Below are 54,185 nucleotides of genomic sequence, written 5' to 3'. Positions count from 1 at the left end.
CATCACATTATAAAAAAGATGTTGAGACTCTAGAAAAAGTACAGAGAAGAACAACCAAGATGATTGGAGACTAAAATATATGAAGAACGGTTACAGGAACTGCGCATGGCTAGTCTAACGAAGAGAAGGACCAGGGGAGACATGATAGGAGTCTTCCAATATTTGAGGGGCTGCCACAGAGAGGAAGGGGTCAAGCTATTTTCTAAAGCACCTGTAGGCAGACAAGGAACAATGGATGGAAACTGAACAAGGAGAGATTTAACCTGGAAATAAGGAGTAACTTTCTGACAGTAAGAACAATCAACCAATGGAACACCTTGCCCTCGGAAGTTGTCATCACTTTGAGACTTTCAAGAAGAGATTGGACTGCCATTTGTTAGAAATGGTATAGGGTTGGACTAGATGACTTACAAGGTCCCTTCCAACTCCGATTATCTGTTATCTGTTAAGTATTCCTCTGCTCTTTTTTTCAAAGAAATGCACTCGTATGTTATGTTTATGTGCTTTGAAATGAGAAAATACTGATCAAACTATTTCTTTAGCTTTCCAAAACCATTTCTTCAGTTCAAACTGCACCTAGTAATAATAGCATGATTTTAACTACATCACAATTTGAGCATAAATCATTGCCCGGTTCATCTCTTGCAGAAACAGAATCCACAGAGAATCATTTCTGAAAGGTAGAATTGAATGACATTGCCTTTTGTTAATCCTTACCTTCAAAATAATGTCAGGGTAAGCTTTTCTACTCCACTTCCAAAGTATACATTTCCATGTTTGTATTGCCTTAAGTGCTTCAGCCCGTTTGTGATAGAACACTTCTATTTTTTGCAGGCTAAGCTAAACATTCATTGGCTACTTTACAAAGAAAGAATTGTACTTTCAACACAGCAAATGCTCACGATGAACCATAATAAATTCCATTCTTCTCCAATAGCAGAATTGGAATAGCACTGTGGCTATGATCTTTGCTTAGAACAGGGAAGTTTATCAATTTAAACCTTTCATTTAAAAAAAAAAACATTTTACCTTCCAGAGCACCTCTTTTTTTAAAAAAATAAATGTCTAGGAATTTGCTGTTTACCAGCAGTGGGATTCAAATTTCTTAACAACCGGTTCTGTGGGCGTGGCCTAATTTGTGGGTGTGGCTTGGTGGTCATATGACTGGGTGGCATGGCTTGCTGACTGGGCGTGGCTTGGTGGTCACGTGACTAGCTGGGCGTGGCTTGTATGTAAATATTGTAAATATTTATGTAAATATTGAATTTTTTTAATAAAAAAGAGCAACTTTTACCCAAAATCAGGCAAAGCAGACAGGCAGATTGAGTTGCTCACAGAATCACAGATTCACTCACAGATCTACCTTTCTGCAATCTGCTACCTGAGTCTGCACTGAAAAATAGAAGCTTCAATCCTAAGAAAGGTTCAGATCTGCTCTCAAGCCCCTTCTCCTCCAAGCCCCTGAATAGCACTCCTGGCTGAGCCTCAGGGGAGCCTCCTGGACAAAGGCAAAGCAGTACAACAGCAATTTAGATTGGCTAGAAAGCAGGAAATCTGATGGTTTCCTGCTTTCTAGCTAATCTAACTTGGCACAGTTGATAGTCAGAACAGCTGACCGTCGGGAAACAAGAAAGAAAAATAGCAACTTACCAAAAATTAGGCGAAGGCACAATGCAGGCAAGTTGGATGGCGTGCATGCCAGGTAAGAGGTGACTGCAGGGGTGGGATTCTACCTGTTCAGACTGGTTCTATAGAACCGGTTGTTATGATTCTACCCAGTTCGGAGAACCAGCAAATTACACCACTGGCTGGCCCCTCTCCTCCCACTCACTCCTTACCTGGCATGCATGCCATCAAACTTGCTTGCTAAGTTGCTATTTTTCCTTTTTTTTCCCCCGACCATCAGCTGTTCTGCTGTGCCGGGAGTTTTAGATTAGCTAGAAAGCAGGAAATCGTTGGATTTCTTGCTTTCTAGCTAATCTAAAAGCAAAGCTGAACCTTCCTTAGGACTAAAGCTTCTATATTTCAGTGCAGACTCAGGTAGCAGATTGCAGATAGATAGATCCCTGAGTGAATCTGTGAGTCTGTGAGCAACTCAATCTGCCTACCTGCTTTGCCTTATTTTGGGTAAAAGTTGCTCTTTTTTAATAAAAAAATTAAATATTTACAATATTTATATACAAGCCATTCCCAGCCAGTCATGTGACCACCAAGCCACACCCAGTCAGCAAGCCATGCCCAGCCAGTCACAGGACCACCAAGCCACCCCAAAAAATTAGGCCACGCCCACAGAACCAGTTGTTAAGAAATTTGAATCCTGTCCCTGGGTGACTGGACGGGGCGGGGCCAGCCAGTGACGCAATTTGCCAGTTCTCCAAACTGCACAGAATTGTAACAACTGGTTCTATAGAACCAGTCCGACCAGGTAGAATCCCACGCTTGCTGTTTATTATTTTTGCAGGCCTCTGACATGCAGGATTTCAAACCCAGCTGCCAGGAAGCCCATTTGAACTGCCATTTTTTCTTTGTTAATCCAATATAATATCTATTATTTATGCTATGCTTGTAAAAAAAACCTATAGAATCTGTAGAACAAGATGAAAAAAGGGATTTTTAAAAATTTTAAAGCTTTTTTTGTGCTTGAATCTTATGTACACACATACACACAGAGAGAGGTATATTTTGGCAAATACTTTCCTAGAGCAATTTAATATGTATGAATATTATGTAAGAAAACTGATTTGACATTATTGCTCCGCTTTAAAGAGAGCAAGTAATTGACACTATTGCTTTCAGTTTCTTATGACCAAAATAAATTAAATAAAATCCCTGATCTATTAAACTTCCTGTAGCAATTCATATGTAGATTTGTGCTTGTACATGCAGGTCTTCTCATCATGTGACGCTATGGGACAGATGCTATAAATAAATTGTACCTCCCTAAGCCAATATCATACATCTAGCTCCTCCTCTGCAATTATTATACTGAACTTAGATAAAATTAGATAATTAAAGTTTCTTATAATGTTTAAAGGAATCCATATGCCTGAACCCTGCCACTTCACTTCAGTCTTTTCCTGAGAAGAACCCTATGCACTTCCTGTTTCTTTTCAAGAGTTCAGTGTTGTATTTCTAAGAACAGTGCTTATTTTTCTTCCAATATAAAAAATAGTCTTCCAAATGTACTGCTGTTATCCCTCACAAATAGTGTAGGTTGTTTGTAGCACCTGAAATGCTTTAAAGTGCCTTGCTCCTAATTCTCCATGAAATAATTCAAGAGTCTAAGAAAACAACAAAAATATGAGATCCCAATAAAGACATCCTAAGATACCAATAAAGATGCAATTAAGACATACTAAACCTAACATGCCAGTGTAGTTTATGATGATGAAGCACCTGCTATGTTATAAACATAGCAGCCTCGCTATTTCATTCTTTGTAGTTTCTACCAAAATGAAGAATAGAGGAGGGGGAAAGACACAACTGTGCTAGAAAGTAAGACCGTATCAGTCCAAACAGGAAGTAGAGAAGTAGATGAAAAGTTAAGAATCCAGTTCACATTTGTTTTTTCAGATCCATGGTAAGTGAAGAGTATTTCTGTCACTTGGTGTCATTGAACTGTTGCCTGACAGCAGCAAGCAAAGTCAAATGCAAGAAGCAGAGACAGCGTTTTGCATGCTGAGATACTAAAAGGACATCTTAGTAAACTGAATTAATCCTGTAAATAAATCTTATTTATTTCTCCATTTACTTGTTATTATAGCCATAGACTCAATAAATAAATAAAATAAATAAATAAATAAATAGGACAGCTGAAAAGATGGTATAATTAAATTGCAGAAGTAAACAACCAAGCTTTATGAACAGCATACATTTCACAGCTCAGATGTTGTTTGTCAATCAAGCCCAGAAATATCTAGAAAAAATTATCACAAACAAGCCTGTGTATACAGAGATTAATAAAAGAAGCAAAAACAAAACAATTGGGTAACAATCGACCTAACTGTAGGTCATCACCACACCTTATATGATCTATTGCTATAGCTAAAAATAACCATTCGTTTTAATACAAGGCTCTTCAAACTTAGCAAGTTTAAGACTTGTGGACTTCAACTCCCAGAATTCCTGAGCTAACATGACTGGAGGAAGAATTCTGGGAGTTGAAGTCCACAAGCCTTAAAGCTGTCAAGTTTGAAGACCCCTGTTTAATAGATTTGTCTCACAGTAATTGTAATCGCTAACTTAAGGTGACAACTTAGTGGCAAGCTACTCAGTAAAATTGAGAGGCCAGAAAAAAACAGAGTTACATAACTTGCATTAAGTTTTATTCTTACACCTTATCAAAATAAGCAAAGAAAATGCGTACAAGGAGATAACATTTTAATAGATTGGATTGTACTGTATGTTTGAAAATCTAGTTTTCTTCCACAGCTAGTATATAGTAAAAATTTACTACAGAACAAACTTGACAGAAAAAATACCAGGACTTATCACAAATAAATCTATTCTAGTGAATAAACTCTACCACCCTCTTCTCCACTGTGAAGCCTTTTCATCTCAAGGGATCATTACCCCACAGTCCCTTCTATTCATATTGCCTAAGATACATTTAGGGTTTCTTCTTGGACTCAGTTGTGAAACGCACCAATGACAAAGAATATTATTTCATAGAAAAAGCCCACAAATTCTATAAAGATCTCTTAGAGATCTATAGTTCCTCTTTCACAGTAGTACCTACGGGTCACAGGTCCCATTTGAAATAAAGGAGCTAGTCACTTGCAACAGGTTGCTTATCAAACAATAAAGGATTAGACATTGAAACAAAATCAGAGATAAATTATGTTTTCCTACTTTTCTCAGGCAAAATTCCTAATAAAATCAGCCCCCAAATGAATACTTCATGTGCACAACTTTCACTATATTATTGGCTATTATTAAGAAGCAATATGAATTTTGAATAGAATACAATGACCAGCTTGAAAAAGGACATAAATTAGAGCTCTGAAATATTATTTAGAAACTAGCAGGAGAGAATTTCAATATTCAATATGTTTATTAACCTTAAACAATCATAAATACAGTAAATGAAGAATTTCAAAAGTAAATGTTAATATGAAACAGCTGAACTACAAAAGTAGTTCATTTGTGTGGATTTGTCATGAATCAGACTAGGGGTTTTATCAGACTAATCTTAATTAATTTACAGATTCATTATTTTTGTTCTGATTAGAAATTCTTTGTAAATTATGATAATTTAACAAATGTTGAATATCTGTCAATTGGTGCATTTTGCATTTCACTTCCTTTGATTTTACTGCCTTCAAATCTTTCCCCACATACAAAAAACCCACATACCATCGTTATGTGTATAAAAAGTATCTATTATCTTTCAGGAACCAAATGAAAAAGTTTCATGACATGATAAATTTGTTAAACCTTTAAAATGCCCCCAGACCTCTCTTGATTTTATTAATCAACCATGTAAAGGTACCGGTATGTGGATATGAACTTGGAAGACTGAGCAAAGGGTTGGTGCCAAGGGAACCATCAGATAACAGGAAGCATAGCCCACAGCCAGATAATGGGCAGGGCAATAGGTTCAGAAGAGACTCTGTTTCTTGAGAAGAAAAGAAATGGAAGAGGGGGGAATGTACATTCAGATTTGCTAGGTTCTGTCAATGTAGCTTACAATAAAATAAATTAGCTCATCTAGTTGTATTTCCTGTCTGGTTTGCTTCACAAGATTGACAACCACATACAATGTATTTACAAAACTATTTGTGCAGTGCAGTGCAAGGCTTTGATGTTGTGCTTTGATAAAATCAGTGCACTGAAGTAGATCTGTGAACTTGTGTGGGGGCCTATTTTAAAATAGCGAATTGAATCAGATAGTTTGAAAGCACTTTTGTAGCTTTTCAAAATCCTTCTTGGTTTTTGTTGATTTTCTACTGCTTCTGGAGTTGTTTTACTAAATACTATATAAAATTGCAGCATCTGTTCCATATATGGGAAGATGATATGATCTATAAGATTGACATGAATAATCAATCAGTAGAATGCCTTATTAAACTACCAACCTATCAAAGCTATTTATAAGTAACCATCAACAGTAAGGAACAAGAAGTCAAGGCTACTACTCAATAGAGCAGCAATGAAGGCCTTGGAAAAGATATTCAAGTGTTGTGATGTGTCTATACCTACAAAGATCAAAATAGTGCAAGGATTGGTGTTCTCTGTGATTATCTAAGAAAGCAAAAGTTGGACCTCTGAAAGAATAGGACATTGACAGTTTTGAACTATGGTGTTGGAGAAAACTCCTAAGAATACCACAGACAGCCAAGGAAACAAACTAATAGGTCATTGAACAAATCAGCCCAGTCCTCTCTCAGGGCTCAAACTACCAGGGTAATATTATCCTACATTGGATATATTATGTGAAGACCTAGCTCAAATGTTGGAATTCCAGGAAGGAAATGGCAAATTGAAGATGGCTTGGGTAAAAGCAGGTAGACTGAGTCTTCATAATTCCTCTTGCCCACAATTAGAGCTCTGGAGATGACGGAATAGTTATATTGCTGAAACCATGATTGTCACCTTCGAAAGGACACTGGGTTTGCATTCTTCCTTTTCTAATAAATTTCAGAAATTAATTAACTGCTTTTCGATTATTAGGAACCTTAGGAAAATGTTTTTGGTTTGAATTCTTAAAAAAAAGGATAGGATGACTCTTTGAAGTTTGGACGCTAGAGGGAACTAGAAGGAACTAAATATTATTATTAAAGTAGAAAAGAACAAATCTGACAGAGTGGAGCAAACTATTTTAACATTGGATTTAATTAAAGATATTTTTGAACAATGGACTCAATACTTAATTTTAAAAATGTCTGCTTCTAGAAAAGGGGAGAGAGGAGTGCAGGATACAAAAGAAAAAAGGGAGAAAAGAAAAAAGTGTCCCCTCTTTTGTCATCTTCATTTTCATTGTATTTTATGCTGTAATAAACCTCAATAAAATTTTAAAACAACAAAAAATAACATTTAAAAGATTGTATGTAAGAAGAACAAGTTTTACCAGACAAACACTGATATTGATTTGAAAGTGGATTTAAAAATGACATGCTGCAAAAATGATATAGAAAAAGATGCTACACAAAAGAAACTGACTTATGTTTTAATAATTAAAAAGGATATACAAATAACAAGCCAAGAGAATGACATGGATTATTTTTTTTCTGGATTTACAAAAGGGGCTTGTTAGAGCTTTAAAAAAATTGTGACAGGGAAAAAAATGGAAAGAACTCAAATTCAACATTATTTCAAGGATCTAAAGTGAAAGTAAAAAGGAAGGGATATAAAGTTGGTTTATTTGATCAAGGTTAAAAAAGCTTTGCTGTTGTCTCCAACACCAATGGGTTTTTGCTGATAGAGCCTGAGATGCTGAAGTTTTGTTTATAAGTAAGACATTGAAATTTGGGAAGAAGACAGCAATTGTTGTATTTTAAGAGAAGGTCATAAGTTATTAATTTTTTTATACTTGTTGTGATAAAAAGGGGGTCATTTGTCTATGTATTTTGGGTTTTTTTTATAGTTATTTTTTCTTTGCAATATTTTTCTTTTTTGTGTTTTTTTCCATGTTGCAATAATCCAAGCAGAAGATAGCCAGAGCATGACAAACTGAACTCAGAAAATCTTGCTGATTGATAGTTAATAGTAAAAAGCAGAAGCTGTACACTATTTCAGAATCTCTCTGTTGATTCTAAGGCTGGTTATTTACCTTCTTTATATTTAATTGTAATCTCATTTTTGTTACTGTGTGCTTTAGGACTGGAGCATGCAGATCATTTGCATGTTTAGCTATTACTGTTATGGCTTAACACTTATTATACTTAACACTTATTCTTCTGTTAGCTAAGTCTAACAGCTATTTGTTCAATATTAAACTTTTTAACTCAGTTTATTAAATACATAAATTATTCTATACTTGTTGAACACATAATTTTCTAAGAATTGTATATAAAATATTTGATTTATTCTAAATAAAAAAGCTCATTCTATTTTTATATGGAACCATAAATTCTGTAATTCAGCTATAACTTTTTTGATTCTTGTGTCATAGGATTTATCCATTGTTCTCTTTTTAAAAGATATTTCCAAACTATATCATTAATCTTTTTATATGAATTTTGAAATTATACATTGTATGTTTTCCTTCTTTATATCTTTTCTTTTTTCTTTTTAAATACTTTGCAAAATATCTCAGTTCTATTGGCCTGCTACTTTAAGACAAAATAGCTTTGCTTCTTTGTGAGGATGGAACAAACATATTTTGCAAGTATAGATTTCAGCAGACTATTTTATAGATTATTTATGACTAAGTTATTATACACGTATCAGAGTCCATTCTGGATTCAACATGCCTGTGTCGTATTTCCTTACAAATTCAAACAGACATTAGATAGTTTATAATGTTGATTAAGGTTTGCATATCCTCCTGTTCTAACTAACTAAAATCCAAAGAAATGAAGATCTTTGTTTTAACAGCCATGGTGATGACTAACCTATTTATCAGTTAGTACTTCCTGTGTTACCCATCTAGGTTTTGCATAAGGGAAACAACAAATCATACTATAGAGATAGCACACTTAACAGTTTAAATATTCTTTGTTCCACAGTTCAGTAGAGAACAGGTTATATTTTTAGCTGACTCTTAAGAATTAATCTGCAAACAGTTTTATACATAAATGGAATTTCAATTTTTTCATGGAAATATAACTAAAGAAAAGTGTGAAGAATTATTGAGCAAAGTAGGAATAAATGGAAGCTTTTTACTACGAGACAGTGAGAGCGTACCTGGTGCTCTTTGCCTGTGTGTTTTGTAAGTACTTCCACTTTTATATAATTAAAATAACTTCTTTTTATTGTTAAAGGAAATGATTCTATTAGAAGAAATGCACATGTTTAATTGAATCTGGTATTGTATAAAGACACTTAAACATGACTAATGTTTTATGGACTGAGTTGCATTTTTAAATACTTGCACTTTTGAGAACCAACTACCATCTGTTTTCAGAAAGTGAGGAAATTGTTCCAGGCACATATATCTAGTGGGAGTATACATAATACTTATTCTGCTTTATCATAAACCGCAGTGTATATCTACCCCAAAGTTAAATATAGAAATAAACATATCATAAAATTATATGCTGTTTTTGGAGGTGATACATTTCAAATCATTACAAATTCAAGATATATCCTTATAACACACTTTGAATCAGGATATTTTTATCCACCAGCTCTCACCATCTCTTCTCCAAATGATGTATGGTATAGAAACAGATATGTAGGATAATATACATAGCATATATGAAAGCCAGTTCTCATGTACGAATTCAATTGGTTGTGTAATGGCAATTGTCATTGCTACTGAGCTTAAAGGCAATTTGTATTTATAAAAATTATTTAGAGGCAAGTATACGTACTTATTCCATACTGATTTGTCAACCAAATATAATTCTTTTAACTTGTCTATATCTCTGTCTGTCTGTCTGTCTGTCTGTCTAATTTTTTTCTCCCCCAGAACAGATTTTTACATGCTCTGAAGAGGTTAATTTGTATATTTGTTCAGAATTTTCACATCACAAAAAAGTTCCTATTTATTTAGCTGATACCTATTTCTAGAAAACTAAAACTTAATTAAGTTACAGTTGTGTTTGCCTGTGACAAATTTATACATTTTGTGCATATTTCTTTTTATGGTTATCAGTTTTAAGCGTATGATTCTTCAGTGTATTTTACTTTCCCAGTACCCAAACATACCCTTCACTAATACACTTTCCATTCTAAAAATTAGTTATGAACATCTTATCTACACTTACCGAATCTTCAGGAAAAGAAATGGACATTTTATGATGCAGGTAAGAAAATGTATAATCTATTCTTTATTCCTTAAATGTAAAGAAATATAATTTTAATAGACTCCTACAAGACTTTCATGCAATTTTACCAGTTGGAAGGAGGAGAGGCATGTTAAACTAGAATGTGCGTAGATTACCTTATTTTTCTAACTTCATGCATTTTAAATTGTGATGAATAATATTGTTTAATTCTGATTCTGTATTAATATAAAAAGATGCTAGAGGTCATAGTTTGGGAGTATTTTAAAGACATGCTACATTAGATATAATAATATATGAAATGAATCTATTTCTGTCATTACTTATCTTTTGGATATGAAATAAATTATTAATATGTTTTTGAATTAAATGTAAATTTAGCTTCAATGTGCTTATGTTTTAGACATCTGAAGGTACTCCAAGACATGTCTTCAGAACATTAAACTGTTTAATTGACAACTACAAAAAGCCAAATCAAGGCCTAGTCATCAATCTGTGCTACCCTGTAAATCGTTGTCCTTACTATCAAGAAACTCAGACAGTGTATGTCACTAAAGAAGAAGCATATGAGGATCCTGGTAAGAGATAAATAATTATAAAGGTGGTAAAATATTTATATATTTCAAATTAAGAAACTATCAGCATAGATTACTAAAGCTTGCCTTTATGAATGAGAAAGAGGGAGAGGGAAGGGGAGAGGGAGGAAGGGAGGGAGGGTGGGAGAAAGAAAGAAAGAAAGAAAGAAAGAAAGAAAGAAAGAAAGAAAGAAAGAAAGAAAGAAAGAAAGAAAGAAAGAAAGAAAGAAAGAAAGATTCTAATCTACCTAGAGGAATCCTTTACAGGATTGTTATTAAAAATACGGGCAATTCTTTTCTTAGGTGCAGTGATAACGCATATGCAGTATTTTTAAAAGCATTGTGGGATTGGAAGTAGCTGTAACTATTACTGTCCAGAACTAACATCATTTTAGGAAAGTATTGGCTGTGGATTTGGGTTTTCAGATTACTGTCATATCAGTCACATACTAGATCTGGTGTGATAGAATGCATGGTTCTTCCTTTGCATGAACCAATGAGATATGATACTTTTTGCCCAGACCTAACTTTCAGAGAAGATCAGAGTCTCTTCACAGCCATAGCAGAAATGCCTATCTTGTTATCAATAGAATTTCAGCATATAAATTAGCAGTATTGGCCAAAATCAATAGTGGGTCCAGAGCTTGCTTCTGCTTGTAACAATAGCATTCCCTGAATGGAATTCTAGTCAGAAAACTCTCATTGAATAACTATCAATATTTCGTTCTCCTTGCAGTGCAAAACACCTGCACACTGTTCCCTTGTCAAAATAGAATTTATTTAGAGGGAGCCCATGAAATTTAGGCAGATTGGTAAATTAGTAAATATTAATTGCTTTCAGATTTACCAGTAAAATTAATTCATAAACTGGATACTTATTTTTTTCAATTTCTATAATCACTCAACTCAATCAAGTGACTCTGAGTAGCTTACAATTCTAAAAGTATAAAACAATTAAAATAATAAAAGAAACATTAAAACAATAAGAACATCCACAAGATAAGTACAACCGTAACTGATATAATTAATTTACTAATAGTAAAGCCAAATAACCAGGACCCATTCCAGGTCTGGATAATATAGCCAAGATATTAAAGCTTTGCAAAAGGCCAAAATGGTTGAGCCTATTCTAATCTCTGAGAAGAGAATATTCCATAACACAAGAACTATAGTAGAAAAAGTCCTGTCTTATAGTTCTTGCCAGTCTCCCATCTCCTTGGCTGATGGGATCTCCCATCTCCCATCTCCTTGGCTGATGGGATCTGCAGCATTCCCAATTTATTTAGTTGAGTTGGATGAGTAGAAAGTCTTGGAAAAGGACAGTCCTTTGGGTAACCTATACAAGCCATGTAGGGCTTTAAAAATGACAACCAGTACCTTGAATTGCACCTAGAAATACGCCAGCAGCCAGTGCAGCTCATGGAGTAGTGATTTTACACGTGCCACATAGATGGCACATTTATTACCCATGCAGCTACATTTTGCACTAGTTTAAGTTTCAAATGCTCTTCAAAGATAGCCCCATGTAAAGCATGTTACAGTAATCTAAGCAGGAGGTTACAAAGACATGAGTGATGGTGAGCAGGACTCCTACTCCAGGAATGGGTGCAACTGACATAGTACCCAAAGGTGTTCAAAAGCTCTCATAGCCACAGCTGCTATATCTTGTTTGGATAGAAAAAATCTTCACTCTGAAGGAAGAACCAGTTTAGATTCAGTCTAAAAAGTCAGCAGTGGCTCCTCTCTGGATCATGTGAACTAATGTGAGCCGACAACATTTTAAGCAAGTACACAACTGTCTCCTATTAAATGGCCAACATGCGAGGTTGTTAAACTCACCATTTCAAGTACCACCTAAGGGCCACCCTGTTAGGTTATTGAATGGTTGTGATTATTGTGATCCTGCTGGTTGGACATGCTTAGTGGAGCAGTGGTGGTGGGGGGACAATAAAACTACGGACAATCATCAATCCCTCTTCTTAACTTGTTCCGCATTAAAACAATAAAGACAGGGCCAGCTGTTAACCTCATTACTAACTGCTTGGCAAATAAGGCAGCAAATTTTGTGCCCGCATACTTTTCTCCCGCTGAAGGACTGATGAGAATACTTTAACATCTGACTATGCCCTGTAGGTCAAGGGTCACACACATCCTTTGCATTCTCAAGGTCAACCCTAGATAAAAGATATGGCTGGTCTTTGACTTCAAACCATTCATTTAGCAAACATCAAGTTACAATGGCACTGAAAAAAGTGACTTATGACCATTGCAGCACCCTCTAGTCACATGATCATATGCAAGTGGCATCATTTCATTAGCATAGGGTCATGTGATTGCTTTGAAACAAGATGCCGGCAAACAAACAAACAAATAAATAAATAAATAGCACTTTGTAACCTTTCCAGGCAAAAAAAAGTCAATGGGTAAAGCCAGATTTGCTTACTGACCACAATTCACTTAATGACTGCAGTGATTTCACTTAACAATCATGGCAACATTGTCATAAAATCAAGCACATGCATTTGCTGCAGTGGCTCACCTAACAGCTAATGGAAAAACTGGTCTCAACTAAGTCAGGGTCTACCTGCATAAAAGCATAGCAACTATAGCACTTAGACTTATATAGTGCTTCATGGTGCTTTACAACCCTCTTTAAGTGGTTTACAAAGCCAGCATATTGCCCCCAACAATCTGGGTCCTCAATTTACCAACCTCAGAAAAATGGAAGACTCAGTCAACCATATTTTTATTTATATTGTCCTATTTTGTTGGTGGTGGTTTTGACTTTTTGAGTTGTGTTTGTATTTTATACTCTGCCATACTGTGAGTCATCAGAATAATTTTGGAGTTAGGCAGTATGTAAACAGGTCAAATTTAAATTCACATTGTTATAATCTCATTCATCTTTACAGTGGAAAAAAAGTTCCTTTTATGTCAGTTTCAAAATAAAAAAGCGAAGCAAGTACAATATGCATAGTGGGTGTATGCAAATTCTTTTAAAAAACAGCTTTGCTTTGGTTTTACTAAAACGTCAATTCCCCTCCAGAGTGTGAAAAGGACTCTATATCTCAGTGTCACATTGGAGTGATATTACATTGGAACTGACTGCTGAATGAAGTACAGTAAATTCCTGCCAAAGTGAACTGCCCTCTGACTTTTGATTGGAAGTGTTGCTTTTCTATATTGAGGCACTACAACTGAAGTAGACAGCATCCTACAAAGTGAAATAGTTATACATATCTCTATAAGACTGGGGGGAAATAAAAGGAGATGTTGGAGATATTGGGATAGAAGTTATTTGCTATGGAGGGATGATAAAACATGCCATAGATACAAGCCTTTTAAGATTTTGACTTGAGCTACATTTAACACTGAAAACATAATTGAACCAGAATTTAAAGGAGCAAAAGTAGGAATAGATCAGAGGTGGTATTCAGCATGTTCTGAACAGTTCTGGAGAACCGGTAGTGGAAATTTTGAGTAGTTTGGAGAACTGGCAAATACCACCTCTAACTGGCCCCGTCCCCATCCATTCTCGGCCTCCCGAATCCCAGCTGATTGGCTGGATCATCTTTTGTTGCCCTGCACAGGAGAACAGAGATGGAAACGTGGTTAGTGGGGTGGGGAGGGAATGGATTTTGCAGTATCCTTTACCTGGAGTGGGGTGGGAATGGTGATTTTACAATATCCTTCCCCTGCCATGCCCATCAAGCCACACCATGCCCACTAAGCCATGCCCACAGAGCCAGTAGTAAAAAAAATTGAATCCCAACACTGGAATAGATGTGTGAGGTAAAAAAAAAATCATTTTACATCTTTGCTAGATTTCTGCTCTGCATTCAGGTTTCTGCCCTCTTGGATTGTATATTGTAAGGTAGTCATGTAATAGATAGAATCCTCATTTGACTGAGTCTTATGCAGTAAATTATCTTTCTACTGTGTTTAAATCAACATTATTTAAGCAGCACATTGTGAATATGAATGATACTGATAACTTTTTGCACTGAAATTTAGAGAAATGTAATATTTTTTTTCTTATCCTCTCTCCAGATGCTTGTGAAGATTACATTAACGTCTTGCCTGATTAATCTGTTCACTCCATTTCAGCATGGGCATTCTGTGGATCACAACTGTGCAAACTCTTCTATTCACTTCACTGGATTCTATGTTTGTTTGTACTTTGGATAATTCTGTGACAAATACCAATTTTTACTTGCTGGCTGGCTTGTTTGTGTAAAAAGGCACATTTTATAAAATGCATACATACTTGTATAATCTTCTTTCCATGTACCAAGTACATACATGTGTCTCTGTAAATGGTCACTTTATGACCTGATGAAGTGGACATCTGAAAAGCTTATACCACAAAAATGTGATAGCTTTTTCCATATTGTAATATCTCATTGTATTTTCATTTTAAGTTTTCCTTTATTTGCACTATTTAACTTACTATATTTGAGAGGCAAGGATCTTTGATGTTTATAAATTTTTAAATTATTTTAGTTAGTAATATTCAATATCATTGCTATAAGTAACACTTACAAAACAGACATATATTTAAATCTCATGGAGTATAGGTTTTAAGATCACAGTAATAAACATAAGAATCCTAAGAAAGTTTATATGGCTGATCAAGTAGCTGTGCAAGATTTGGTTAAGTAGCATAAGCACTGACAGTAATTACCAATTATTAAGTTAAGAAAGCCAAATGCTTCACTTATCATGCCACATCATGTCCATGCAAGAGGCAAAGTTTGGAAAGATCAATTACCTTAATAGCTTATGCCCTCTCAGAAAACTTTTTATTTACTAAAATTGTATTTTTAAAGATTACATGTGCTTCAGGGTTAAATTGTGGGTCTTTAGTCTTCTTTGATTTTATTTCTGCATATATATTTCTGCATAAAAGAAACCTGCAAACTCTGCTCCTCCATGCCATGGGTGTCAAACTCACGGTGTCACGTTGCCTTCACATAACGTTTCACATTGTTTTTCCCTTCACTGGGGTGGATGTGGCCTGCACGTGACACATCCGGCCCTTGGGCCACCAGTTTGACACCCCTGCTCCATGCAACGATGATGTCACCTAGCCTGTAAATGAAATGTCTGCAGGAAGAAAAGGAAACTCAAGAAGATACCAAGAAGCCAACAATTGTTTGAACTACATAATTTTATTTGGGTGAAGTGTCACTATACAAGGAAAGATACAATTGCATATAGTTTTTCTTGATGGTATTTTACAATGGAATTTTACATATTGATCAATTGTTGCAGGTAGCATGCAGTATGAATTCAAGGAACTCTTATAAAATGCTTTCTTTTTAGTTTATATATGAAAAATAGAATGCATAACATCTAGCGCTTTAAATAAGCTGCATTTTAGAAAAGAAAAACATCATTAAAATGTTTGATTAGTTCCACTAATTCATTTTCTTGTTAAAGTAAAGCTATTACAGAGTTTCGTCATCCCCCCCTCCTTTTAGTAAAAACATTGGCATGTTACTAATATTTAAAAAAGTACTAGAATGCAAAAAAGGGACAGTATGCCAGAGAAATGAGTTTAAATTTGAAAAATTATATACATCCTTTTAACTTAAAATTACATTATTAAACTAGACATAGTTCTAACTTTTTAAAAAGTTACCAAAGTATGAATAAAATCACTGTATCCTCACAGTACATTATTTGAAATTGAAGTAAAATGGTTTTTAGCTGAGCCTTATAGATGTCTACATTTTTTATATAATTTCATGCAAGCCTTTTTTTAGTTACCATCTTCTTTTTTCTGCTAATAACTTTTACACTTTTAAATTATATTGTACTCAAGTGTTCTTTTCATTTTATCCATGTTAATGTGCTATAATCTATCCTGTGAATTGAAATATCTTGATCAACTGTGAAGAATACATCTCTATAAAAAATAAATGAAGTATTTTTCCAGATAACATGTTTGTTTGTGCAATTTTTCTTTAGAGAAATGAAATAGTGTTAGGAACACAAATGAAATAGTGTTAGCAACACTAACACTAATGATAGAAAATCAATGAGAATGTCAGTTTCCAAATTTTTTCATGAAGAAATGCTACTCATTTTAGTTTTGGGGATTGGGGGTGAAGCCATTTCAAGAATCAAGAATTTGGAAAGGACCTCAAAAGTCACTTAGTCCAATTCCAGAATATCCAGTGCTGTGTTGTTTAACAAGTACTAATGTCAACTCATAAAACATTTTGTATACACATTTTATAGTTGACAACAGAAAGAAGGGGGGGGGGAGTTTTAAAGAGCAGGCGGCAGTGTGGAATCGAAAGTACATTCCATTCGAACACTGATTAGATGACTGAAGCTTCTGCCGTGCAAAAATCTAATTGGAGAACATGATTAATGACTCCTGGCTATGGATGTTTTTCATTGGATGATATACCCAGAGGGTTGATGGAAAAAGCAGGATCAAGGGTGATAGTGAATTACGTATCTCAGAGTTGGCTATGGCCAGGTAAATGCTGAACATAGAATGTTACCTTCAAATAAATTTTTTTTAGTTTTGGGAGTGTGGCTCAAGGCTCATGATTTAATTGGAGTAACTGCTGGAATCCTGACAACTACTTTGGCTTTAAGAACTCTCTTATCAGTTTATACTATCAAGAAGTTACTCCTGATGTTAATTTTGAATTATTTTTCTTAGAAGTACAATCCATTGCTTCAAATCTTAAAACTCTGGAGCAGTATAAAACAAAATAATGTATTTTAGCATATCTCATAATATCCGATCTGTTTTCTTGTGTGGAATAAATGTTTGAATCTTTTCTCATGAGAGTTGATCCCTAAGCCTCTTACCCTCCTTCACCTAAAATGCAATAGAACATATGCTATTGTTATATCACTTCCATTTCAAACAGCTAGTGATCTATGATGATGATAACATTTAGCTGGGTATATTTTTGATTGTTTTTAATTTATTTTGATTGCTTTTCAATTTAAGTTTTATGTATATAAAGACAGAAGCCTGTGGAAAATAATTATCATTTCCATTACACAGTATTTAACACTTTCATATTGGTTGATTTTATCAGCCAGGACATAAGGTTTGTAAATTATGTCACAGGAAATAACAGCAGAAACATTTGCCTCTTTATTTGATAAAAAAATGTCAATGTAGGACCAAAGTTACTATGTCTGCAAGTAAACCTAAGGTTTTTCTAAAATAACAAATATTTTGTAACCATCACTAAGATATACCACACATCTAGAACTGCCCAGAGCAGATATTATCTTCAACTTACCACTTATTTGTGGTGGACTTCAATTAACTCATCATATAATCTATTTGTTCAGGAATTACTCTTAGATGAGACAGAGAATTCATATGAAAAAATGACCTCTGTTGTTTTAACATGGCCACAAATGGGAAGGATATAAAGTGGGTTAGCAAGCCCCTCTTCCAAATCTGTCTAAATAATGGTAACAATGATCCTGTTATCATGGATTACTAATATTTCATTCTCATATAGAAAAAAAATGAAGGCAGACATGGAGTTGAAGTCTGAGAGGATAAAAATATTACAACCACATGACAGATCCAGACATTCTGTCATATCTTGCTAGAACAAAAAGTTGTGTCAATTGATGCAGTGAGAGGATAGCTAGATCTTTCAAAGTCTGCAAACAGTCTGAATGGCAAAATATCAGCATTCAAAAATTCCTAGGTTGATAAAGACTGCTCAAAGTGGGAACAAAAATACTTCCTTATACTACAGATATGACAAGCAACTAGAAAACAATGGAGAGGGGGAAAAGAGGGGACAAAACAGCAAGACTACTGGAGTGGTTTGCAATGTCATCAGTAAACAGTAGGCTATCTAAAACTTAGTTCAGCGTGTGACACTTGATAAAGAGTTGTTAGCCAGTGTATTCCATTTCCCAACTATGAGTATTATTTCATCATTATAAAGATATGTACGCACAAACACACACAAATCTTTGTTGATTTATTTTATAACATTAAGAACACTGATTTTGACACATTACATACAGAGGCACTGACCATATCTGATACATAATTTTGCTAAAAATAACAGATCATTTTTAGTTTGGGAGTCTTAAGGAAATGAATTAGCAAAATAATTGTAGCTTCCTAGTCTGCCACACAAACTCAATATCCTTGCCCATGTTGTTTTATTCTAGCTAGCTAACCACAACTGGATGGAATCAGAAAATTGTGAATACATTTTTACAAGATGGTGTGATCTCAAATTAACAATAGCAATAATATAGTAGATGATGTAAACTGATTCTAAACTTTGGCAAGAAACCCTGAAACCTTTGGATGGATAGTTCCAGGATATAGATCCTAGGGAGCTTAATTGTTCTAAATTAAGTTGTAACCTTTAGAAATAATAACATATATTAACATCCTGCAGAGATGACCACGTCATTTAATAAACTATTGAATACCATAGCCTCAGCAGTGATATTGTGTGGAAAGTACTGTACAAACAATGCAAGATCCAATCAGAATAAAATTTCCTGCCTGAGCAGGGGGTTGGAATAGAAGACATCCAAGATCCCTTCCAACTCTGTTAATTTTAAATGTCACATTGACAAATTACGATTATTATCTGGTAAATTATTATACAGTAATCTTTCTGGTCACAGAAAACTGCATCCGCAAAACTATGCAACCAGTGCAGCTTAGCAATGCTGAATTTCTACTGTTTATAAGGTCATGGATTTGTTGGTGGGTTTTTGCTTGGTGTCTTGCATTTTTTAGGGATTGTCAAAGCAATTTTAGACACAAGCATGGCTGGACTTACTTCCGGGTGAGAATAGAATTGCAGACTAAATCCCTCCCTCTCCCTATTCAATCCTCGATGAAGAGTCGGGACGCTCTGCCTTAGGACAAATATTTAATTCGAGGGGAACTCGGAACAAAACGAGGCCAAAGGCACCGCAACCCTTTCCTTCTGTAATCGAGAGTAAACTTCTAAAAATTCAACCTGGATTTACCTGCCTGTATTATACAACGCCTAGTCTAATCACCCCTCCCTGCAGAGCTTCTCTCGAACACGCTTTGAGAAACGGACGCGGTTTCTGTCTGACTTCGGTGGGGTTTTCGCGGACGGAATTTTACGAAAGCCGTTGGTTGAAAGCAAAAATAGGCTAGCCATCCCACATACTGGCCTCAACTACGCCTGCCCATATTTCACATCGGCTAGAGAGGATGAATGCGGTCGACCCCCGAGCCCAAGGCCATCAGAACTACCCCGCCAAGATCGTCCACACTTGGTTCCCAGCATGCAAGCGATCTTCCTAGAGCGGCCGAGGCTTCCGCCCAACTCCGGAGGCTTTCCTTCACTGGAGCAACAGCGGCAAAATGGCGGCCAAGGCGCCAAATACAAATGTTTGAATGCTCGGTGAGGGCTAACGCTGTCTCTGGCCGACGTTACGGATGGTGAGGCCATGGACGCCTCGGCGTGTATGAAGTCTCTGCTCTTGGCGGCTTCTCAGTACCGAGCTGCTCGCACCCAGCCCAACGCAGCGCTGCTCCAGCGGAGTTTAGAGGTGAGAGACAGTCTCGATAGACCACCCGTTTTAAAGCTTTCTTTTTTTTCCCCTTTTCCTCCCACTTTCGGATATTTTGTAGTAGAAATAGGTAGAGAATTAAGGCGCGTTCAAATAACTGGCCTGCTGCTGCCTCAGCGATAACGAAACATTTCCGTGACAATTCCCCCTAGTATTGCTTCGTTTTTGCGAACAGTTCAAAGATATGCAGAAGATCCATATATAAACCAAGTGGATAAGGGCTAATATGTTATGTCCTGATCGCTCCTAGAGCAAAGACCTCAAGTAATCGTTGAAGAACTGAATGTAAGACGCAGTCCTCAACTGATTCTCGGCCCTTTATGTAGGTAGCTCCTGCCATTATTTTGTTTTGGCAGGAGCACATGTCAGCCTCTACCGGAACAGGCAAAGAAGCCACTCCCAAAACCGTTTAAGGACGTGGCCCTGCTCTACGGCTGTTGGCCTGTCAGGGCTACTGTGATTCATGCACCTGAGCCACCTACACTGATATTTATCTTTTGGCGGTAGGAAAGTCGGGGTGGTGGTGGTAGTGGTTCCCCTTGTGCCAGAAAGCCATTGCTCCCGCTTTTCTTTTCTTTTTAATTTTGTCAAGCGATTATTAGATAACAGGTACAGGTGAAACTCGAAAAATTAGAATATTGTGCAAAAGTTCATTTATTTCAGTAATGCAACTTAAAAGGTGAAACTAATATATGAGATAGACTCAAAACATACAAACCAAGATAGTTCAAGCCATGATGTGTCCTAATTGAGATGATTATGGCTTACAGCTCATGAAAACCCCAAATCCACGATCTCAGAAAATTAGAATATTCTAGGCTCAAAGTGTCCCACTCTAATCAGCTAATTAAGCCATAACACCTGCAAAGGGTTCCCGAGCCTTTAAATGGTCTCTCGGTCAGGTTCAGTAGGAATCACAATCATGGGAAAGACTGCTGACCTGATAGTTGTGCAGAAAACCATCATTGACACCCTCCATAAGGAGGGAAAGCCTCAAAAGGCAATTGCAAAAGAAGTAGGATGTTCCCAAAGTGCTGTATCAAAGTACATTAATAGAAAGTTATGTGGAAGGGAAAAGTGTGGAAGAAAAAGGTGCACAAGCAGCAGGGATGACCGCAGCCTGGAGAGGATTATCAGGAAAAGGCCATTCAAAAGTGTTGGGGACTTTCACAAGGAGTGGACTGAGGCTGGAGTCAGTGCATCAAAAGCCACCACACACAGACGGATCCTGGACATGGGCTTCAAATGTCATATTCCTCTTGTCAAGCCGCTCCTGAACAACAAACAATGTCAGAAGTGTTTTACCTTAAAGAAAAACAGAACTCGTCTGTTGCTCAGTGGTCCCAAGTCCTCTTTTCTAATGAGAGCAACTTTTGCATCTCATTTGGAAACCAAGGACCCAGAGTCTGGAGGAAGAATGGAGAGGCACACACTGCGAGATGCTTGAAGTCCAGTGTGAAGTTTCCACAGTCTGTTGATTTGGGGAGCCATGTCATCCGCTGGTGTTGGTCCACTGTGCTTCATTAAGTCCAGAGTCAATGCAACTGTCTACCAGGAGATTTTGGAGCACTTCATGCTTCCTTCCGCAGACGAGCTTTATGGGGATGCTGATTTCATATCCAGCAGGACTTGGCACCTGCCCACACTGCCAAAAGCACCAAAACCTGGTTCAATGACCGTGGGATTACTGTGCTTGATTGGCCAGCAAATTCGCCTGACCTGAACCCCATAGAGAATCTATGGGGCATTGCCAAGAGAAAGATGAGAGACATGAGAGCGAACAATGCAGAAGAGCTGAAGGCCGCTATTGAAGCATTTTCCATAACATCTCAGCAGTGCCACAGGCTGATAGCTTCCATGCCACGCCACATTGAGGAAGTAATTGTTGCAAAAGGGCCCCAAACCAAGGGGTACATATGAGTACCTGAGTACATATGCATGCTTATACATTTCAGAGGTCTGATATTGTTCTCTGTACAATCCTTGTTTTATTGATTGCATGTAATATTCTAATTTTCTGAGATTGTGGATTTGGGGTTTTCATGAGCTGCAAGCCATAATCATCACAATTATGACAAATCACGGCTTGAACTATCTTGCTTTGCATGTAATGAGTCTATCTCATATATTAGTTTCACCTTTTAAGTTGCATTACTGAAATAAACAAACTTTTGCACGATACTCTAATTTTTTGAGTTTCATCTGTATAAGTATAACCATGGTTATGAATACATGAAATGGATACGAATAAGAAAAAAAAAGAAAAAGAAACAATAGGACAGGGACGGTAGGCACGTTGATGCGCTTATGCATGCCCCCTACAGACCTCTTAGGAAAGGGGTGAGGTCAATAGTAGACAGTCTAAGGTTAAAGTTTTTGGGGTTTGGGGAAGAAACCACAGAGTCAGGTAGAGTATTCCAGACATTGATCACTCTGTTGCTGAAGTCGTATTTCCTGCAATCAAGTTTGGTGCGGTTTACCTTGAGTTTGTATCTATTGTGTGCTCTTGAATTGTTATGATTGAAGCTGAAGTATTCATTGACAGGTAGGACATTGCAATATATAATTTTATATACTATACTTAAATCGAACCGAAGGCGGCAGAGTTCTAGGTTGTCTAGGTCTAAAATTTCAAGTCTGGTGGCATAAGGTATTCTACAACGAGTAGAGGAATGGAGAACTCTTCTAGTGAAATATTTCTGGATTTTCTCAACTGTATTAATATCAGATATGTAATGCGGGTTCCAGACTGATGAGCTGTATTCAAGTATTGGTCTAGCAAATGTTTTGTATGCTCTAGTTAGTAGAGTGATATTACTGGTGAAAAAGCTACGCAGGATTAGGTTTACAACTCTTAATGCCTTTTTGGCTATGTAGTTACAGTGGGCTCTAGCACTTAGATCATTTGAGATGAGTACTCCAAGGTTCTTGACAAAGTTTGGGTCATCAACAAGGTCTTGACTATTCAGCTTGTATTTTATTTTCTGATTTATTTTGCCAATATGTAAGACGGAGCATTTATTTGTTGAGATTTGAAGTTGCCATTTGTTTGACCATTCTGACACATAGTCGAGGTCTTTTTGAAGGGTAGCAGTATTGTTGGTGGTGTTGAATAGCTTTACATCATCAGCAAAAAGAATGCAATTGCTCTTAATATGATCACAGAGGTCATTTATGTAGAGTATGAAGAGAGTTGGTCCTAGAACGCTGCCTTGGGGGACACCACTGTTGACAAGTACAGGATTTAGTAGGATGCTCCCAATTTTGACCATTTGTTGTCTGTTTGACAGGAATGCTTCTATCCAGTTATGCAGGTGTCCAGAGATACCATAAGATTTTAATTTTAGGAGTAGTTTGTCGTGTGCCACTAAATCAAAGGCTTTACAGAAGTCTATGTAAATTGCATCAATTGCTTTGCCCTGATCGAGTTGTGTAGTCCATATGTTTTTGCAGTGTAAGAGTTGCAGATTGCAGGGTCGTTTTTTTCTGAACCAAATTGTTTGTTAGAGAGTAGGTTGTTTGTCTCTAAGTGGAGGATAATGGATTGGTTAATAATTGATTCCATGACTTTACAGGTGGCGCAGCATAAAGAAATTGGTCTGTAATTTTCAACTAGGCTGGGGCCTCCCTTTTTGAAGTTGGGGATGACCGTGGCTAGTGACCATAAGTTTGGCAAGAAGCTGGTCCTGAAAGATTTTTCAAAGATTATGCTTAGAGGTTCTGCTACGGCAGTGGATAGCTTTTTATAAGAAGTAGGCACATATTCCATCCGGTCCAATAGATAGAGATGGTTTTAGATTGCATAGTGCTTTTTCAACATTGTCTTCTGTAAAATCGATATGTATTAGATCACTGTAGTTGTCTGTAGTTCGATTAGGAAATATTGAGCATGATCCACTACTGTTTACAAATCTGAGCCAAAGAATATGTTAAAGAGGTTGGCTTTAATGGTGTCATTGTTGCAGTCTTTACCATTAGATCCTTTCAGGGGTGGGATAGACCTTGAGTCTTTTAGTTTGTTGTTTACAAAATTGTAGAAAGCACGGGTGGAATTGGTGTGTAGAAGGTTTTCCTCTTGTTTAATGAGATAATTAGTGCATTCAGTCTTTATCTGGTGGCATAATTTTTTTTTGCATCGGCTTTTAAAGTTGGCAACGTGACCAGATTTGTTTTTCTGCCAAAGGGATTTCTTTTTGGATTGGAGCTTCCTTATTGTTATGGGTAGTTTGTTTTTCCTGGTTTTGGGAGTTGTTATTGGTACATATAGTTTGATGACTCTTTTGACTTCAAGTAAAAATATGTTGTAATGGTCTTTAACAGTATTGCATCCAGTGAATAGAATTTGCCATTCAAGAGATGAGAGATCATTGTCTATAAGATCATAGTTGCCTTTTTTGAAGTTATAATTGTGGATCCTGTCATTATGGTGATTTTTGTGAGGATGTATGTTGAGACAAAAGTCAATCATGCTGTGGTCACTGTTGAAAAGGGTTCATTAATTTATAGTCTGTAAATTGAATTCAAACTGTTGCAGAAGATGAGATCGAGGCAGTTGTTAAGTCTAATGTGGTTAGTTACTAGTTGTTCTAGTCCCAGATTTGTTACTGCATTGTAGAAGGTTGCATGTATGGGTTTGGTTGTACATTCGTTTAGGGTCCAGTTAATATGAGGTAGATTTAAGTCACCAAGAAAGATAAAAGCGTGTGGGCAGGATGTTGCCCATGTTAGTCGTGAATTTAACTTGTTTAAATGTTCGATGTCATAATCAGGGGCTCTGTAACATAGTAAGAATCGAAATGTGATATTTAAGGACAGTTCACAGACAATGGTCTCTGGAAGAGCAAGCTCTTGGGTAACTTGGATGTTTTTTAGATGTAGGGACTTTTTATAGAAGATAGCAACACCACATTATAGTCTCTTACTGTGGTAATGGAGTCAGGGAGAGATGCATTGAGCCATGTTTCACAGACAAGTATGTCGAGTTTAGCCATATTTAGTAAGAGGAGAAATTCAGGTATTTTATTTACAAGGCTTCTTGCATTGAGTAGCTTGCATTTAAGGCCAGTTGTAGTTGGAATTGAATCCAGCATTTTTTGGGCTCTGGTTTACTCATGGTTTCTGGCGCAGGCGGCAGCTTTAAAGGTGATTTCTTGTGCAGGTGGTGGCTTTATAGGGTGATAGTGCTCCAGGAGCGAGAGCCTCACCTTCCTAGTTGGGCGCAGCCATCTTCTTGAATAGAATTGCCAACCCATGGAGAGAAAGGGGAAAGCAGAGCTAGGACTAGTATTCTGCCACTAACAAACAGCCCTCCCTCCCTCCCTCCACAGTGGCTGATAAGTTTCTTTTCCCTGCTGCAGGGAAATGGCATAGAAGTGGCTCTTTAGCCTCTGTATCTCCACTATAACGTTATGGGACCTTCTCTGCAGGAATGCTATCTACACAGCCACCAAATACAGGCTTTGTCAAGTCCCTTACAGCAGCAAAATTCAGACGAGTAGCAGACCAACCCAACTCACAGGAGTGAAAATAGGAGATAGGAATATTAGGTATGTTTTCCATCTTGAGTGACCAGTATAAAAACAAATACAAAGGCAAGGTAAAAATCTAATAATTAATAATTGGCTTGAAAATGAAGGTGAGTTATGGAATCTCTGAAACTAGATATTTAGTCCTTGCAGTACAAGAAACAGAGTTTTTATTATTTGTTTAATATTCTTTCTCAGGATTCCAAGCTGAAGGATTGATGTCTCACCTATGAGATAAGACTAATAAGTCCTTGGTTCATTTTTAGCCATGCCTTGTAAACCTTTCTTGAGTGAAAATTCCCTTAGAATTGCTCCCTATTCTGCCTGAAAGAGCAAAAGTGGATGGGAATAAATCGTATCAAAACACATATGTATTTAAATAGATGTCTCTTGATAGATGTTTTGTTGGGGTATAAGTCATACCGCAAGTAGGTGAGGAGAAACATACCAACCACTAACTGGTTATCGTAGTGCTCGGAGGTGACTGCAATCTGCACCTGTGGCAGAGATGAGGTATGGAGAGTGTTACTTTTTTCCCTCCCTCTAATAAGAAATAACCCTGCTGAAACTGGTCTGTACTTCTGTGGGGAAGGTGACAAGACCCACTTCCCCTCCTCTTTGCTTATGCTTCCTACCCATGGCAAAAGAAATAAGGACAAAAAAAAAGTCTTCTCTTTTCTGTTCTGCTTCTCATACTATGAGTTGTGTGAGAAAGAGGGGGAAAACAAGAAAAAGAATAGTGTCTTGTACCACTTTTCTGATTCAACTATGTTACTAGCATCAAGGAAGATGTTTTCCCAGTAGCTTTCTTCTACCCTAGGTTTCCAATGCTTCACTGTATATGCAAAATATGAGTCTAAAGTGTGATCAGTCTTTGAGTTGAGTGCATTTTTATGCTGATTTCCAAGCTGCATATTTGTATTTTAATGCTCTGTGCAAAAGAGCTACAAGGTCACAGTTATACATAACTTGATTTGTTAATAAACTTACATTAGTCCAGTGGGATACAGGTATGTTTAGTACAGAGCTATTTTGCAAGTTCTGTCTTCTATAGTTGTTTGATAGTTGAAAATTTCTTAAAATATATAATGATGAGTATAATATTGTCTTATTTATAAAATGTATAGACTACCCATCTTATCTCATGGTAATTGGGCAGCATTTAAGGTAATTGGGCACCTGTTTTCAAGGTGACAAGGACAACAACAAAAATCTGTGATCTAGGGATTGATTTATCTCTGCATATCATGATTCGCATCCAATAAATCTATTGTAGTTTTAAAGCACACATTGCTTCAATGATGTTGCTATATAAGAAAAAAAATATCAGCAAGTTAATATACTAGTAATTGGCAAATTAAACAAAAGGAAGTGTTTCAAGTTGACTTGTGGTGACTTCATAGATATACCCTTACGATTTTTGTGAGCAACTATATAGGTTTGTTATATGCTGTATATACACATGGCTCACACACACACCAGGTTCTGTCACTTGAATAATTTCTATTGGTTTTATTAGGAAAAAGTGAGACTTTATGTTAAGGTCATTATATATAGTTATATCTTCCATTAGCTTAAAGGTTTTAATTGTCTTTTTTTTTAGCAGTTGTCTTATTTTTTTCAGGTTATCTCAGGATTGAAATTGACAAAATTTTTTGCATCAAACCATATTTTACCAAGTGAATGCCTCAATTGCTTAGTAGAACTTATTGAGGACCCAAATCTAAGCCCTCCATTAACCTTGAATGTAGTAGGCTTGCTTTCTCAGTTAGGTAAGTTTTAAATGTATTTGAGTTGCATATACAAGTTATTTTATAGCTGGGAATACATGTGATATCTTATTGATGACTCTGATTTCTTTATTTTTTAAATAGCCTGTGTGTCCTATTAAACTTTTAATTAATGAGGAGTTCACTTGTTATTAGAATCAAACTTCCTTGAATGAGAATTTAAAAAAATAATTCATTGCAAGTGTTTGGAGCAGAACAGTTTAATTCTTGTAAAAATAATAACAAAGTAAAATAGTGATAACTAGCATGAAATGTACTATTTGTAACATATTCTGTACAACCTCATTTATTTATTTGTGGAATATGTAAACAAGAAGTGATTATGACACTTTCACCAGAAATGTATTATCTCCAAAATATAAAATCTGAGATTTTATCTGAGAAACAGTTGAAATGTTTTCAGTTTGTTAAATTTAGTTAGCTTATATTTTGAATATATGTATACTGGTAGTCTCTGACATACAGCCACAATTGGGACTGAAAGTTATTTCACTAAGTGAAGCCATTAAGTGAGTTGTGCCTGATTTTCTTAACTTTTCCGTTGTTAAGCAAATCCAGTTTCCCCCATTGACTTTGCTTGTTGGAAGCACCCTGGGAAAGTGCAATCATAAGACTCAAGGATTCTGCAAGCTCCATAAATATATGCCAGTTACTAAGTGCCTGAATTTTGATCATATAATCACGGAGATACTGTGTCAGTTGTAAATCTGAGTACTGATTGTAAGATACCTTTTTTACACTATTGTAATTTTAAATGGTCATTAAACAAATGGTCATGTGTCAAGGACTACCTATATATATAGAATGGTTAGGGTTAAGATGGAACTGATTATGGAAAAGTTAAAAAAATGATTTTTTAAAAGATTTTCCATGTTTTTTTCAGTTTCTCTGAATATATTTCTTACAGTGTTAGTGATACATTTATTGTATATATGTTACTTGTAGTTCTAGATAATGAAACCAGAGAAGCCCTTCAGAATGCTTACAATTTGTGTGGTGCCCTTGCAAGTGTAATTCTTCGAAGTTCTACAAATCCTATTGACCCAGTAATATTGCAAGTAAGAGAATGTAATGTTTCATATGTAATAAATTATTATTATAACATTTTTATTGTTATTATTAATTATTTTGTTTTGTGTAAATGCCACAAAAGAAAGTATTGGCAGCCAATGGTCTCTTATGTAAGCTGTTGCCAAATCCTGTCTGCTTAGCATTCAGACTATGTTGAAATATAAATATTAGAAAGATCAGAATAATGTATATTAATATTTGCACACTTTCTATCAGAAATATAATTTTTAATTATATTATAGTTTAGAAGTACAATTTGATTGCTTCTTAAATTTTTATCTAAAAACTGCTACATCCAATCCAATCAAACCCTTACTATGGCCTTTAGGTCAAAGAGCGCACCAATAAAATGCATTAATCTGTAATTATTATTAATAAATTTTTTAAAAGATATAAATCAAATCAAACATTGTCAATGCACAACAAGTGTACAATGAAATTGAAACAAATGAAATGATATAAAATACATTATTATAGAATGTATGTACATTTAGCAGGGAGAATCACAATAAATGTGCTAAACTTTAGCTATAGGTAAGACAGTACAACAAATAATGATACAAATTTAGGCAACCTGGTAAAATAAGAGTTCTGATCAGATAGAAGCAATGACAGATGAACATTGTTCTGGCTACCAGACTATTTAAAAAATGGGATAAATATGTATCTTTCAAGATTACCAGAACAGCAAAGGAGCAAATGGCTTAAGCTTTTCATAGAGCCATAGTCACACAGGCATAATGTTGCTGAAAAGGAATGTTTTATACGCAGAATTTCCCCCAACCTGGTCAAGATGAAAGCCAGATGAAATTTCAGAATTAGTACTTGAAGAGAGATAAGATGATGGCACATGCCTATTTGAGAAGAATTGAAAGTATAACTGTAGGATTAGATACTAGGCTTAAACTAGTGTGAAAATCATTTACCCAGATACATTGTTTAAGATGACTCCTGACATTTTCAACCCTAATGGAAAGTCAAAAGAGTCTTAGGGACTGGAGTTTGCTAATAGCTTTTGTTAGCCAGGTTGATTTAAAACAATCTCTGAGAACCAATCAAGCCAGACCCATAAAAGAAAAGAAATCAATTAAGGAAATAGTCTCTGGCACCCACAGTAACCACATCTGCCTATAATCTTCTGTCTCTGGCACGGTAATTATATCTGCTTATAATCTTATAAGTAATACTCTCATAAATTTGGCTGGACAGTTTACAATATATTAAATTGTAAAAAGTTTAATAAAAAAGCCAAGAGACAAACTGAACCAAGAAAAACATTTAAAGCTGGAAGAATAAAATGTTCCCCTATTTGAATAGAAGAATTTTATGACAACTCTGGACCTATGTTGGGCTACACTTGTCTGATAAAAGAAATGTGTGCTCCATTAGCTATATCATAAAGTTTTACATTAACTGAGATATGATGTGAAATAATGGACAACAGTAATAATAATAAGTCTCTCTTTAAGCATTAGTCAGATCAACATTTTATTGACCAAACCTGTTAAGAGAAAACAGATAGATTTATCAAGCAAGAATATTTTATCTGAGTTGTAGTTTTTGTAATGTTTGACATTACCTCTGAAAATTGAATTTCATAGTTATTTTGGTTTTGTTTAAATAAAGTGATTTTTTTAAAAAAAGCAATCAGTAGGTTATAATTTTAATACCATTTCAATTGAATTGTTTTATTATATCCCCCCCAATTTTAAGGCACTTGGCCATTTACAACAATTACAAACATTTAAATAAAATACTAATGATAGAAACAAATTTACAACAAATTGTAATTAAAATCTAAATCCAAAATAGTATAATAATTATCTGGCTATGCATCTGAAAAATAAATGCAGATAAATCTAATTCAAACAGTTATACTTTCATTGATTTTCTTTTTATTTAACAGAGTATTCAACTGCTACAGAAATTGACCTACAATGCAAGAATATTGCAATCCAGTGCTAATATTGAAGACTTAATTTCTTTCCTAATGATTCGTATGTAAGTTACTTAAATGCAGTAGTTAAATCTGCAATTGTAGGTACATTTATATCCCTATCTGTTCAGTTATCCTATGTACTTTAACCCTATGCAGTCTTGAGATGCATGGAAATATGTGACAATTGAGTTTAAATTTGGAGGCATATTGGACTGTTTTCTAGAAGTTTAAACTAGGCTTTCTAGTTGGAGATGTTCCTGCCACACTAGTGCAAGAAAGGGAAGATACTTGTATATTAATCCCTGCTTTGGTTTGAGCATTCCTCATGGTGACTATTAATGTGGTCTATCATATATGAAAATTTTGAATATACAAAGCTTACCTAAAGCTTTAGAATAATACTTGATTTTTGAAATTTTTGCCATTTGTGCCATGAGAATTTCAAGCATTATTTTATGCTCATCTTGGTGAGTAGATATTTGATTATAGGAATTGCCTATTGTAAACGTGCTACTGGATTTATAATGTGCTGAAAAAGCAGAAGTTGAAGAAGCTTCTTGGATAAGAAGCAAAATATCTTCCAAAAAACAAACAAACCAAGAAGGTCCAGTTGTCTCTTGAAAAAACACCTTCAGGACAAGAAGAAGTTGAGACTCTCCATAGACAAATTCCAGGAAGGTTTTGAGTCTCTACAGGGTCTGACACTGTGCCACAGTAATGTTTCTCTTTTTGTTTGGTCAGCTGCTACTGCATAACATAATATCTACAGGATAACCCAAACAGTTATCCTATAGAATATACAATAGGAGCCAACTGTCTTTGACGTTAGTATATAAACAACTTATAGTTATTGTAGAAGTGGTTTGTCCTGAACATTTAGTAGAATAAGTCTGCTAGTATTCAATGTATCCAAGTATCTTTCATAGTGGGGTATTTATGAGAATGTAGGCAGCATTCACAAGTAGTTTTACCACTTTGCCACTGACCACATAACTAATGGCTATCTCTTTTCAACCAGCTGTCAGTCACCTTATTTTTCTTTTTTTATTGATTAATAAAGTTAGTAAAGTAATTGGAGTAGTTTACATGCTGAATTTTGTATTTTTCTTTAATGTTGCCTTAAAATAATCACTAACATTTGCATTCATCGCTTAATATATACAAATCTATGTATATACTAAAATTAATGTGTTCTATATTGTGTAGCAAAGTGAGTATTTTCTGAATGAATAATGATTAACTTGTAAAATCAGTTTATTAGTAAATATTGAATTATATGAAAATATTTAATGACTTTTTAAAAAATCTTCAGTCAATCTACAGAAGATGAGTTAACTATACCATGCCTAGGACTTATGGCAAATCTTTGTCGACATAATCTCACTGTTCAAACATATATCAAGTCATTGGTAAGAAATTTGCTTTATTGAAGTCTTTTTAAAAAACATGTCCATAATTTAATAATCGGAAATCAAAACACTTTTGGTCCAGGAAAAGGTCACAATTGCTTGCTCAATCTGGAAGCTTTTATTTTTGTGCGATTGTGATGGTTTTTCTCATTCAATTTGATTGTGCAAAAATAGAGATATTTTATCTAAAGCGATTCTCCTTTTTTCAATCAACTTGCATTCTACTATTCCATAGTTCCACTATGAAAGGATCAATCTATCTTCATTATAATTAAATGGAATGTATGAAATCTGTGACCGTACATACAATTAACGTACAATTAATTCCTAATACATTTCCAACTGTGTTTACTTAGTTGCTTAAATGATTGTGTAAACTAAAATATGTCTCTGGTCTGTGAAGATCTGTGATTGAAATTGATCAAAGCTTAAACTGAGTTTTTCATAGAGAGATTTCTGAATGTTGACCACTATTATTGCTAAAAGAATGAACATGTTTATTGTTATGGATATTGAATGTTATATCTTATAACTGCAAAGTCTGTAGGTTTTGTTGCTAAATAAAATTATCCACATAATTTGCTTAATTATGTAATCTTTAAATAATTATAATGTAAATATAACTGTAATACTGATATGTATGTAGCAGTGCAGTATGCTGTAGGTAAAATAATACTTTACAAATATGGAAGTTATATCCTATACATTATTTAGGTGGTGTGTGTGTGTGTGTGTGTGTGTGTGTGTATATATATATATATATATAGTATTATTTGTCACTCTAATTATATGCAACTTTAGTGCTTTGATGGGCAAAAATTAAAATAGTTGAATTTTTAATCATTTTGGCTAGATATTTCAATTGTAAGATTTTAAGGTGTACATTTTTCAACTAATACAAAATTATTGTAGTGCATATAATGCATTGAATTAGGCTGTAACTTTAATCTCATTGCATTTTAAAGGATTTTTTCTCTCTTTGTACTAGACAAATGTGAAAGGTTTTTATCGCACTCTGATCAGTTTCTTGGCTCACAGTAGTCTAACAATGGTTGTTTTTGCACTTTCAATATTATCAAGTCTTACATTAAATGAAGAAGTTGGAGAAAAGGTAAGGCTGACTCAATTTAAAAGAAGCTTATGCATAGTATTTATACATTTATTTCTTTATTTGCTATAGTTTGCACACCACTTAATTTCCAATGGCTCTGAGTACTTACCTTAAGAAACACTTTAAAAAAATTACAATCTAATAACAATATTCCTTAACAATAATCCTATCAAGTGCTGCTGTTGATCGGACAACCCAGAGCATTGCATGGCAGAGCTTTGGAAAATTCTTTAAGTACCCTTTGGAAATCTTGGAGATAAAAATTGTGTGATCTGGTTGACTGACTAAAAAAGTTCTTTATCTCTAAAGAGAGTCTTGGTATGGGAAGTTCTAAATTCTAAAGACACAAGGGAAAGATTTGCCTCTGAGAAAGTATTGATACAAATACCCACAATCAGTACATATATCATATATTCTAAGAAAAGAAACAGGTCTAGTATTTGGAGTTCTAAATTGAGCTTCATACTCACAGACTCTAAGTAAGACAACTTGAAGTTCCACAAGACCAAAAGTCTGAATGCAACTGACTTGAGCTATAATGTACAATTCATATGATTGTAAATCAGTTTTGTTTGTTCAGCTGTTTCATTCCAGAAATATTCACCAGACTTTCCAGTTAATATTTAATATCCTTGTGAATGGTGATGGAACCCTAACAAGAAAATATTCTGTGGATCTGCTTATGGATCTCCTGAAGAATCCGAAGATTGCAGATTATCTTACCAAGTAGGCTTTACATAATAAATAATAAAAAAAATTATATCCCTCTATATATAAATACATTTTATATTTTCTGTGAATATTTGTCCTAGTTGGTTCTTTTTGTATGATTTCATTTGCTATATTTTTCCAATCTTTTCTTTGATTCTTTGGATCTTTTAAACTTAAGATATGAATTGAATTCTATAGTACTTTCCTATAGCTTTAATTTCTATTTAATGTAAGGTAATAAGAAATCATTCTCCATCAGGACTTGTCAATAATTGGGCTAGATCAGGTTAGATCCAGCTAGTCTCTTCTAAAATTTTAATTTAAAAACACTGTGTATTATGAAATGCACCATTTTAGATGTGAGTCCCTTGTTTTAATTAAATAAAAAGCTGTAACAGAATGAGCTGCAGCTGAAGGGTTAGGGTCATCCTCCTTTCAGACTTTTCATATTGCTGATAAGTATCTCAAATATTTTTTATTCTACTCCATTAACAGATTAATGTACAGCTTTGGTTTTCCATTTACTAGATGTGAACATGCTTGGTTTTGGCCCAAGGCACTAATGAACAGCCAGCCTAATTCTACTATTCTGAGAATGATGGAATTAACAATAAGAGAAAATACCTGGCTATATGCATACATAGTTCTCAACTTATGATTGGCTGGCAAATGGCAGCAATGAAGTGGTTTGATTTACTTTATTAATGTTCTGGTGCTATGGAATACTTCAGAGCTCACATTAGCGAAGCGAAGCAAGCCTCTTCATTGTTGGGCTCTACAGCGCAGTCCCACAAGTGTCCGTTATTTTCCAAGTGGACACTCTGAAAATGACAGCCGCTTGTGGGATTGCAGCAAGCACAGTCTCAGGAACGAAAAGCTTTCTTCTGCTTTCCTAATGTGAGCGAAGCAAAGCAAGGTACTCTTATTACTGGGATCACACTGCAGTCCCATAAGGGACTGTCGGTTTTGGAACAGCTGCTGCAGTGATCATGCCACACAGCCACAAGCATATATCTAGAGTGCCACTGTGTACATGCTAGGAGAGGAGGCTGCTGCACTGCATGAGTTCATGTAAGCTGGAAAAAGGCCGCTTTGGTGCAAGCACACTGTTGAATGCAATCTTGTATTTCATAGTGGGTATATGGGGGTGGGGGAGAGAGAGCAAGAGCAACACACAACTTTGTCTCCCAGCTTCCCCATTAATTTTGCTTATGAAATTGCAAACGGTGACTGTGACCAGAGGGTTCTGCAACTGTTCTAAGTGTGAGTTGCTTGTCAAGCATCCAGTTTAGGATCACAAAACTGCAGATATCATGGCCAGAAATTCAAGAAACAGTCATAGTAAAGGGTGTGTTTGATAAATCCTTTACCAAATAATTTTTATTTTTGCCTATCAAAATATACGTAATTTCAAGATTCCTTTTTATTCTTTTTTTCCTTAAAATTATAGGTATGAACATTTTACATCTTGTCTCAATCAGGTGATAGGCCTTCTGCATGGAAGAGATTCTGATTCTTCAGCAAAGGTATTTTCTAGGTGCATAATAGTGTGCGTGTGTGTGTGTGTAGTAATTTTTTATATTATCGGTAAAATGCAGTAAGCCACAATAATAAAAGTAACATCAGTGAATCTACGTAACATCTACAAATTCTACATAATTCAAATGATTAAAGTAGTCTTAACAGTAATGGAAAAAAGAGAAACGAATAAAAACAAGAACCGTGTAATGTCAATTTGAGATTAAATCATAAATCATTAATCTTTAAGTCCAGACTCTAGACCATGTAGAAACATATTACTCCATTTCACATTTTTAGAATATAAAATGTTTCAAAAGTTAATAACAAATATATAATATATCTTGAATCCATTCCTTAACATCAGGAAAACAAGTTTCTTTCCATTTACATACATTTATAAGCCTCTCCTTAAAGTTCCCAATTTCTTATTTTAGACAATAGTTCAACTATTGCCCCCACTTTTTGGAACATTCTCTGACGCCCCACTCTCCTGGCTTTTCAGAAATATCAGAAGACCTGTCTCTGTTGACTTTCTTGGGACTCGCAGATGAGCATGCAGCCATGGAGCTGGTTAGCTCCCTTTGCCTTTTTAATTTTATTTCAATCCTGTTTTTTCTCTTACTATACATGTATGCAACATTTTTGCTTTTATATTTCTTCTGCCTTAGGCATGAAGCCAAGCTGGGGTGGCCTTGGACCATTCATGGTCTCAGCCCTAGGAAATAGGCAGCAATGTGCTGGGACTTGTCCAGGTGGTTGCCAGGAGTTCTCCCCATGCCCCCCAGCTTTCTTTGGGATGCTCCTTTTCTATGTCATCCGTGCTATCCTTAGTTATCCTCTCTGCAGATTTTCCTTCCTGATTCTACTTGCTCCAGGTGAATCCTTCATTGCATATTTCTTCTTCCTCTAGTAATCCTCCCTTCTTTTCTTTAATCGCTTAGGTCATATTGTTCCTTTACAATACAAATAGTTCCATTTCACAGAAACTGACAGCACCAACCAAAACTTCCTTTGCTTGACAAATATTCGTTGGATGGAAATTATGGAAGTGTCAGGCATCAATGATTCTTGGAATAATAGCATCCTTGTATTAATAAGGGAGAGGAGTTATTTTCAGTCATTGAATATCAGAAGAAAAGGGTGGTTCATTTTTCTATGTCCCTTTGTAATTCTTCCCCTTTGTATGGTTGTGTAGACTTTCCGTCCTTCTGATTACTTTCTATATATGTCTGACCCCCTCTCTGTGTGAATCAGTATGTGTCTGTCTGCTTGTGCCCTTTACTATCTGTTTCATTTTCTGTACCTGTAATCTATAACAGCCGTTTTATGGGTCTGTGTGACTGTCCTAGGACTCTTCATGTCTATCGCTTTGCCCTTCTTTCTTATTTTAAAATAGCAACTGAAAATGTAGATAGTAGGAACACTAACAACTTTTTTTTACAGGCCACAATACTCTAGAAGCCTGTTCGTTATTTGTCACACTTTCACAGATTCATTTACTCACAAAGCATCTTCTTGATAAATCCCCAAACATAAACTCCTGGAATAGTCAGATGCAATCCAAAATGATTAATGCTATGTTGTGTCCTGAAATAAACTACACTTTCTTGAAGAGATAGTTTGATAAAAAAATTTTTTTAAAAAGATATCAAACATACATTTTCAGCGTTGCAACTGCTTAAAATACTGAATGAAATGAACAATTTGATATTTTTTTAAATAGTATCTTAAAGCAATAGTGTACTTCAGCAATAAAGCTTTGCATCATAAATCTGAAATTGTAAATATTAGTGTAAAGAACGTTATTCTAATAATTCTTGTGTTTGTCTTAGATATTAGAATTGCTACTTGCATTTTGTTCAGTGACACAACTCCGTCATATTGTACGTCAAGCAGTACTAGAACCAAATGTAACAGTTTCTGCAAGTACAAGACTTGCAACTCGTGCTAAGAATTCAGACTCATCTATTGTTTTAGTGCATTGGTCAAACCAGCCACTGGAAGTATCTGAAAAGTGTTCAAATCTTGCTTTGGAGCTATTCAGGGAGCTATTTGAGGTAACAAATTCATTGTGTTTTGGCTGTCGTATTGGGTTACTTTTAGTTTTTTGTAGGAGCAATGTTTATTGTAGCAAAAAATGATCAAGAAATCTGATAATAGTTATTTTACTAATAAAATTGATTATTTTGAAAATTGAAAAGCATAAGCTTTCACTCACTTCATCAGATGCAAGGACAAGCTAGTCTGATACCAGATTTAAATTAGGATGGCAGGGAAGGATGAGGAAGACAATTTTGTTATATGTGAGACAGATTACAGATTATAGCTTCCCCGAGTCTTCTTGAGTGGTGCAGGAACTATCTAGATAATTATGAAGATCATTGTGAATAGCAATTGTAATATATTAAAAATGTTGTATTTATTAAAACCTTTTTAAGATTGCCTGAAACCTTTTGAAATATGAACTCAGCCATCTTAGTATCGTTTTTTAAAGATAGTCACTGTGGTTTGCTACAGAGTGGGAGATTAAAACACTTGTTTTGTTCTGATTTTGAATTCTGATGTCAAAATTATGTCCATTTGTATAAAGTTTGTCCTGTTTATTCTACATAGAATTATAAGGATATTGTTGGCATTTCATCATATAAGAGGCAGAATAAATGAAAGCACTTTTTAACTCGTGTATGTACTTGTTAGGGCCTGCAAAGTAATAAAACATTTATATAAATGAGCATTTGAAAATACTTAGGCAAAAATTAAAGTTCTTACAAATTTTCTTATTTTTTTAAAAATTACTTTTTTCCTCCTCTAAGGAAAGGCCTGCTGCCTACAATTTTGTAAGTTCTTGTAATAAAATAACTCATTAATTATTGTTTCATTTTTAAAAAGGGAAAGATACTCAAGATTGCAGTTATGGAAATCAGATCAACAATTAACAGTGATATCTTTGTAAAACAGTGCTTAAAATTAGTCTATTTAAGCTAATATAACTAAATTATAACCCTTTTAAAGCTACAAACAAGAATAAAATTGTCAAATCAAATTTACATAAAATTTTGTGATTGGGCTGCATTTTTAAAAATAATAAATTAGACTCCACAAAGTTTGGTGACAGGATAATTATTTAATTGTTTCAATGGCATTAAATTGATAATATTTCTGTTATAGGACATTATTGATTCAGGCAATAGTGCAACTGCAGAACGCTTTGTGGATCTTCTTTTGCCCATTCTTCTCGACCATCTTCATTTTCCTGACCACAAACTAGAAGATCTGTTGGCAAAGAAAAAATGTGAACGAATGATCAAAACTATTGATATCTTGATAAATATCCTTCTTACAAATTTTTGATATTTTTGATATTTGATATTTTGATATTGAAGATTGCAAGAAAATCATGCATTTGAAATAAGATAAATACATTTTAATTACAGAAAGTTTAAACACAAATTCTCTATTGGATACCAATGCAAAAAGAAAAAAAAGATTTAAGGCAAAATAGAAATACTCCTCTAGATAATTTTAAAACAGATTAGGATATTAAAACATTTTTAAATGTTTAAACATTTTTCTGTTTGTTTTATATAGAAAATGCATTTTCTGAATTAATAATTAGCACTTAATAACTAACGGAGGAGATTTCTTGATGTTCATTTATTTTCCTTTCAATGTCTGGGTTTTTGTTACATGACACCTTATATATCCAGCAGAAATATTTTCCATTATACATTTATAGTATTCAACAGAAATTAAGAAAAATTAGACTATAATAAAATTATAAATTATTATTTAACTTATTTGGGAAATTGCCAGTTATTGTGGGCATTGCTTGAAGATTCCCCAGTTTTTAATTAATTTACTTTGAATTAGATTTATTTTCCTGTTTAGACTTTCATTTTGCATTACTAGGGAGTTTTACCTACAGGCAACCCTCGCTTACTGATCACAACTGGGACCACGCCATGATGGCTAAGTAAAAAAAAACAGGGGACTTACAACTTTGCATATGCTTTTGACATTAAGCAAATTCCTGCAGTCATCAAGCAAGATATCAGCAACTTGCAATTTCCCTTCCATGTCATGAATTCTGCTTGTTAGAAGCTGGTTGTGAAGCATGTAAATAGCACTCTCATGGCCGTAGATGTTATGATGTGAGGGTTGCAAAGCTGTGGGTTTTTTTTTCCTAAACAGAAGAGAATATATGTAACTCAAGGTTGAACTGTGGGGCCCTTGATGTTTCTTTGGTTGTTTGCTTGCAGATGATTTATTACCTATTAGGTGTGGAGTTTGCTTCTGATTTGCACACTGTTAATAAAAAAACTTCCAGTATTAGTGGACATGTGATTTTTTTTCCCTTTGTAGTTTCTTGATTAAGGTGTTTTTGGATTCTTTGTTTGATGTTAATTCCTCTTTTCTTTTTCTCCAACCATTAAAACTTTGAGTAGTTGTTAAACAAAGCAATCAATAAGTGAGGAATATAAGAGTATTCGTTAGTGAATTTGACCATAAGCTGAATATTTCAGAAAAACAGAGTCCTTAACAGAATTTACCTCTTTGTGCAGATGATATGCTGAAAATGCATGTCACTAAAGTTTTAACAGCTAGCAAGTGTTCTATTTTAATAGAACACCAATTTACTTCTAGTGGAGTTGATTTTAGTTTTGGAACAAAATTTATGGACTGTGAATTGAGGTAAGCACAACCTAGTGTTTTTATAATCCTTTTTTATTTTTTCCAACCAATAACTTCGTGTTTCAAAAGAATATATTGAAATTTTGCGGGAACTAGTCTCTATTATTATGAACCGTGATGGCGCAGTGGTTAGAGTGCAGTACTGCAGACTTCTTCTGCCGACTGCCGGTTGACTGCAATTTGGCAGTTTAAATCTCACCAGGCTCAAGATTGACTCATCCTTCCAAGGTTGGTAAAATGAGGACCCAGATTGTTGGGGACAATATGCTGGCTCTGTAAAATCGCTTAGAGAGGGCTGTAAAGCACCGTGAAGCGGTATATAAGTGCTATTGCTATTATATTTTTGTGAAATTCTTATAACGAACTCCCTAAAATGCATAGCCTGCAGTTCTATTTTAGCAGGAATTTAATGTATAAATATGTGGTTGCAATAATTCAACAATTACTGTTTTTTTAACTTTGCCATTCTTTTTTTACAAGTGAAAAACACAAAGTTTTTCAGAGTACTATTGCATCTTAATATAACATTTTACACTCCAGAGTTTAGAGCAGTGGTTCCCAAAGTGGGCGGTACCGCCCCTGGTGGGGATTGGGATGACTTAGGGGGGTGCTAAGAGGCAAGGGATGTGGCAGAAGAGTGCTGAAGGTGGCCCCTCGCAGGGCGCAATTCAGCTTCCCCTGATCCCACTTGCCTGGCTTGCTGGTGGCTGAGAAGAAGGCCAGCCAGGCTGACCTGTTGCTGCTTGGGTCCCGCCTGGATTCTCCGCAGCTGCTGGGCCTTGCCTGCTAGGGGCAGGGATTGGGCCTTGCCTGTTAGGGGTGCCCCTTGCCTGCCGCCCCTTCCCTCTGCTGCCCGCCAGCCTGCGTGCTTTGGCTGAATGCAGGCCGCCGCTGTGAGAATGATGCGAGTCAAGCCTCACGAGAGCAGATCTTCCACCCATGGAGCTTGCATAGCAGTGGCCTGCACTCGGCTAAAACACTCGGAGGGGCAGCTGGCAGAGGGGGATGCAGGTGGCGTAAGTCTTGTGCTTCCTGATTGCCTCGCACACTCCCCCTTAGCAGCTGCGACCCAGAAGCCCCAGCAGCTGGCGAGATGTGGGCTGGTGGGGAGCCAAGTAGCAATGGGTCTGCCCTGACTGGCTCAACTTTCCCTCTGCCACCAGCCATGGGAGTAAGGTAAATTTGTAGGCAGTCGGGAAAGCCCAAACCGCTGTGGTGGGCGATGCTGCAGCCTCGCTTGAAGTTTCCAGCCCTTTCCCCAAAAGAGGTCGCCTAGCTTAAGAGGAGAGAGCAAAGGAAGAAGGGAAGGGATAGAGAAAGAGAGGAAGAGACAAGAAAATAAAGAAAGAAAAGGGAAAGGGAAAAAGGGAGAGAGAAAGGAAGAAAAGGGATAGACAAAGAAAGAGGGGGGATGGAAGGAAAGGACAGAAAAAGAGAAAGGGAGGGAGGAGAAAATGAATGGGATATATGGAGGGAGGGAGGGAGAGAGAAAGAGAAGAAAGAAAGAAAAGAAAGAGGAAGGGAAAGAAAGAAAAGGAGATAAAGGAAGAAATGGGATAGACAAAGAAAGAGGGGGTGGAAGGAAGGGACAGAAAGAAAGAGAAGGAAAAGAAAGGGAGGGAGAAGAAAGTGAATGACATATCTAGTCCAACCACCTTCTCCAGCAGGGTTAGAAGGGTGTGTTTGTGTCTGTCTGTCTATCAAAACTCCAAAAACAGGTCAAGTAGCTCTGTGGAGGTCAGTCATAAATTAGAACACTTGCTAAGCAACCGGCCATTAAGTGAAGACCACTTGTATTTGGTTTTCCAGTCACATAGCCACCTGACCACTCCCACCCAGTCACATTACCACCAAACCACACCTCCAAATTAGGCCACGCCCACACAACCGGTTGTTAAGAAATTTGAATCCCACCCCTGGGTGGGCGGCACTGAGGATGAGTTTGTAGCACCAAGGGGACGGTGGATTGAAAAAGTTTGGGAACCACTGGTTTAGAGTATTTCTAAATAAGGAACCCAATAACCATGGAGCTATGTGTCCCATATCAGTATTCAAAAGAAAGTCTTAATAGAAGTGCAAGTATATACTCATTTAAACATATCTGGATGAACTCTTTCAAAAAATAAGGAACTCTACTTTATCAAAGGTTACCCAAATGAAACCTTATTCCTGATTTTTCTGCTCAGCATGGGAATAGTATGTGGAGCGGAAATAGAAATGTTGCTGTATCTGTTCAGATGTAATGTATGAACAAGGCAACTGAAGGTTCCGTTCAAGATTAGCTTTTTTCCTCACTTCTGGTAAAATGAGGACCCAGATTGTTGGGGACAATATGCTGACTCTGTAAACTGCTTAAAGAGGGCTGTAAAGCATCATGAAGTGGTATATAAGTCTAAGTGCTATTGCTATATATTATAACCAAAATGTTTAGCCCATTTATCTTTAACATGTTCTTCCTGTTTCAAACTTCCATAAAAGCTTATACATTTTTGCAATTATGTGTTCATCATCACTACACAATGGTACTTCAAATTCTACCTTATTTTGCCCCAAACCATGTATTTATTTTTTAACTTTCCTGATAACTACAAATGGAAAGCCATTGACAACTATATCCTTCTGCCATTACTTGTCTTTTGATTTAATTTTCTATTCCCCTTGATTATTGCTTTCATAGATTTGTAAAAGTAATTATTTTAATTTTGAATGCTTATTCATTATAAAATAATCTCTTAACACTTTTAGCAAACTTGCTGCTGATCTAATCTTAAAAACACTGGATCTGATGAGTAAGCTTAAGCAGCTGGTTCCTAACATGGAAGTCAGTTTTTACAAAGTTCTTCAGGTACAAAGTTTTAAATATTTATATTAATCACTCTAAAAATGATATATGTCATTCTGATCATTTTCTAACAGTGACTGTTACACTTATCAAACAAACCTCCATAGCCTTTAAAAACGTAAGTATCACCTGGGGAAATGAAAAAGGCCTGAATGGAAGGTGATGTCAAAAAATTATTACTTATACTGTTTGTGCAAAAACCTGTGTAAACCACTGCTGGCCATTTTGAAAAGGGTTTTTTTAACTAACAAGTGCTCTATATCTAGGACCAGCGCTTGGTTTCCCCTTTGGCTTTTGCTTTAACATCAGACCACAGGGAACAAGTTCAAGCAGGACTTAGAATATTATTTGAAGCAGCCCCGTTGCCAGATTTTCCTGCCATAGTGTAAGTTTCCTATTGTTTCTTTAAAAAAAATACTGTCTTTCATAAAAATATTTTTGAAAATCTATCTTGAGACACTGCTATTATTTCACATTTTGAATTTATTCTATAAGACACACGTTTTCCCACTGATGCTTTTGTGTGTGATGCTTTTATTAGACTTGGTGAAAGTATTGCAGCCAATAATGCTTACAAACAACAGGAATCTGAGCCTTTCTCTAAAAGAAGTCATCTGCAGGCATCCATGACTTCTGTAAATTCAGTAAAATCCTCTAATGTTTGCCATACCAATGATGGTGATGCTGCAACTTTCAATATTCAGGACCTGATACACAAACTCCAATCTGGCTTAGAGGTTAGTACTTTTAACACAAACATGAAAACATTTTTGTCTTGATATAAAATTAAACCACAGTACAATGTAGCTCAGTGTGGGACTTGAATCTACAGTACTCAGAAATTTGTACAAACTCCACTAAATATCTGAGTGAAGGAAATGAAGTAAATTGATTTTGTAAGACAATAAATATGAATCCTTGTTCATAATTACAGTGCCTTAAAATTATGCTATGGAATCCATTAATATGGAAATAAATGAATTTTCATTTGTTCTGTTTTGATGCACACTAGTTATAGGGTCACAGAAAATTTTGTTTTGCAATATTTCAATAATTATATTAATTCCATTAATACCCGGGTTATGTATGATTTCACTTTGTGAATAGAACATGTGTAGTCATTCCTCATATCAAGTTTTTTATTTGTCCATATAGGTACAATTTTGAATTAAGATTTGCATATTACTTTAGCTTATATTATGAACATTTCCAACAGATGAAGGAATCAGTCACAGACATCAGGGTATCTGAAATAATAGAAGTATATGAACAGAAATTGTCTGCATTGGCAGTGAGTATATTCAATAAGACTTTTTTTCATGTGCATGCTCTGAATGTGCAGTTCATTTTGCAATAATTTTCTTTTTAGTCCAAGGAAACAAGGTTGCAGGACCTTTTGGAAGCAAAGGCATTAGCTCTTTCTCAAACTGATAGACTTATTGCCCAGTATCGTTGCCAGAGAGCGCAAGCTGAATCTGAGGTGGGTGAAGCAGAATTATCATAGAAGGGTTCATTTACTATGTACATACATCTGTCAGTACAAAATTGTTCGTGTAATCTGTCTTGTTTGTATTTGAAAATAAGCTCTAGATTATATATTTCACTTGGTATAAAAACACTATCCTTTTATGATTGTAGATATTTGTACATCTGCAAATTATGCTTCAAGGCAAATTTGCTGTCTGGTTCTTGAAACTTAAAAGCCTTAAATGCTGGTTTAGCATTAGCATGGTTCATTGGTCTAGTGTCCTAACATTTCATTCACACAATGGAACTGTCCTTTTGCACAAATTCCAAAAGGCTAGGACGCTTGCTTCAATATTGAAGGATACAGAAAGAAAAAATGAAGATCTGGAGTCACTATTGAAAGCACAGCAGACAGAATCTGAACGGGCACAAAATGATATTGAACAACTATTTCAGCATAATCGGAAATTGCAAACAATAGCAGAAGAATATGAGATACTGAAAAGATCTTCCATTGATCTGCTTCAAAAGTAAGATATAACGCTACTAAGCATTCCTCCATAGAAAGCAAGAGAGAGAGAGAGAGAGAGAGAGAGAGAGAGGGAGAGATTGCACTCAAACTATATAATTGTTTATATCATCAAAAAGGATGAATATGGATATTTTATTTTTATTGACAAATAGAATTTATAGGCTCTATAAAAGACCCCACATAGGATTGAAAAAGTATTTTGCCATGGAACCCATGTGAACTTAATTTGATACTTACAGGTAGTCCTTGACTTACAATTATTCGTTCAGTGACTATTCAGAATTACCACGGTGTGAAATGAAGGCATTACAATTTCTCCAGTTACATGATTACAATCTGGACACTCTGATCACTTGAGAGCTGGTTGAAAAAGCTCCATTCAGAAATCCAAGCAGGGTTATGGCATGGGGCATTTTCAACCAGCCCCCAGATCCAGATCTTGTCTCGGAAGGCTGCCTTAAAAACCTTCATGCCAAAACCCAAGCAGTATTTTCAGCCACAGAATGGAAATGCTTCGGAAGCCTCTGGGACGAAACATCCAAGTGGTTTCTGAAGCCCTCGAAAACACTTCCATGCAGCCTCTCGCAGTATAGTCTGGGATTTGCAGCTTCCTTCTGGCTTTCCCCCCTACATTGATTGTGTGAAGCTGGCAGGAAGATGCCTCACCTAATGTCTGGGACATTCACTTAATGATGGCAGCCAGGATTACATTTATTGTCATTGCTTGCAAAGTACACTGCTCAGAAAAATAAAGGGAACACAAAAATAAGACATCCTAGATCTGAATGAATGAAATATTCTTATTAAATACTTTGTTCATTACATAGTTGAATGTGCTGACAACAAAATCACACAAAAATTATCAATGGAAATCAAATTTAGCAACCCATGGAGGTCTGGATTTGGAGTTACACTCAAAATTAAAGTGGAAAAAAACACTACAGGCTGATCCAACTTTGATGTAATGTCCTTCAAAAAAGTCAAAATGAGGTTCAGGAGTGTGTGTGGCCTCCACGTGCCTGTATGACTTCCCTTCAACGCCTGGGCATGCTCCTGATGAGGTGGCAGATGACCTCCTGTGGGATCTCCTCCCACACCTGCACTAAAGCATCCCCCAATTCCTGGACAGTCTGTGGTGCAACGTGGGGTTGGTGCATGGAGCGAGACATGATGTCCCAGATGTGCTTAATTGGATTCAAGTCTGGGGAACGGGCAGGCCAGTCCATAGCATCAATGCTTTCGTCTTGCAGGAACTGCTGACACACTCCAGCCACATGAGGTCTAGCATTGTCGTGCATTAGGAGGAACCCAGGGCCAACCGCACCAGCAGAGGGGTCTGAGGATCTCATAATGGTACCTAATGGCAGTCAGGCTACCTCTGGCGAGCAAATGGAGGGCTGTGCAGCCCCCTAAAGAAGTGCCACCCCACACCATTACTGACCCACTGCCAAACCGTCCATGCTGGAGGATGTTGCAGGCAGCAGAATGTTCTCCACGGCGTCTGTTCTGTCACATCTGTCACATGTGCTCAATGTGAACCTGCTTTCATCTGTGAAGAGCACAGGGTGCCAGTGGTGAATTTGCCAATCTTGGTGTTCTCTGGCAAATGCCAAATGTCCTGCACGGTGTTGGGCTGTAAGCACAACCCCCACCTGTGGACGTCGGGCCCTCATACCGCCCTCATGGAGTCTGTTCCTGACCGTTTGAGCAGCCACATGCACATTTGTGGCCCGCTGGAGGTCATTTTGCAGGGCTCTGGGCAGTGCTCCTCCTGTCCCTCCTTACACAAAGGTGGAGGTAGCAGTCCTGATGCTGGGTTGTTGCCCTCCTACGGCCTCCTCCACGTCTCCTGATGTACTGGCCTGTCTCCTGGTAGCGCTCCCATGCTCTGGACACTACGCTGACAGACACAGCAAACCTTCTTGCCACAGCTCGCATTGATGTGCCATCCTGGATGAGCTGCACTACCTGAGCCACTTGCATGGGTTGTAGACTCCGTCTCATGCTACCACTAGAGTGAAAGCACCACCAGCATTCAAAAATGACCAAACCATCAGCCAGAAAGCATAGGAACTGAGAAGTGGTCTGTGGTCACCACCTGCAGAACCATCCTTTATTGGGGATGTCTTGCTAACTGCCTATGCTTTCCACCTGTTGTCTATTCCATTTGCACAACAGCATGTGAAATTGATTGTCAATCAGTGTTGCTACCTAAGTGGACAGTTTGATTTCACAGAAGTGTGATTGACATGGAGTTACATTGTGTTGTTTAAGTGTTCCCTTTATTTTTTTGAGCAGTGTAGTTTGCACTTTATGATTACATTTTCTTAGTGATGGTAAACATGATTCCAATTGCCCTAATATGTCTAGGACTACCTGTAAGTGCCAACAATTCCTCAGTGGGATGAATGTTAGCTGAATAAAATTGGATAGTATCCTTTCTTTCACTGCATAGGCTGAAAAAAGGCTGTCCGGGAAAGAGGTTTCTACTCTTCAGTGGTGGTTGAAATTTATCAGATATTGCAAAATTTAGATAGTAAAGGCATATAAGTTTTCTCAAATATTTTAAATGTAAATGCAATACCTAGCTGAGCTTTTAAATAAACATTAATACAAAATTTGGACAAATTGGATTTTTTTAGAAGCCAACAGATAAATTGAACCCTTTGCTAATCTTATTCTACATAGGTATGAGAAAGAAAATTATTTCATAAGATCAGACTACTCATTTGTGAAAACTACAATCAAGTTTGGCTAGCAAATTGCAAAATTAGGTCTTAGTATTTAATCTTATGAATTATTTCAGTTATTTTTTCTACTGTTTCTTAGCTGTGGGAACTTTTTTTTTATCATATCCCCTAATAGGTAAGCGAAAGTGATAGAAATAGAAGCAACTGAAACCACAAGTTTTGCATAAACCTCTCCCCCAATATTTAAAAAATATCCCAAAGAATGAACAAAACTCTTAAGAGAGAAAATGCCTGATGAAGCAATTAAAAGAACATCTTACAAGTTCATAAGGTTCTTGGTGAATAGCTTGCTTATCTGTAGATCTCAAAACACAATTCATATAGGTAAAAGTATAAGTAAAACTTAACTGCAGATGTGATTTGTTTCTTGTTGATAGACCAGATTCTGTTGTCTCTTTTATTACTAGAAAATAAGTTTATTTTTATTGCTTTTTATTGTTAAAATCATATTTATATTCCACAAGCTGCATAGAAAAGTAAAGGTTTGTCATGCAATTAATTAGTGACAAGATTTTTTTAAAAAAATGTGTATTCGCTGATCAGAATTCCTCATGGAATATGTTACAGTGCTGAAAGTTTAATTTAAAGTGCTAAAAACACAATTCCAAACACAAGAAAGAGGATGCATAATTTGATAGGAGGATCTAGCATATACCAACCATATATTTGTAGCTCAGGATTGAACTAAGGTTTCATTGACTGATGATATTACCTAGTTGGGTACTGAAACATTTGGAAGAAAACAACCAAACTCAGAGAGCACCAAGGACCCCACACTCTAATATATGTTATCAAATCTTACATTATGAAAACTGCATAGTATTCATTCCTTTTAATAGTAATAATTTGAAAATTTTAGGCATGAAACTATTGAAAAGCAATATAACAATCTGCAGGGAATGTGTAATTCATTGAATAAACAACTGGAAACCTTTAAAAGACTGAATGAATCGCTGAAGCAACAGAATGAAAAGTAAGTTAAGTTCTTTTGTAAAGTTTAAAGAAAGCTAGATTTAAATTAAATTGTTTTGTTGAATCGTAAGAAAAGTTGTATAGATTTTTTTTTGTCAAACAGCTATGATAAAGATTATTCAGTAATTGGGGACAAATGATTATTATGGTAGTAAAATTAAAATTATTTTTAAATAAAGATACTTTTGAATTATTTTCTGTTGCTAAGATTCCCACATTTATATTGTTGTATGACTTTGAGAGTATATGTCTATTCCAAGCGTACTATTTACTTCTTTTCTCACTTGTCACCAACCCAACTTTAACTTTTTATCTGATTCATTTTTTTTTTCTTAATTCCTGTTTTCAACATTGTTACATGACATGAAAAGTTTCATTTGGGTCAGGGATGCTTCTCCCTGTTGAAGATATATTATATGAAAATAAATTTTGATAACAAGTCAGGCTGTTGCTGGTATACATAGCTACATGATTCTTAGAGGCGTAATACTTTTATTTATTTATTTAGTTGTTTTATTTTGTCAAGCGATTATAAGATAACAGGTATAAGTATAAACATAGTTATGAATATATGAAACGGATATGAATAAGAAAAAGAAATAATAGGACAGGGACAGCAAGCACGTTGGTGCGCTTATGCATGCCCCCTACAGACCTCTTAGGAAAGGGGTGAGGTCAATAAGGTTAAAGTTTTTGGGGTTTGGGGAAGAAACCACAGAGTCAGGTAGAGTATTCTATTTTTCATATTTATTTTAATATGTGAAATCTAATATTTATGCTTACAATTTCAGAACCATTGCTCAGCTTCTTGAAACAGAAGAACATAGAAAAGAATTGAGCAAACAGATCCAAGAAAAAGATGGACAAATATCAAGTTAGTACTTATAAATGTATCAGGTTTTTCATACATATTGCTCAAAAAGAAAAGGTAAAATTCATGTGTTCTGTTATTATATATTTGTTGGGTTCTTCATGCTCCCTTGGCTTGGTTGTTTTCTTGAAGACATTTCATTGCCAGGCTGTTTGTATTGTTACATATTTTATATTTGAAAAGCTGTAAACTTGCAATTCTATGTTCGCTTTTAAGACATTCCAAAGACAGGCAGTATTTCAAAACCCCGTTTTCTAAGTTGTGCAAATGCTTCTGGCATAAAGCATACAACTCCTGCTCCTCATTTTAGAAAGCCAAGCAAAAAAATTAGACAAGCTGAATCCTAGTCTGGTCCCCAAACAAGCAGGGAAGTATTTTATTTCAAGTATTATTAATGCTAGTGAGAAAACCTAGAAAAGCAAATGTTTTAAAAAATAAAGTGCTACTTCCTATCTTCTGCCCTGGCAACAGAAGGCCATAATCCCTTAGAGCCTAGGAGAAGAAAATTCTTCTACTTTTAATTTGCTCCGTTCTGCTCCTTTTCTTTACTGTACTTGTCAATGATCAGTACTGCACAGGTTGCATGTTAGAAGTGCACCCTGGTCCTGAACCAGGGAGCACTTTTAGCATGCAACTTGTGCAATACTGACCATTGCAGTGCAATATTTAAATGCTAACTTAATTAATGGGACCCTTGAATTGTTTTGCTTTTGAAATTGTACCTATACTCTGAATCAAAGCCAATATTACTGGTTGAGGGGGCCTGGGCTATCTTTCCAATTTGGCTAAGAACTAAGTAGAAGAGTGAATGATCTTTATCTTTCATAACCCATGAGAAGGGTAGCTAATAGCCCAATTAATCTCCCTGCATATGGAGCTTCTCTCAGTTGACCCTTTAGTTAGATGTGGCAGCTGACACAAGGTATAGCAGAGGCTTGCCAAAGGAAACTGCTCATGCCACCCCCACAGTGTCAGGACTAAGCACAAGTAGGACATTCCTCCCTCCATACCTGAGTGTCTACCACCAGTGCAGCGTCCTGTCATTCCTACCTCCTGCTGCTAGCTATTTAGGATTGTGGCTAAGTGCAATATTAAATTTAGCTATTATACATTGTTTCTTAAAAGCCCCATTTCAAGCCAAGTATGTTTTTGCACTAAACTGAAAATATGAAAAAAAAAAATTAAGACAAATGCTGAGGACTGTAAAATGTGAGCGGTCACTGTTCAGCAGGTGGCAGTGCTGCACAATTCATGCAATGATAGTTGTGGGGAAAGTATTTGTGTCCAAAAGTTTTGAGTAAATTACTTTGGAAAAAGAAAACCCACTTTTTTTCTTACATATTTTTCAAAAGGTTTACAACAGAAGATAAAAGTTCAAGAAGAAAAACTAAAAGCCAGACAGAAGGAAAAAATAGATATGGAGGACAAAATGGACATTCTCAGAAAAGAGCTAAGTAAAACTGAACACGCAAGAAAAGAACTAAGTATTAAGGTAAGTTATTTATTTATTTATTTAGGATTATTTGTGTGCTGTCACTTCTTGTGATTCTAGGGACCATAGAATAAATTCATTGTCTGTAGGAGAAAAATAAAATTAAAAATGGAAAGAGGTTGGAAATATGGCTAGAGATATATTGAATTAAATGAGATACACTTTTGAGTAAATACTACTTTTCTTAAGAGTCATAAAAAATAACAGACATTAAACAACTTACATCCATATCTAGTGCCCTAGAAACCTAAACTGATTTATTTTGTTAAGTTTTTTGTTGATTTTCATTTTTATTTTGCAAAAGGTAAAGCTGCTATGTTCTAATAAAGTGCATGTTTATGAAGTTTCCTTTATAGTTTTTAAGGTGTGTATGGGTGTATGTTATCTAGGTTTTAACTTGAAATATTTTTTATTTCTGTTTTAAGTTGATTATTTCTAATAATCAGGGAAAGCATGAATTTTCTTAGATGTTTATACTAAAAAGATTAAAGATAGTTGTGATTATTGATTTATGATTTATCAACTGAAACATCCTCCAAAATATCCTTAGCACAATCAATAATTAACAGCCAAGCCACTTCAAAATATGTTTTATGAGTTATTGTCTAATTGCTGACTGGTTTGTCAGTTTAGATGTTTTGAGTAAGTGCAGTTACCTATTGTGTGAAACTTGCTGAATTTTGATTTCACCCAATGTGAACAGAGAATGCATATATTTGCATGCTTGTTAGCTATATTGAATAGTGTATAATATGTATTTTCAGGCATCTTCTTTGGAAGTTCAGAAGTCACAGTTGGAAGGGCGACTGGAAGAAAAGGAGGCTTTAATCAAGCTTCAGCAAGAAGAACTAAACAAACATTCTCATATGATTGCAATGATTCACAGCTTAAGTGGTGGTAAACTAAATGCAGAAGCAGTGAATCTCAGTTTATAGAGAAGATTATCTCAATATGCGATTATTATGTCATTTTATGTTTTGTTATGAAAAATATTTTAGGCAACTTTCCTTGAAGATATTGTGGCTTTTATGAATAGTAGGCTACATTTTATTCTTTTTGACACTAATATCTATATCACTATTGGCTGCCTTGTTTATGGATTTAACAAGGACTGGATATAATTTTAGAAAACATATTAGTAAAAAACCATTTGATGCCAAAACTATCAACTATGATAGGTTTACTTAAGTTAGTAATTCTACTCTTAAACTGATTTTATAAAAGCTTTCATTTTCTTGTATACAAAATGTTGCAGTGAAATCTTGGTGGTTAACATATACACTTCAAAATGAAAGTATATAAATATATGTATATATATATATTATGTAGAAAAATGTTTTTAAGTCTTATATTACAATACAGATATACATTAATGAGTTACAAATATAAAAGAGGTCTGAAATTTCCCCCAAAAAAAGTAGAATAGAAGGTCAGTTTTTATATATTCAGTTTTCCTCCCGGTGTAAATGTTAAATAATTATATTCATAGTTTTTCACATTTAGAGATTTCTGAAGATAATGCCACAGGTTGTTTTTGTTCTTTTTAAAAATATTCTACAAGTTTTCTAGCATTTATTACAAACCTATTTTTTGCTGAAGATAGATAAAGATAGTGTATATATTTAAACTATTGCATGAATATGTTTTTAAATAATGAACTTTCAACAACTATGTGTGGTTTAAAAATCAACTTACAACATATAGGGCAAGGACATGTTTTCCTATTGTACTTTATATATCTGTCCTCTCATGATATAATGAAATCTGATTATGTTTGGAGACACTGAAACTCCAAAACAATTAGTATTAATTCCACATAAGAGGGTAGTGATCATATGCCAACATTTCAGCAAATACCTTTACATTTTAAATTCTATGTGTCAGTCTTCCTCTTTAACTATGTGCAATTGATGTTGTCAATTATATTTTTGAAAGCTATTTTCTCCAACTTGGCAGTGGTATTTGACATCTAAATGAAGTATTTATTATGGACGCTAGTGGTGTTTTTATATTTTTATTGTAATTGCCTTAATTTGTCTCTGGAAAAGGAAATAAATAACTCTAAAGTTATGCATGGATCTTTGATGAAAACTGGTTTTCTTTTTTCTTCCAATTTATCTTGACTTGGAATTTGCATGAGCAGTTCATAATTAGTTCCACAGTCAGCTCTTGCCATTCTTTCCTATAATAACTGAGGTCTTCCATATATTTTTTCCAGCAAAAAACTCTTTGTGTATTCAGTATAATGTTGCCCATGTATGATGTACTGTATTGTACATTTTGTTTGTTGGAAGTCTGTTAGTATTAAAAAAACACTGGATTGGGAAAAATTGGTATGCCATTCTCCTATTCCATTTCTATTTCCTACTCATGCTTTCCAGCTAGGTTGTCCTCCTGAACACTTCCAACTTTGGCATTTCAAACTACAACCAAAAGCAGCACAGAGTGCTTTCATATTTTGTCGATTTCAGATTCAATTTGAGCAGATAACCTGTGAATCTTCTCCTCTGTATCAATGGTTGAGGCATACAATTAGTTAATCATTAACTAAGGTTTCTCTGCAAAGTCTAATTGATATTATTTAATCACTGTTTTGCATTGTACCAAATATTGCCCTTACAATATCACTTCTGATTATGAAAGCAATGGCATCCTCCTGTGTATCCCAAGTAGTCAAAAGTGTGATCTTTTGGCTGAAAGGTCCACTTCCAGTCTATCTAATTCATTAATGCCTAAGATATTCATTTTTTATGCTGATTTTCTCATATTCCTGATTTTTATATCCCATGTTTCTACTGTACTTCTACCTTTGCATTTTCAGATTTTATTATACTGCAATAAGGGCAAGTAGATGTCCCAGAGGCTTTAATCTCACTTTAATCTTAGTACTCTGATAGATCCTCAGCTTTTCTTCAGTAGCATATTAAGCATGTTTAGTATATTTATTTAAGAAAATTTATATGAACACCCAACTAACTCTCAGTGACTCCAGATGGCTTTCAAGGATAAAAACCCAATATAAAAACAATACAAGCAATAATACCACCACTCCAACTACAATAATCAAATAAGCTATTTGATAGGGTCCATCCCTCTGGGTTCCCAGGCCTGTTGGCAAAACAAGATCTCCATGCCATGCGAAAGATTGTCAAAGTGGGGACCAAACTTATCTCTAGGGATAATGTTCCACAGGGAGGGAGCCACCACAGACAAGAGCCTTGGACTTAGATCGACCTCCTTAGGAAAGAATCTATTGTATACAGAATGTATATATACTGTACAACAGTGCATGCTAGGATGATAAAAACAAACCACACACTTAAGCTACATTTGTCAAGTGAAATGATAACATAAGTTTCCATTAAAGAATAACGAGAACAGCTCTTCCCAAAGGTCATCAAGAATTAGCCCCACTAATAGCCAACATGATGGTAGTTCTGTCTGGT

At 35.6% G+C, this 54,185-nt stretch overlaps 2 protein-coding genes across 2 annotated transcripts; both read left to right on the top strand.

Annotated features, from left to right (window-relative positions):
* The first annotated feature begins 8,616 nt into the window (after positions 1-8,616).
* Positions 8,617-14,740, top strand: LOC113409783 (SH2 domain-containing protein 1B-like). The gene is made up of 4 exons (XM_026663978.2): positions 8,617-8,872; positions 9,848-9,911; positions 10,294-10,468; positions 14,516-14,740. Exons 1-4 carry the CDS (start codon positions 8,739-8,741, stop codon positions 14,551-14,553), a joined length of 411 nt encoding a protein of 136 aa, XP_026519763.1. The 5' UTR covers positions 8,617-8,738; the 3' UTR covers positions 14,554-14,740.
* A 5,033-nt stretch (positions 14,741-19,773) lies between these two features.
* On the top strand, positions 19,774-52,024 carry CIP2A (cellular inhibitor of PP2A). Its single transcript, XM_026663977.2, has 21 exons — positions 19,774-20,023; positions 27,194-27,341; positions 28,305-28,417; positions 30,337-30,431; positions 31,682-31,778; positions 32,767-32,889; positions 33,470-33,615; positions 35,051-35,126; positions 36,954-37,178; positions 38,290-38,449; positions 39,672-39,813; positions 42,559-42,658; positions 42,922-43,040; positions 43,197-43,392; positions 43,872-43,946; positions 44,025-44,135; positions 44,456-44,652; positions 48,264-48,377; positions 49,168-49,250; positions 50,600-50,739; positions 51,504-52,024. The coding sequence occupies exons 1-21, from the start codon at positions 19,922-19,924 to the stop codon at positions 51,672-51,674; spliced, it is 2,733 nt and encodes a 910-aa protein (XP_026519762.2). The 5' UTR covers positions 19,774-19,921; the 3' UTR covers positions 51,675-52,024.
* The last annotated feature ends 2,161 nt before the right edge of the window (positions 52,025-54,185 follow it).

The sequence above is a fragment of the Notechis scutatus genome, chromosome 5 (assembly GCF_049901735.1).
Source record: "Notechis scutatus isolate UNSWTSFEM ecotype Mainland chromosome 5, rNotScu1.2, whole genome shotgun sequence".
Taxonomy (NCBI): Eukaryota; Metazoa; Chordata; class Lepidosauria; order Squamata; family Elapidae; genus Notechis; species Notechis scutatus.
Note: the sequence above shows the minus strand (reverse complement) of the source record. Positions and strands in the feature narration are given on the sequence as shown.

Coding starts and splice junctions, on each gene's coding strand:
- LOC113409783 (XM_026663978.2), top strand. CDS start 8,739: ATGGAATTTCAATTTTTTCATGGAAATATAACTAAAGAAAAGTGTGAA. Junction 9,912..10,293: donor ATGGACATTTTATGATGCAG/GTAAGAAAATGT, acceptor CTTATGTTTTAG/ACATCTGAAGGTACTCCAAG. Junction 10,469..14,515: donor AGAAGCATATGAGGATCCTG/GTAAGAGATAAA, acceptor TCCTCTCTCCAG/ATGCTTGTGAAGATTACATT.
- CIP2A (XM_026663977.2), top strand. CDS start 19,922: ATGGACGCCTCGGCGTGTATGAAGTCTCTGCTCTTGGCGGCTTCTCAG. Junction 30,432..31,681: donor TCTTTCCTAATGATTCGTAT/GTAAGTTACTTA, acceptor AAAAATCTTCAG/TCAATCTACAGAAGATGAGT. Junction 43,041..43,196: donor CCAGATTTTCCTGCCATAGT/GTAAGTTTCCTA, acceptor TGCTTTTATTAG/ACTTGGTGAAAGTATTGCAG.